Source organism: Ranitomeya imitator, chromosome 2, assembly GCF_032444005.1.
Source record: "Ranitomeya imitator isolate aRanImi1 chromosome 2, aRanImi1.pri, whole genome shotgun sequence".
Taxonomy (NCBI): domain Eukaryota; kingdom Metazoa; phylum Chordata; class Amphibia; order Anura; family Dendrobatidae; genus Ranitomeya; species Ranitomeya imitator.
The window spans coordinates 337,406,762-337,478,850 of NC_091283.1; the positions used below are offsets into that span (position 1 = coordinate 337,406,762).

At 47.4% G+C, this 72,089-nt stretch overlaps 1 protein-coding gene and 2 long non-coding RNA genes across 3 annotated transcripts; 1 reads left to right on the forward strand and 2 right to left on the reverse strand.

The window, feature by feature from the left end:
- Positions 1-5,484: 5,484 nt before the first annotated feature.
- On the reverse strand, positions 5,485-35,071 carry LOC138663647 (oocyte zinc finger protein XlCOF22-like). The gene is made up of 7 exons (XM_069749927.1): positions 34,946-35,071; positions 28,946-29,096; positions 28,639-28,818; positions 28,432-28,555; positions 17,184-17,281; positions 10,395-10,485; positions 5,485-7,930 (listed from the first exon to the last, which is right to left on the reverse strand). Exons 2-7 carry the CDS (start codon positions 29,021-29,023, stop codon positions 6,819-6,821), a joined length of 1,683 nt encoding a protein of 560 aa, XP_069606028.1. The 5' UTR covers positions 29,024-29,096; positions 34,946-35,071; the 3' UTR covers positions 5,485-6,818.
- Positions 35,072-46,718: 11,647 nt separating this feature from the next.
- LOC138667422 (uncharacterized) lies at positions 46,719-49,685 on the reverse strand. Its single transcript, XR_011318752.1, has 2 exons — positions 49,582-49,685; positions 46,719-47,780 (listed from the first exon to the last, which is right to left on the reverse strand). It is a non-coding gene; the product is annotated as an uncharacterized lncRNA (long non-coding RNA).
- Positions 49,686-49,731: 46 nt separating this feature from the next.
- Positions 49,732-56,250, forward strand: LOC138663639 (uncharacterized). Its single transcript, XR_011318222.1, has 2 exons — positions 49,732-49,843; positions 55,059-56,250. It is a non-coding gene; the product is annotated as an uncharacterized lncRNA (long non-coding RNA).
- The last annotated feature ends 15,839 nt before the right edge of the window (positions 56,251-72,089 follow it).

A 72,089-nucleotide genomic window follows, 5' to 3' on the forward strand; every position in this document is an offset into this window, starting at 1 on the left:
CTAAAGGCGACTCATCAAGAGACTATTAAATACACTACAAAACCCTTACCATGACGTACAAAGCCATCCACAACCTGTGTCCTCCATACATCTGTGACCTCGTCTCCCGGTACTTACCTACCCGCAACCTCCGATCCTCACAAGATCTCCATCTCTACTCCCCTCTTATCTCCTCTTCTCACAATCGTATACAAGATTTCTCTCGCGTATCACCCCTACTCTGGAACCCTCTACCACAACACATCAGACTCTCGCCTACCATCGAAACCTTCAAAAAGAACCTGAAGACCCACCTCTTCCGACAAGCCTACAACCTGCAGTAACCACCGATCGACCAAACCGCTGCATGACCAGCTCTACCCTCACCTACTGTATTCTCACCCATCCCTTGTAGATTGTGAGCCTTCGCGGGCAGGGTCCTCATTCCTCCTGTACCAGTTATGATTTGTATTGTTTAAGATTATTGTACTTGTTTTTATTATGTATACCCCTCCTCACATGTAAAGCGCCATGGAATAAATGGCGCTATAACAATAAATAATAATAATAATAAATATTGATGTACAATAATGCAACCTCCCGCTAGATCTACGGTAGTTTAAAACGAAGTTGCTGGGTGCACAAGGTTTAGTCAGTAACTTAAAGGATGTAGGAAAAAAGTCTCCAGAGTGTTTACTTGCCAAAATGCTGTGTCGGGCGAGTTTGAAATTATTGATCAAATAGATGGCAGTTTATCTGAGGTTTTTTCCCTACATCCAACCCCCTCTCCATCACCTGGGAGAGCGGGAGTTACCACTGATCCAGGGGATCTTGGTTTATTGAATGTTTCAACTAATAGTAAACGTAGTCTGTCCCAGTCATCTGTGATATTGCCTTCTACCTCAACTACTACACATAATCGCTTCCGGGCCTTGGCCAGCACCAATTCAGAAACTCCAGGTGGAATTAGAATTAGTACCCATGACTCTATCTCAAATAGATCTCCCATATGAAATAAACCAAAAAAGGGTATAGTGAAGAATTTAGCTACCACACAGACCCGTAATAAAACAGAGAAGGGGCTGCAGAGGCGGGCAATTCACCAAAAAGAAAAAACAAATGAAGAATTCTGAGATGAACTCTCAAAAGATCTTCAATCTAAGCAAACATATTCTTGACCCAAGTGAAATGTCATTACTACAAAAGGGCCTTAAATATGCCCCAGCTAGTAACTTTAATAAATTTGAGGCTTTTGTGGGTTTTAAACTCTTTATGAGAAAATTGGCAATCAAAAAATATTTCATAAAAAATCCCACCGTGAACAATGGTGAACTAGTATCAAAAAACTCCTATGTGCACACAAACTTGAGGGTCAAATCTGCATTCCATCCTACCAATGAGTATTCTGAACAGTTTAAAACCTAAAAGATAAAAAAGTAAACAAAAACCCTGATGTAACCAAGTCAAAAAGCAAAAGTGCATTTAAATAACACAGAGTTTTTAGTAATACTGTTTTTTGATAGAAAAAAAAAAAATAGCACAAAAGCCATCCCACCTCGTCACGGTAACTCTGATCGGGAGAGTCCTACACTGTCTAATATTAAAACCTTACATTGTGTCAATGTTGACCTCAGGGTGAATAAGGGCAGACAAAAGGTCTGGGCCCAACCAGTGAAACACTAGACTGGGGAAGCCTTATATAGTCTCTAGCTCAGAAACAGGGAGGCCACACCCCAGCCTGCACAGAATGCAACAATACAGAAAACAAAAACACAAAACTGAGCTTAAAGGTACCTTCACACTAAACGATATCGCTAGCAATCCGTGACGTTGCAGCGTCCTCGCTAGCGATATCGTTTAGTTTGACACACAGCAGCGATCAGAATCCTGCTGTGATGTCGTTGGTCGGGGCTAGAGGGCCAGACCTTTCTTTGGTCGCTGGCTCTCCCGCTGACATCGCTGAATCGGCGTGTGTGACACCGATTCAGCGATGTCTTCACTGGTAACCAGGGTAAACATCGGGTATCTAAGCGCAGGGCCGCGCTTAGTTACCCGATGTTTACCCTGGTTACCATCCTAAAAGTAAAAAAAACAAACACTACATACTTACCTACCGCTGTCTGTCCTCCAGCGCTGTGCTCTGCACTCCTCCTGTACTGGCTGTGAGCGTCGGTCAGCCGGAAAGCAGAGCGGTGACGTCACCGCTCTGCTTTCCGGCCGCTGTGCTCACACAGACAGTACAGGAGGAGAGCAGAGCACAGCGCTGGAGGACAGACAGCGGTAGGTAAGTATGTACTGTTTGTTTTTTTTACTTTCAGGATGGTAACCAGGGTAAACATCGGGTTACTAAGCGCGGCCCTGCGCTTAGTTACCCGATGTTTACCCTGGTTACCTGCATCGTTGGTCGCTGGAGAGCGGTCTGTGTGACAGCTCTCCAGCGACGCTGCAGCGATCCGGATCGTTGTCTGTATCGCTGCAGCGTCGCTTAATGTGAAGGGGCCTTTACTTGAGTTGGTGAGTTTGAGTTGGCCACAAAACATTAAAACCTAAAAGAGAAAAAAGTAAACGAAAACCCTGATGTAACCAAGTAAAAAAGCAAAAGTGCATTTAAATCACACAAGAGTTTTTAGTAATACTGTTTTTTGATCAAAAAATAGCTTTTGCTTTTTTACTTAGTTACATCAGGGTTTTCGTTTACTTTTTTTCTCTTTTAGGTTAATGTTTTGTGGCCAATTAACATGCGTTTAACCTCTGCATGTGCACCAACTCAAGTTAAGCTCAGTTTTGTGTTTTTTTTCTTCTCTGTATTGTTGCATTCTGAACAGATGGAAGTTTTTCAGAAAAATGTAATAGACGAAATTCGTCAATTGAACGATAAAAAGTGTCGTAAATACAAATATAATTTAACTATGAGGGAAAGAAAAGCTATCCAATCATTACAGCTGAACAAAGAAATAGTAATACGTCCGGCTGATAAAGGTGGGGGTTTTGTTATACTAGATCAGGAAGCATACCATATAGAAGCCATGCGTCTTCTCAATGACCCCATTACATATTTAAAATTAAATAAAGACCCCACTGAGCAGTACAATAGAGAGTTGAAAGATCTAACCAATAAGGGATTTAATATGGGGTTTATTAGCAAACAAGAGTATTACTTCATTAATAATCCCTCACCAACACTGGCTGTCTTCTATTATTTACCAAAAGTGCACAAAGACCAGGTCAACCCGCAAGGAAGACCAATTATATCCGGTTCCAATGCCTCACGGCAAATTTATCCAAATATGTGGATTGCCATCTGCAGAAAATCGTGCCATCATTACCAGCCTATCTTAAGGATAGTGCCCATATTCTAAAACTTTTACAGGACATTGAATGGCAAGACCACTACATACTTGGCACTTTAGACATTGCCTCACTGTATACGGTCATTGACCACAATAAGGGGTGTAATGTTGCCAAATATTTTTTAAATAAGTTTTCTACCATCCCTAGTGAACAGGTTGATTTTTTATATGACTCAATGCAGTTTATTTTAACCCATAATTATTTTTTATATGAAAAGGACTACTACTCCCAGCAGTGGGGTACTGATATGGAGACCAGGTTCGCGCCGAGTTACGCCAATCTCTACGTGGGTGGGTGGGAAGAGACCACCATCTACCCCCAGGGGCGGCTGAGGGCGGACCTGGTCCTCTGACGTTTCATAGATGACATCGTTTTTATCTGGTCAGATGGGCCAGACACTCTCAATTACTTTTTAATGGATTTAAATAAAAACAAATTCTTTTTAAAATTTACTTCTAATACCAGTACGAATGTCATCAACTTTTTAGATTTGAATATTTTTATTGAAAACTGTACCATTCAGACTCGGACCTTTTATAAACCTACGGACACTAACAGCTTTATCCCCCTGGATAGCTGTCACCTCCCCAGCTGGCTGCTTAATATACCCAAAAGTCAGTTTATGTGGATTTATCGCAACTGTTCAAGAACTCAGGATTTTGATATGGAGGTAGAGACAATGACCAACAAATTTCTGGTTAAGGGATATAAGAAAGACACATTAATTACATCTAAAGCCAGTGTTTTGACAAAACCACGCCAAGACTTGATCAACCCTATTGTGAAACGGAAAGAGACGAATGAGTATCCCCATTATCACCCAATAGAACACTAATTCACATCTGTTACGGAACATAGTGAAGAAGCATTGGCATCTATTAAAAGACGATAAGGTTATACGGGACCAAATATCCGTTCATCCCAGATTTATATATAAGAAAGCTCCCAATCTGGGGAATATGGTTGCCCCGACCATTCAAAATAAATACCCGTCTGTAAAAAGTACCTTTTTTCACAACTTATTGAAGGGCTTTTTTGCCTGCCACAGATGCAATATGTGTAAGCAAACCCATACACATAAATTAACCAGTATTAAGAAAGGGGCCATGAACTTCCAAATTAAGGATTTTATAACCTGCTCAACTACAGGAGTAATTTATACTATTAAGTGTCCGTGTGAGAAATTATACGTGGGGCATACCAAAAGACCCCTAAAGGTTAGAATCAATGAGCATATTCGCAATATCAAGAAAAAATTTACGGGCCACCCCCTTTCCAGACACTTCACTGATATGCATGGTGGATCGGTTCAAGATATGGAAATCTCTGGCATCGAAGTTGTTCATCCACAATGGAGAGGTGGGAATTATATAAAATCCATGTCTAGGACTGAGAGTAAGTGGATTTTTCTACTAGATACGTTGATCCCCAGAGGTCTCAATAGTGAGGTCGAATTTTTCGGCTTCTATTAACAATGAAGATCGCTGAGTCTATATAAGGGCCTTGGAGCAGGGCAAGGACCAGCCCTGAGGAAGTAAACCGCTGTTTCCGAAACGCGTTGGCTTTCTGGTCCTCTCTGTGATCCATACCTAACTTTCCAGTCACGTGTGCGGTCACCTGATTCACTTCGTCACACAGGTCCTAGACGCTCCGCTTTTCACTATCCGCACAGTGCGGAGTCCTGGACCCAGGACGTGATATCTCCGACCCCCACTGGAGCTCACACACGGAGACGCTGCCACCGGCCGGGGCAGCTCTCCGGCACTGTCTCTCTGAAGATTTCCTCCGCCCGACACAGCATTTCGGCAAGTAAACACTCTGGAGACTTTTTGCCTACATCCTTTAAGGTACTGACTAAACCTTGTGCACACAGCAACTTCGTTTTAAACTACCGTAGATATAGCGGGAGGTTGCATTATTGTACATATTTTATGCTCATTTGGTGAAATCTCTTGTATTTTATATTAACCTTTCTCTTGATATATACAGGATATATCAGCGCAAATTTTTTATATATATTTTTTTTCTATATACCCTTTTCAATCTCGTGGTGATTGTTTTATTCGCTGCAGGTATATATACCCTGTACCATCAGCGCCGCTTTCACTAACTTTTACCACTATTAACTATTGACCTATATTCAAGAGAGACTAAGCGAAGAAAACACTATAATCATGTATCATGTTATCCAAAACAGTCAGAAAACTAAACATATATAGTCAGAGCCCAGACTTCAAATTATATAATTCGTCAGTTTATAAGCCACTTAAGGCTAAGTGCACACGTTGCAGAATTGCCGCGGAAATTTCCGCAGCAATTCTGCGCCTCCTGCCGCGGGTATATCGCATGCGGAATTGGCATGCATATTCCCGCAGAAAACTAGCATTTTGCAAGCATAATTAGCTTGCAGAATGCTAGCGTTTTCCAAGCGATCTGTAGCATCGCTTGGAAAACTGATTGACAGGTTGGTCACACTTGTTAAACAGTGTTTGACAAGTGTGACCAACTTTTTCCTATTGATGCAGCCTATGCCGCATCAATAGTAAAAGATAGAATGTTAAAAAAAATGGTTATACTCTCCTACTGCAAACAGCCGATCTCCTCAGCGGCTTCCGTTCCTATAGATGGTGTGTGCAGGACCTTCGATGACGTCGCGGTCACGTGACCGCGACGTCATCGCAGGTCCTTCACACACCATCTACAGGAACGGAAGCGGCCGCGTGCAGCGCTGAGAGGCGGGAGGACTCCGGGGGCCATCGAAGGTGAGTATATCACAATTTTTTTATTTTAATTCTTTTTTTTTAACAATTATATGGTGCCCAGTCCGTGGAGGAGAGTCTCCTCCACCCTGGGTACCAACCGCACATTATCTGCTTACTTCCCGCATGGTGGGCATAGCCCCATGTGGGAAGTAAGCAGATCAATGCATTCCTAGGTGTGCGGAATCCCCGCGATTCCGCAAATTTAATGAACATGCTGCGTTTTTTCTGGACTGCGAATCCGCTCAGGAAAAAAAATGCAGCATGTGCACAAAAAATGTGGATTGCATTCTATTAAATAGGATGCTTAATGTGAGCGTTCTGCTCGCGGTTTTATAGCGTTTTTATAGCGAAAAACCGCGAAAAATCTGCTACGTGTGCACACAGCCTAAGTGTCGGGGAATAGATAGTATGTGAAAATACAGTATACACCACTCAGGGAACACTTAACTTCCGGAGATGGGTTCCATATTCATACTAAATTGCACAGATCTCCAAGACATTATGATTGCAAATATCCCTAGTTCTTATAATGATATCGCACTCATTCCATGACTGACTGTAAAAAAGATATAGAGTGCTCTCCGTGGGAGAAACAAGATCGGAATCTTGTGTGTGTGATACCTTTTAATGGCTAACAAAATATAGTGCATTTTGTTAGCCATTAAAAGGTATCACACCCACAAGATTTCCATTTTGTTTCTCCCACTGAGAGCACTATCTTTTTTCTTATTTCCATGACCAAGAAAAAGGCTTCTCCCCTGTGTGGGTTCTCTGGTGGCTATTAAGATTTTTTTTCCATTTAAAACATTTCCCACATTCTGAACATGAAAAAGGCTTCTCCCCCGTGTGGGTTCTCTGGTGGCCATAAAGATCCGATTGCTGGCTAAAACATTTCCCACATTCTGAACAGGAAAAAGGTTTCTCCCCAGTATGGGTTCTCTGGTGTCTATCGAGAACCACTTTCCGGTTAAAACATTTCCCACATTCAGAACAGGAAAAAGGCTTCGCCCCTGTGTGAGTTCTCTGGTGGGCATCAAAATCTGATTTCTGTGCAAAACATTTCTCACATTCTGAACATGAAAAAGGTCTTGCACCTGTGTGAATTCTCTGGTGACAAACAAGCTTTGATTTATGATTAAAACATTTCCCACATTTTAAACATGAAAAAGGCTTCTCCCCCGTGTGGGTTCTCTGGTGGCCATCAAGACCCGATTTCTGGCTAAAACATTTCCCACATTCTGAACAGGAAAAAGGTTTCTCCCCAGTGTGGGTTCTCTGGTGTCTATTGAGATCCGATTTCCGGTTAAAACATTTCCCACATTCTGAACAGGAAAAAGGCTTCGCCCCTGTGTGAGTTCTCTGGTGGGCAACAAAATCTGATTTCTGTGCAAAAGATTTCTCACATTCTGAACACGAAAAAGGTTTAGCTCCTGTGTGAATTCTCTGGTGAGAAACAAGCTTTGATTTATGATTAAAACATTTCCCACATTTTAAACATGAAAAAGGCTTCTCCCCTGTGTGAGTTCTTTGGTGTATAACAAGATTATATTTCTGGATAAAACATTTCACACATTCTGAACATGAAAATGACTTCTTTGCTTTAGGAGCAGTTTGTTTTTTAATGCCTCTTTTGAGACTTTGATTTTCCTTGGTAGTCTGTAATGAATCAGAAGATGGGACGTGTTTCATAGGATCAGATGACAGATCTTTGCTGTGAATGGATGATGGTATATCTGGAGTGATAGCAATCACTTCAGTTGTATCTTGTAGGATCTCAAGATCATCAGATTTAAAAATTGAAGATGTCAGCTGTCCCACTGATCTCCTGTCCCTCTTATCTGCCAAGATAAAAAATAATTATTTTTTAATAACATTTCTTATTAAACTGTCCATAAAAATGGCAAGCTATGTAAAAAAAACTTTATTTACAAAGACAATGACAGTTCACAGTCTAATAGAAAACCTTATTGGATAAACCAGTAGTGCATGGTGTTCAACTGTTTGTTCATTCTGCCTCCCAAATATTGAATAAAAAGAAAACAATTAATGTTATGCAGGGGAAAATAATACAAATTCTCATCTCACAAAAGACAAGTCTCCACTCAGGTCCATCATCTTTCAACGGAAAACATCTTTCAATGGAGGTTCCTTGGCTTCTATAAACCAATCCAGCAAAATCTGCTCTCACTTCTGAGTCTTGCAGTGCGCAAACAACATTTAGGATCCCTGTATTTAGCAATATTATAGAGAACCTATTTAATTTATAGTGTGTGTCTCCTGGAGCACAATCTGGGCACTATGTATTGGGTAATAAAATGGCAAATGTGTAATTGTCACTCTTCAACATCCACTACGTGTTAATTTCCAGAAAGTGGCGGTGGAGTCAAAATATTCACTCCTCCTATAGATCATAACCCTCAGCGAATTAATTCATAAAATGGAATCACGTTATGGGGTTTTTGACTATTCTGGTTTTCTGTCATTTAGTTATATTACATATATATTATTATATATATTATATTGGTGTGTCCAATCTCATCTGAGATCTGTTCCTGCTGTCCAGCTGGAGTAATCTATTCCATACTTCAGCCAATTGGAAAGTACCACACCCTACTAAAGCTCAAGGCACATTGCCGAAATCTGCCAGCTACAACTCTGTTCTCCTCTGGTTCAGTCCTCAGTGCTCATCTTGCAGCTTGTGTATTTGTTTCCTGCTGCGACCGTGGCCCGTTTACTGACTACTCTTGTGTCTTGTGATCCTGTATTCTGTCCTTCTGGTTCTGACCCAGCTACCTGACTATTCTTCTTGCTATATAACACCATATAATAGCAGGTAACACCATGGTCCAAGCCTAGGGGTCCCAGTGTAAGTTCAGATCCATGTAAGGGTGTTAAAGGGCGATGAGCAAGGCAATCCTTGATATGGGAAGCAGAGAAGATCGTGCCAAGCATTTTCATGGTGGACATCTTTTAAGCTGCCAGGTGGTCACTTACAGTGCTCCCAATACATTGTGTCTGCAAACTATTCCAGCAAGATCTGTATTCAAACAAATAGTTAAATGGCGCTCCTTCCCTTCTGAACACTGCCATGTGCCCAGACAGTAGTGTACCACCCTATATAGGGTATTGTGCAAAGTTGGAAAATAATTTGTAAGATCCATTTGTTTCCTATTATGCTTTGTGAATAATTTCAAAGTTATCACCACATAAAGTGACACACATCAGATTTTAAAAATGGGGCCTGATTAGGAACACAAAACTGGCTGCGTGAAGAGGTTAAATCAGACTATTTTGGACACTAACTATTGTAGTTGAAAACTGGAACTATAGACAATAACACATCGACTGAAATTATCAAACTCAACAGTCTTCATCAGTAATAAATGAGTAAAGGTACCTTCACACATAACGATATCATTAACGATATTGTTGCTTTTCGTGACGTAGCAACGATATCGTTAAGGAAATCGTTATGTGTGGCAGCGACCAACGATCAGGCCCCTGCTGGGAGATCGTTGGCGCTGAGGAAAGTCCAGAACTTTATTTCGTCGCTGGACTTCCCGCCGACATCGCTGAATCGGCATGTGTGACGCTGATTCAGCGATGTCGTCACTGGTAACCAGGGTAAATATCGGGTTACTAAGCGCAGGGCTGCGCTTAGTAACCCGATGTTTACCCTGGTTACCAGCGTAAAAGTTAAAAAAACAAACACTACATACTTACCTTCAGCTGTCTGTCCCCGGCGCTGTGCTTCTCTGCACTCCTCCTGCATCCTGTGTCAGCGCCGGCCAGCCGGAAAGCACAGCGGTGACGTCACCGCTCTGCTTTCCGGCTGACCGGCGCTGACAGTGCAGAGGAAAGCACAGCGCCGGAGGACAGACAGCTGAAGGTAAGTATGGAGTGTTTGTTTTTTTTAACATTTACGCTGGTAACCATGGTAAACATCGGGTTACTAAGCGCGGCCCTGCGCTTAGTAACCCGATGTTTACCCTGGTTACCGGGGACCTCGGGATCGTTGGTCGCTGGAGAGCTGTCTGTGTGACCGCTCTCCAGTGACCAAACAGCGACGCTGCAGCGATCGACATCGTTGTCGGTATCGCTGCGGCGTCGCTCAGTGTGAAGGTACCTTAACTAGTGGTGAAACCTCTCTGGGGTAATTAGTGTATGGGTTTCAGTGACTTCACAATCTAAACTATCGTAAGGTTCAATATTTTCTGTCAGATGAGATTCAAGAAGAAATATTACACATTTAGAGAGAACTGTGTATAACCACTCTCTCTGCATTTAGCGGTTATTACTCACCTGGGTAGTCATATGTAGGAATCTCCTCTTTACACTGCTCATTACCCCTCACATATGTCTCTGTAACATTAATATGGGTCAGATCTTCACCCTGAAACAAATATTGTAAAAGTCACAGACAGATGGAGAAGTCACATCTATGATAAGCTCTAAACAGGCCTACTTTACATCCCTTGTATCTTCCTTATCCCAGAACCCCAAACAGTTGTTCAACACTTAACTCCCTCTTCCGTCCACCACTGCCCCCTCCGACTTCCCTAATCTCTGCCAAGGACTTTGCCACATACTTCAAAAATAATATAGACCAAACAAGGAAAGTCTTTGCTGTCCAACCACCACAATTCCTTTATATGCCAGAACAATGGCCTAACCCCATAACTTCCCTCTCCAAAATCACTGAAAGAGAACTTGCTCATCTTCTCACCAAACCACACCTCACCACGTGTGTGCTTGACCCCATCCCATTCCACCTCCTCCCCAACCTCACCACTAAACTAATCCCAACCCTAACCCATCTCTTCAATCTATCACTAACTTCTGGTACCTTCTCCTCTGCTTTCAAACATGCCACAATCACATCTATCCTCAAAAAGCCATCCCTTTACCAGAGCGCTATGTCCAGCTATCGCCCAATATCTTTGCTCCCATTTGCCTCTAAACTCCTTGAGCAGCACGTCCATGCTGAACTTTCCTCTCACTTTGCATACAACTTGCTCTTCGACAACCTACAATCTGGCTTCCGTTCCCACCATTCCAGAGACTGCCCTGACCAAACTTACTAACAACTTACTTACAGCCAAAGCTAACAGACAATTCTCTATACTCCTCCTCCTTCTAGACCTGTCCTCTGCCTTTGACACAGTTGACCACTGCCTCCAACTACAGATCCTCTCTTCCTTTGGTGTCAAAGACCTTGCCCTATCCTGGATCTCCTCATACCTTACCATCTGCATATTTAGCGTTTCCTACTCCCATACTACCTCTTCATCTCGCTCCTCTCTGTTGGTGTCCCTCAAGGCTCTGTTCTAGGACACCTTCTCTTCTCAATCTATACCCTTGACCTGGGACAATTCAAAGTCCTATGGCTTCCTGTACCATCTATATGCCGATGACACTCAGATCTACCTCTGGCCCTTTCTCCTCTCCATAATCCCAGAGTGTCTATCAACCATATCCTCCTTCTCCTCTCGCTTCCTCAAACTCAATGTGGACAAATCTGAATTATCTTTCCTCCATCTCGCATACCTTCCCTACCTGATCTATCTATCACAAATTAATTCACACTCTCCCCTGTCCCGGTAATCCGCTGCCTCGGAGTAACCCTTGACTCTGCCCTATCCTTCAAACCGCACATCCAAACTCTCGCTACCACAAAAATATTTACAGAATCCGTCCTTTCCTCAACCCTCACTCTACCAAAATGCTTGTGCATGCCCTAATCATCTCCTGCCTCTACTACTGCAACATCCTCCTCTGTGGCCTACCTTCTAACACTCTTACACCTCTCTAGTCCATCCTTTTTTTTTTATTCAAGTAAATTTTTATTAAGAATAACAAGATAAATTACATGTTACATTCTCATTTTCAATACAAAGCTTTTTTCCCCCCTTCAAACATTCCCCTTCAATCCCACCACCCCCAACCCCACCCAACAAAGCAGCTCACCTTGCTTAGCACTTCCATCATTAGACCAATATACTATCTAATCCCTCGGCCAATAATATAAGCCACATTTAACATTACCATTAATTAGGAACCTTAATTAACTCTCCCTCTATAATACCCCTATCCCATAGCAATCCACGGAGACCACATTTTATTGAACATTTCGATTTTCCCTCTTTTTTTATAAAACCCCTGTTTCAGTGTCAGGCCCTGCTTCACATACTGGAGGAACTCTCCTCTTGACGGCGGTTCTTCCCTAATCCAATTTCGAGCTATTACCTTCCTAGCCATGTATAACAATCTGGCAGTAGCTATCTTCAGGTTGTTATCCACTCCAATCTCATCCACACATCCCAACAAGCACACAAGTGGATCCCTTGGCACCTTACATCCATACGCACCTTCCATACGACTCAAAACTACCACACAAAAAGCAGCCAGTCTCGGACACGTCCACATCATATGGAGTATATCAGCATCTGCAGTTTTACACCTCGGGCATTCAGAATCATCACGCAAACCAGCCTTATATAGCACCATCGGTGACTTATAAACCCTGTGTATCACATAGAGCTGTGACAGTCTATACGGTTCGCTCAGTGACAATCGTGGGACCCACTCCAGCACCGACTCCCAAGTCTCATTCTCCATTGGACCCAGATCCCTCTCCCACTTAGCTCTCGCCATTATTGGAAACCCCAATAGGAAAGTGTGCAACAGATCTTTATACAAAGTAGATATGACTCCCCCAGTAGTCCCTTCATTACACACATACTCCAGTACTATATCCCTCTGAATTCCAATACCTCCGTTTCTACTCTGAGCTCCAAAAGCATGCCTCATCCGCAAATACTGAAATTCCCCCACAGTCCCAAGACCAAATTCCGCCTGTAATTGGGAAAATGATTTCAATTCACCTCGCTCAATTATTTGATACACGTACTGAATCCCTTTGACCTGCCATTCTGTCAGTACCCCCAGTGCCTCAAATTCCTGTAAGTTGCTGTTATGCCATAGCGGTGAGAATCTAGTCAAATCCGTGACCCCCCGTATATGTCTCAGCCTGCCCCACAGCCTGCGTATCAACAACACAGTCGGGTATAATTTCCCCAGAGCCCCCAGGGATCCATCCTCCAAACATTGTACCACTGGCCTTCTTTTTGTCACCACTTCCATCAGCCGCTGTACCTCCCCAGATGACCCTTCATGCGCCCAGCCTTTTAAATGCTGACTCTGGGCTGCAAGAAAATATATTTCAGGGTTAGGCAATGCCAATCCCCCATCTTCCTTGGGTCGCTGAAGTGTCTCCAGTTTGATACGCGGATGCTGTCTCCCCCATATCAAATTCCTGAACAGAGAGTTAATCTGTCTAAATCTCCCGCGTGGTATCCAAACTGGCGCATTATGAAGAATATACAGTATTTTTGGCATCAAAATCATTTTAATAAGATTCACCCTAACTACCACAGATAAATGCAGTTTAAGCCAAGCATCCGCTTTCGCTTTAAGAACACCTAAGATTGGAGTCAGATTTCTATGTATATACTCAGTGACCGGCATAGATACCCATATTCCAAGGTACTTAAATTGGCTAGTTACCTCCAGTCGCCCATCCTCCAGTGGCTCCCCACCATCATCATCCACCTTAAACAAGACAGACTTACTCCAGTTTATTCTCTAGTCCATCCTTAACTGATGCCTGACTAATTAATCTCTCTCCTCACTACACTCCTGCTTCCCCTCTTTGCAAATCCCTTCACTGGCTCCAAATTTCACAGTAAATCCAGTTTAAACTACAAACACTGACCTACAAACCGGATAAATAATAAGACATACCGCGCTACAAGTGCCTGAAAAAATAACTGCTACCCTAATAAACTATTATCATAAATAGCCACAAACACTATTTTGTGCACACTATCAAGTGTGTGCCGTACAGTTTGTCCTACGGAAAACCAGAACACATGAGCTGAACGCACAGTGAACAAGCCAGTAGAGACATGTTCACACCACCAAGAGACTTGAAAACACAAAAAAGCACAGTAAAACCAAAAACACTCTGTTGCAAAAAAATCACAGCGGACAGCAAGTGCTAGTAAAAAGATGGAAAAAACAGGGTATTTGGTTGATACGCTTTTTGCAAAAAATGTATATTAAGCCGCTCTACCAAACATCAAGGTATACCCATATCAGAGCAGTCCTAACTAGTTTTTTTTGCAACAGAGTTTTTAGTTTTACTACGCTTTTTTGTGTTTTCAAGTTTGCCCTATGGGTAGTGTAATAACCAATCACTCCTTAAAATACGCCTAAATGTGCTTAGATTTAGATATACAAATATAGATATTGCACATTCCCAGGTTTACATACCTTTTGGATCCCAAAGTGTGATTGCCTATGTTGAGGGATTAGCAGGCAGGTTCCCCCTTATGGAAAATGAAGTTTGCAGAGGGCGCTTAGTGAGTTGCTGCGGAGCTGTTCCCCGTTCTAGGTGGTAAAGGTAGTGAACCTGCACTCGCCGATGCTCGCTAAAGGCAGGAGGATGTTATTAATTTGTGTTCGATGTGGTCTAGGGGGTGAGCGCGCACCTTCCGGTGCTAGCCGCTGCAGGCCAACCAAAATGGTTCTCACAGAAAAATCAGGTGAGAGATCAATATCCAACTGATCTAAGAATGGATTTCTACCGTGTGGGGGCTGTTATGGTTATATACATACTAATTTTAAAAAAAACAAGACAATTAACATTCCTAGATTCAGACGGAACAAAGGAATTCGTCATTAGAGATTGTATGTCCTGTTATACTACCGGAGTTATCCATTTAATTCAATGTCCGTGTAGGAAGTTGTAAGTTGGTCGAAAAGACAACTGAGGGTACGTATAAAAGAACATTTTAAGAACATCCAAAAAGGGTTTATAGGACACCCCCTCTCACGCCACTTTAAGGACAAACACGGGCAATATTTAAAAGGAACACATTTTTATGGTATTCAAATTGTACGTCCGAACAAAAGAGGGGGTGACTTCCTTAAACAAATGTCGAAAATGGAATCTCAATGGATATTTACTTTGGATAGTTTATACCCTAAGGGACTTAACTGTGAATTGGAACTGTATGCCTTTTGAACATTATTAGAAATTGGGGGGAAGAGGGCCTTATACAGTATATAAATAATTGTGACTGATATACATAATATTTTAATTATTACTGACCCAATTGATCAATCAACACAACTTTAAATAATTATCAACATAAGGTTTTAGTAAGGCTTCATTTTAGGTCTATCAATAGTTGGTTGCTAACGATGGATAAAGTATACTAGAGATTAATCACTCCCCATCCCCCCTCCCCTTCTTAGTCTAGGGCCTGCAATGAGTGTGGAGTCTAGCCACATATATTTTAAACACAATTTTATATTCTTATTTGATTTTTATTTATATTTATAATAAAGCTACAGTTTTTAGGCAGCACACATGAATATTTTATCTAAGTTATTTACATTCCTTTTGGTCATATTACAATAGTTTTAAGATATGGATATAGTTTTTAGGTTTCTCAAGATGTTTCCATTCTATAAATAAATTCTAGAAATAAGGTACACTTGAAATGGAGATCTCTTGGTGAAATGCATTTATTAAAAGGCCAATAATTCCCTATGAAAGGAATGGTGGATGACACAATAATGTTTGTGGGAGGTAGCTGCGAGCGAATACAAAGACAGTGTAGGACACACAGTGGGGTGCATGCAGAGTGCCTATATATATTGGGCGGTAACCCTGATGAAGGAGTGTGTTACACTTTGAAACGTGTTGGTTAGTTTTTACCTCAGTGAGGCTCCATAGGCCAGTGACGTCACACGCTGCTTGTCAGTGTCAGCCATTTTTCTGTGTAACCAGGGATGCCACCGGCTGGTACGTCTCTGGCTCTGCACGGAGTAGCGGCACCTCTCTGCCTGCAGCCGCTAGCACCGGAAGGTGCACGCTCACCCCCTAGACCACATCGAACACGAATTAATAACATCCTCCTGCCTTTAGCGAGTACCGGCAAGTGCTGGTTCACTACCTTTACCACCTAGAATGGGAACAGCTCCGCAGCAACTCACTAAGCGCCCTCTGCAAACTTCATTTTCCATAAGGGGGAACCTGCCTGCTAATCCCTCAAACATAGAGAATCACACTTTGGGATCCAAAAGGTATGTAAACCTGGAAATGTGCAATATCTATATTTGTATATCTAAATCAAAGCACATTTAGGCGTATTTTAAGGAGTGATTGGTTATTACACTACCCATAGGGCAAACTGCACGGCACACATACTGATAGTGTGCACAAAGTAGTGTTGATCTATGATAATAGTTTATTAGGGTAGCAGTTATTTTTTCAGGCACTTGTAGCGCGGTATTACTTATTATTTATTCAGCTTATTTTAATTTATTGGCAGAACAGGCACAGCGTCCTTCTGAAATGCCAGCAGCTCTTGTGTATTCGAAGTCGTAGTGCCAATGTGTTTTATTATTATTTTATACTTGACCTACAAAGCCATCCATAACCTTTCTCCTCCGTATATTTCTAAACTAATCTCTCAATATCTTCCCTCGCATAATCTCCTGTCCTCCCAAGACCGCCTTCTCTCCCCACGCTTATTTGCTCCTCACCCAATCGCCTCTAAGACTTCTCCCGAATATACCCCATCCACTGGAATTCTGTGCCTCAATATGTCCGGTTATCCACCACATTTGGATCCTTCAAACGGAACCTGAAAACCCACCTCTTTAAGAAAGCTTGCAGCCTGTAATGACCACATGGCCACCTCAACACCATCGGAGCTACTACAACCACTGACCTACTGTCTTCTTCCCCATAATCCTGTAGAATGTAAGCCAGCAAGGGCAGGGTCCTCTTCCCTCTCTACCAGTCTGTCATTGTTAGTTTGTTTACTGTAAGTGATATTTGTATTTTGATGTAATCCCTTCTCATGTACAGCACCATGGAATTAACGGTGCTATAAAAATAAATAATAATAAAAAATAAAACATAGAATACTGGTGGATAAAACTAGACTGAGCACAAGACCTTCACAGGTGTCTACACATCATAGGGAGAACTCATAATACCGTCTCTCCATCTACCTGATGATTCTGAGGAACATCGGGATCTTCTTGTTTACAGTCCTGTGGAAGAAGAGGACGGGGACATCTCTCTGGTGTTGTCCTCTTACTGGATAGATCTGGAGGAAACACATACAGGGACTGAATTCCTTCTTTACATACAGATAATTACACTGGTCTACAAAAAAAAATGTTTCTGGCATGGACTTTACGAACAGTTTTAGACTAATTTGAGGGTGCTGAATTCAAATTTGATCTTATAATTTCTCTATCACATCACGTTTTTACGCTACAGGTATATAGCCCATTTTCAAGAATTCCATGATAAATATAAGTAGTGTATGAAAAGTGCCGGTTTATACGGTTCACTAAGGTAAATTTAGTTTTCATTTAGTCTCCCAATAAATGTGAGAATATCTTTGTTTTCTTTGAACATGCATAATTCCCATTTGGTATGATAACCCCCTTGTTTTCTGTGCTACTGGCACAGTAGAGCTACAGCAGAGCATTGGGTGAAAACTGAATGGCCTCAGCGACAGAGTTTGGCATCTGGCGATAAGAATGTCATCCATGATCCTCTAGTGGATAGGAAGGACATTGTCTTTCCTCCCTTACACATAAAACTTGGATTGATGACGCAGTTCGTCAAAGCTCTCAATCACAGTGGAGAATGCTTTAACTATATATGTTCAACTTTTCCTGGTCTTAGTGAAGAGAAGAAAAAGGCTGGAATATTTGAAGGACCTCAAATACGAACGCTTATGAGACACCCAAATTTTATCACATCAATGAATGAGACAGAAGAGCTTGGAATGCATTTTGTAATGTGGGTGGATAAAAATCAATGGTTTTTTTTTTAAAATAAAAAAAAAAAAAATCGGATTTTTTTTAATTTAAATCGGATTTTTTTTATTTAAATCGGATTTTTTTCAATAAACTGCTTTTTGAGGAAAATATTTTACTATCCAAAGGTTCTTCCATCATGAGATAAAGCGGAGTTGTTTAACTCAGTAGAATAAAGGCTGTATATGTGTAAAATTCACAATGCCATGCTCTTCCAGAGGTTTCTGTAGGATTAGTGGGCAGTTTCTCTCCTATATTATCACAGACGCTCGCTTTACTTACGCAGTTCTCAAAACTGAATTTGACTCCGCAGAGGTCCCAGCCTCTTCTTCACGGCAAAAATGTTACAACATGAACAGAGTTGAGAAAAAGACCTTAATCCTATTGTTCTACAAACCTATGAATACAGAATCAACCCCTTCAGTGCCAAGTCCAAGAAGTTAGACAATATGTTTCTGATTGTTTGGAGTGGAATAGATCTGCACAACACAAGAAGAATGTGAATCTAAGTGTGAGGAGGAGGAAGGGCAAGCAGACAAGAAAATGAAAGTGAAACTTTGAGCACAATACTGCAGCATAGATCCAGACTTGTCTGTCTGTGGCTATGCTGCAGTATTGTGCTCAAAGTTTCACTTTCATTTTCTCGTCTGCTTGCCCTTCCCTCCTCCTCACACTTAGATTCACATTCTTCTTGTGTTGTGCAGATCTATTCCACTCCAAACAATCAGAAACATATTGTCTAACTTCTTGGACTTGGCACTGAAGGGGTTGATTCTGTATTCATAGGTTTGTAGAACAATAGGATTAAGGTCTTTTTCTCAACTCTGTTCATGTTGTAACATTTTTGCCGTGAAGAAGAGGCTGGGACCTCTGCGGAGTCAAATTCAGTTAGGTAGAAACTTTGATTTAAATCACTGATTTAAATCAAGCCTTACTGACTAGTGATTTAAATCGTGATTTAAATCGTGATTTAAATCAGTTAGATTTAAATCAAATCCACCCTGAATGTGGTGCAGAATTTTCTAGGGAATAAGAAAGCAGACAACTATGAAGAGATTGTGGAAGAGCTACGAATGAGTCTGTGAAATCTTGGATGTAGAATGAGTATCAAGATTCACTATTTACACAGCCATTTGGACTTTTTTCCAGAGAACCTTGGGGATGTGAGCGAGGAACAAGGGGAGCGTTTTCATCAGGACATTAACCTTCGTCAGGCTGCATAATTTTACAACGTTAACAGGCTGCAGAGGTACAATTGAACCTTCTTATATACCTCCACTGTGGGAAGACTTTCTCCTTTACTTGGTTTCAGAAACTAAAGTTCATTCAGCTACAAATGTTATGCTGATATCGAGTGGCCAGTGTTGTTACTGCTCACTTATCTTGCTGTCAATTAAGTTGATTCAAACTGGGAGTGGCTTCTACTTCTCTTCCTGCCTCCCTCCTCTCAGTAGCCAGTTTGCTGTTCATCTCATTGCTGTGAGCATACACATTTCTAGGCTTGTGAAGTCTTCAATTTCTTGGATACGAAGGTAGGAAAGTCTCACAGCATCTAACAGCCAGTTATACCTTCATTCGCCTTATGTGGGGACAGAACAGTCAGAAATTGTCTTTGAGCCTGGACTTGGCTTACATATATTTTGTATGAAACTTATCACTATAGGTATGATTTTTATACGAAAAATGTATAATACTTAGTATCTACATATTGTTTTACGATGTTTTACTTATATTCAGCACAAAATAAAGATGGTGGCTCTGTTACAGTTTTCCTATTGGTCGAAAAAACAGTCTAAGATGGAATGAAAATTCTGAAACCGTATACGGTTTACATCTACTATATAATTGTCTAAGGGTCACTTCCATCTGTCCTTCTGTCTGTCATGGTTATTCATTCGCTGATTGGTCTCACCAGCTGCCTGTCATGGCTGCCGCGACCAATCAGCGACGGGCACAGTCTGGAAGAAAATGGCCGCTCCTTACTCCCCGCAGTCAGTGCCTGTCGCCCGCATACTCCCCTCCGGTCACCGCTAACACAGGGTTAATGCCGGCGGTAACGGACCACATTATGCCGCGGGTAACGCACTCCGTTACCGCCGCTATTAACCCTGTGTGTCCCCAACTTTTTACTATTGATGCTGCCTATGCGGCATCAATAGTAAAAAATGTAATGTTAAAAATAATTTAAAAAAAACTAAACCTGCTATACTCACCCTCCGTAGTCCGCTGAGCTGCTCCCGCCGGCCGCCATCTTCCGCTGCAGTTTCCGGTGGCAAAGATGGTATGGCAGAAGGACCTGCCATTACGTCATGGTCATGTGACCGCGACGTCATCACAGGCCCTGCGCTAGTAAGACCTGCCATGACATCATGGTCATGTGACGTCATCACAGGTCCTGCACTTTCATACCAACCCTGGGACCGCAAGCTGCCGTGGACTACAAGGGGCCTTCGGAAAGGTGAGTATATGTTTATTTTTTATTTTTCACCTGTGACAAACCTGGCTGGGCAATATACTACGTAGCTGGGCAATATACTACGTGGCTCTGTGCTGTATACTACGTGTCTGGGCTAATATACTACGTGTCTGGGCTAATATACTACGTGTCTGGGCTAATATACTACGTGTCTGGGCTAATATACTACGTGTCTGGGCTAATATACTACGTGTCTGGGCTAATATACTACGTGTCTGGGCAATATACTACGTGTCTGGGCAAATATACTACGTGGCTGGGCAATATACTACGTGGCTGGGCAATATACTACGTGGCTGGGCAATATACTACGTGGCTGGGCAATATACTACGTGGCTGGGCAATATACTACGTGGCTGGGCAATATACTACGTGGCTGGGCAATATACTACGTGGCTGGGCAATATACTACGTGGCTGGGCAATATACTACGTGGCTGGGCAATATACTACGTGGGTTGTGCAATATACTACGTGGACATGCATATTCTAGAATACCCGATGCGTTAGAATCGGGCCACCATTTAGTAACATAAATGACATTTATAAATAATTATCACTAGAAATAATTTACTTTTTTATCTGCACTTTAGAATAGAGTTTCATTCTACTTGCCACGTGTTACTGAACTAAATTACGAAGCCAAAATTCATCTACCAAGTCATCATGAGTGATAGTGATGTTGGATCTAGTTTCCGCCATAATCCAAGAAAACGTGTTTGCAGGTTAGTATCATTTTGTGAAAAGCCAACAATGTAGTATTGTGTAGTATTTCGGAAAATTATTTATTTTTCATTTTTTCATATTTACAGATTTACGTCTGACGAAATAATGCGAATGCTAGAAGAATCTGATTCTGAGCATGAGGAAGAACCATATGTTGCATCTGATGATGAAAACTATGTACCACAAGTGGATGTTACTGAAGAAGATTCAGACATTGAACAAGAAATGGTCATAGAGCAGGAAAAGAATACGACTCAGACGAAAGTGTTGAGGATGAGCCTGTGCCTCAAAGTGCAGGTGACATTTCTACTGCTAAGGATAAAACTCAATGGTGTAGTGATCCACTGCCAAATGCACAAACAAAATCTCGTAATGTCCTACGACAAAGAGGTGGCCCTGCAGCAATCAGCAACCTGTATACAGCAATATTCAAGTCAATCATGACTCCCGAGATGTGTGACATATTACGAGAAACGAATCGAAAGGCCAAGAGAGTTTGTGATGCTTACAACAACGAACTGGTACAACGTTTTCCTGATTCTTCTGAACGGCCACCACAAAAAACATTCAAGCAATTTACTGAAACTGAACTCCATGCATTTTTGGGCACACTGATTGATGCTGGTGTGCACAGAGACAACAAAGAGAATCTGGAGGAAATGTGGAATGTTGCTGCTCTGCCTATTATACGTGCAGCCATGTCTCATGACCGCTTCAAGATGATACTCAGATTTATCAGATTTGACAACGAAAATACACGTGCAGAACGTGTGCAAACAGATAAAGCTGCACCAATATGGGACATCTGGACAATGCTGAACAGAAATCTGGAGAGAGCCTACAAGCCATATAGTTGTATCACCGTCGACGAGCAATTATTTCCATTTAGAGGCCATACTAAATTTACCCAGTATATACCTTCAAAACCAGCTAAATATGGCATAAAGATTTTCTGGGCTTGTGACTCGTCAAACGCCTACCCATTACAAGGTCAGCTCTACACTGGGAAACCAACTGATGGTCCTCGTCAATTAAACATTGGTGAACGAACAGTATTGGACCTAGTGAGCTCGTATAAACGCTCTGGAAGAAATGTCACCACCGATAACTTCTTTACAACCATGGAACTAGCTAAGGTATTGAACTCCTGGAACATGACACTAGTTGGTACAGTGAGAAAAAACAAAAAGGATCCTACAAAACAACTTGTTATGGATGCAAAAATATCTCGACCCCTTATCTCGGAAGGGGGTGGAGATATTTTATTGAAATTTGGCCAATATATTCTGGACCAAAACTGCAGAGATGTCACAAAATTTCAGCCCTCTCCAGCTTTTCGAAAAAAAAGTTTTTCCCGTCTCCCATGACAGCACACCTGAGAGAGGGATCCGCCCAGTCGGGACAGGAAACCTACTGAAATAAAAGGGCGGTACCTCTCCCTCGCTTCAGTTGGGTTTCCTGTCCTGATGGGAACCCTTGTGCTGAAATCACGGCGGTATATTTATTTTATTTCTCCTTGATTGAAGATCCACTTACCCACTCCTGTCCCGGCACTGGAAGCGCAGGCACGACGCCTGTATGCCGGCCTTCAGGTTGATGGTAGCGCCGTCCGCAGATCCTCCGGGCTCTTGCGCACGTGCGGGCGTCGGTCCAGTGCAGTCCGGACTCTGGGGGCCATTCTGCGGCTGCCACGCCGCTCTCTCCCCCTCTCTGGGTGACTTCCGGGCATGCGGCTGGCGTCCAGCGCAAGGCACGCTGGGAATGGGCGTGCCTGCGTGACGTCAGAGCGCCGGATCCAAGATGGCGGCGCCCATGGAATGAACGCCGGTAACATTATATGCTTCCCGGCGGTGTGCAGGAGGGGGAGAGGAGCGATATGATTACCGGAAGAGGCGGGGAGCACTATGGAAGACCCTTTATTAAGGGGGTGGCTGCACAGAACGTTGCTCACCTCCATACAGATTCCAGAGATGGAGGATTGTATGGATCAGCAGCAGCAGCGGTCATTACAGCAGCAAGCAGAGCCCTTATCAGGTGATGCACCAGCTTACCAGCGTGCTAAGAAAGATGGCCGCTCGAGTGGAAGGAGCGGCAATCGTCCTAGTCGGACGTCTCAGGACTCTTCAGCCTCCAGGGGGAACGTTCACCGTTCTTCTAGTCCGCCTCGGAATCTGGTACCCTTTATGGTCAGCGGGTGGTGAGTGATCTACGTGAATGTCACCCTGGTGGTAATGGGCTACATTTTCTGTTTACTTGGCAGGCGTCGAGGAAGGCTAGCTCCAAGACAAAGAATAAGGAATGTGCCCTCTGTAGAGTTCCGTTGGCAGTCCAGTGGCAGAAAAAGTCTTTGTGTAGATTGCATCCAAAAGACTATCCAGGAAGAGACCCCTGACTTTGCCTCTAGTCTTAGAGCAATAATCAGAGCCGAAGTACAAGACTCTGTAAAAGCAGCCCTTAAGAAAAAGGGTGGTAAAAACCCAGAACCAGTTTCGGTTTCCGAGGTTTCTCTTTTTGACGAGGAATGTCAGGAGGAACCATTATCTCCCTGCTCCTCTTCCTCTAAGTCCTCTGGCTCCTCTTCTGATAGTGATGTTTGAGGCCATCCGTGCTTTCTAACCGAGAACACGGACAAACTAGTAAAAGCTGTTAGAGCTTCAATGGGCCTAAAAGATGAGAAAGCGGCCAAGTCCCTGGAGGACATAATGTTTGGGGGTCTATAGGAGAAGAGAAAGCGCACCTTTCCAGTTAATTCCAGAGTAAAGGCCCTTATAGAAAAGGAATGGAGGAAGCCAGAAAAATCGGGTAATCTACCCTCGGCTTCTAAAAGACGTTACCCCTTTGAGGAGAAAGATTCGGAGACATGGGATAAAGTTCCGAAAATTGATGGTGCGGTAGCAAGATCGTCTAAAAAGTTATCCCTTCCCTTAGAAGACTCTGGTGTGTTAAGGAATCCCTTAGATAAAAAAAGCGGATGGGTTCCTAAGGCACACCTGGGAAGCCACCGCAGGGGGCTTAAAACCAGCAATTGCAGGGACCGGTGTCTCACGCTCCCTTATTGTCTGGCTACAGCAGATAGAGGAGCAACTGAAGTCTAAAGCCCCAAGGGATGAAATTTTAATGAATGCAACTTTGGCTAAAGGAGCAGCTGCCTTTGTAGCAGATTCTTCGGCAGACTCCGTAAGGCTGGCGGCTAGGGCGGCAAGTTTATCCAACACGGCTAGACGAGCTCTCTGGTTGAAGTGGTGCCCGGGCGATTTACCTTCAAAAAATAGACTGTTCTATACCGTGTGACGGCCATTTCCTCTTTGGTCAAAAATTAGAAGACATTTTGGAGAAAGCAGGAGATAGAAAAAAGGGATTTCCTCGCTTTCCTGTGGACTTTAGAAGGCCTTATTTTCGGAGGGGCAAATTTAGTAGGGGCCGCCCCCGGGAGATAGAAGGAATTGGGACTCCAGAGACAGGAAGGGATCTGGATATATGTTTAAAGGTCCCTCTACATCGGCAAAAAAGCCCTCCCAATGACGCCAGGCCGGAGGTGGGGGGAAGGCTTTCAATCTTTTTTTCCCAGCCTGGGTAAACATCTCCCCCAGTCATTGGACTCTGAAGGTCAAACACGGCCTAAAAATAGATTTTGTTTTTCCACCGCGACAAACTTTTGTTTTAACACCCCAAAGAAAAACCCCTTGGAGGCAGAGGTACTGGAGCTGGTATCAAAACGGGTTCTGGTGGAAGTCCCGGGGGAAGAGCAGGGAAAAGGTTTTTACTCCCCTCTTTTTTTTTTATACGAAAACCGGACAGGTCACTAAGAACCATTGTCAATCTAAAAAATCTAAATCGGTCAGTAGTAAACTGCTCCTTCAAAATGGAGTCGGTGAATACGTCGATAAAAAACTCTTGTTCCCAGGTTGCTTCATGGCAGCCATAGACCTAAAGGACGCCTACTACTACGTCCCAATTCATCAAGACTACCAAAAATTCCTAAGAGTAGCGGTTTATGTCCAAGGTTGTCTCAGGCACTATCAATACGCTGCCCTCCCATTCGGCCTTTCGGCCAAGAATATTCACCAAGCTAATGTCAGAAGTCATGTCCTTCCTCCGCTCTCAGAACGTGGTTATAGTTCCGTATCTGAACGACTTCCTTATAATAGGGAACTCAGCAGCACATTGCCTGGCACAAATAGAAAAAGTCATGTCAACGCTAGAGCGGTTGGGGTGGAAAATAAATCTTACCAAGTCGAGGTTGACGCCGGAGCTAGTCCAGTCCTTTCTGGGTTTGGTTCTGGACTCCAGGCGTCAGCTTTGTCTCCTACCAGAAAACAAGCTGGTCAAAATTCAAAATCTTGTGGAGTCAGCAATTCATCACCCCGTAATGACGTTGAGAAAGGCAATGTCCTTGTTGGGTTCTCTGACGTCCTGTATACCCGCAGTAAAATGGGCACAGTTCCATCTAAGACTGTTACAGTGGGAGGTCCTGTCAGCACAGAAGTGGTTAAAAGGGCATTTAGAAGGGAAGCTATGCCTTTCATTAGAGGTAACAGATTCCCTAAAATGGTGGGCCATAAGAGATCATTTGGCGTCGGGGGTCCAGTGGATAACTCCGATAGAGCAGATCATCACCACAGACGCAAGCGGTACAGGATGGGGGGCTCATTTAGGGACTCTCTCAGTTCATTTCCTTCCCATCCTTCAAGGTCACCATACCAGGGTCATGTCAGACAATCACGCATAGTTGCGTATATCAACCACCAAGGGGGGACGAGATCCCCTTCCCTGATGAAGTCGGCGTCTGTCCTCCTACAGCTAGCAGAGTGTCACCTACTATCCCTCTCGGCTCTCCACATAAAGGGAGTCGAGAATACGAAAGCAGACTACCTAAGTCGCAAGACACTGAGACAAGGAGAGTGGTCTTTGAATTCCCGGGTGTTTCAACAGATACTGCAGGCTTGGGGCTTACCTGTAATAGATTTATTTGCCACCCTAAACAACAGGAAAGTAGAGAGTTTCTGTTCGTTAGACCCGAGAGAGAAACCCTTCGCGGTGGATGCTCTTCAAATACAATGGAAATTCAGTCTCGCGTATGTGTTTCCACCGATAGCGATGATTCCGACAGTGGTAAGGAAGATCAGAATGGAGCAGGCGAGAGTAATTTTGATTGCTCCATTTTGGCCAAAAAGACCTTGGTTCTCCCTCCTGAGACAAATGTCAATAACCGATCCATGGATTCTGCCAGAAATTCCGGACCTACTTACTCAGGGTCCAATATGCAACTCTTAAGTGAAGGGCTTCCATCTTGCAGCCTGGAATTCGAGAGGGCATTATTGAGTAGGCAGGGGTTTTCACCAGGGTTAGTCTCCACCTTGTTGAAAAGTATAAAGCCAATAATATCGAGAATATATGGTAGAACTTGGAAAAAGTTTCTAGATTTTTCAGGGCAACCTTTGGTGGACAAGGCTCCTGTAGGTACGATTCTAGAGTTCTTACAGGCGGGTTTACAACTAGGGTTGGCAACTAATACGCTCAAAGTACAAGTGTCGGCATTAGGAGGCTTGTATAATTGTAATCTGGCCTCCAATAGATGGGTGTCCCGCTTTATAAAATCCTGTAGTAGGTCTAGACCAGCAATAATTCACAGGGTTCCTCCATGGGATTTGAATCTGGTGTTAGAGGCTCTGACTAGTGATCCATTTGAACCTTTGCAGGAATCATCGATAAAAATACTCACTCTTAAGACAGTACTTCTGGTAGCGTTGACATCAGCCCGTAGGGTGAGTGACTTGCAGGCCCTGTCTATCTCCCCTCCTTACACGCAGATATTTGATGACAGAGTAGTACACAGACTAGTTCCAGAAATATCAGCCGAAAGTAGTACTTAAGTTCCATAGGAGCCAAGAAATTGTGTTACCCTGAGGCAACATCATGAGAAGTGCGGTGATGGAGATGAGTCATCTTCATCACCGCACTTCTCATGATGTTGCCTCATTCGCGCCACCAGGCCTTGCATCTCTTTGTTGCATCGTTTGCATTTTGCACGCATGCCTGCCTTACCGATAGGCGAAGGAGCTTCATTAAAATATTCCCAAACTGGGTCTCTTTTACGGCCTGCTGCCATTATAAGGAAAGAATGTAATAAACCTCAGATCGTACACACAAACAGATCCAGACTTGTCTGTCTGTGGCTATGCTGCAGTATTGTGCTCAAAGTTTCACTTTCATTTTCTCGTCTGCTTGCCCTTCCTCCTCCTTACACTTAGATTCACATTCTTCTTGTGTTGTGCAGATCTATTCCACTCCAAACAAGCAGAAACATATTGTCTAACTTCTTGGACTTGGCACTGAAGGGGTTGATTCTGTATTCATAGGTTTGTAGAACAATAGGATTAAGGTCTTTTTCTCAACTCTGTTCATGTTGTAACATTTTTGCCGTGAAGAAGAGGCTGGGACCTCTGCGGAGTCAAATTCAGTTTTGAGAACTGCGTAAGTAAAGCGAGCGTCTGTGATAATATAGGAGAGAAACTGCCCACTAATCCTACAGAAACCTCTGGAAGAGCATGGCATTGTGAATGTTACACATATACAGCCTTTATTCGGAGTTAAACAACTCAGCTTTATCTCATGATGGAAGAACCTTTGGATGGTAAAATATTTTCCTCAAAAAGCAGTTTATTGAAAAAAATCCGATTTAAATAAAAAAAAAAATCCGATTTTTTTGATTTTTTAAAAAAAAACATTGATTTTTATCCACCCTGGGAAGAACGGTATCAAGGCCGGTGGGACTCACATATGATGGCTGACTATTGCTGGAGCTTGATGAGAGACAACCCAGAAGCTGTACCTCACAGATCAGCCAAGAAAAGAAAGTTCAAATAACTGCCATTTGTCATTCATCTGTGTGCCATATATATGTGTTTTTATATTTTGTAGTTTAATTCTGTAAGTATATTTGATTTGCTGTACATAGACTTTGTAATCTTTGTTATTCCTTGATTAAAAATATACAATGTAGTATCAAAAATCATGTGTTTTTTATCATAAAACATTACATAGGAGTAATTTTCATCAAAAATTGAAAATCTCTCGAAATCCTGATGTGATAGCCAAAAACGGAGTTCATATTCGTAATCAGCAGCCAAAATTGACTTAAAATATGTTTTAAAACCTTTTGCCAGAAAAAAAAAAATGTGTTGACCAGCGTTATAGGCCATGTTTATTTAGTTCTGTGTATTACCTGGTGATGTGAGGGGCTGGGGAACCTCCATCATGACGTCCTTGTAGAGCTCTTTGTTTCCTTCTAAATATTCCCACTCCTCCATGGTGAAATAGATGGCGACATCCTGACTCCTTATAGGAACCTGATACATACAATGATACCGTTATACCCCCGATCCCTTCATAGCATTACTGTATAATGTCCCAGCATTCCCAGCAGTGTCACCTCTCCAGTCAGCAGCTCAATCATCTTGTAGATGAGTTCTAGGATCTTCTGGTAGTTGATTTCCCCATGTACAGAGGGGTTAGGTGGAGGCCCTGTGATTGGGCTCAGGGGTCTTCCCCATCCCTCAGACACAGGGTCCTGACAGCGCTCACTAGAGGTCTTCTTCACTACTGTGTAATCCTGTTTATGGAGAGACATTAATAAATCTCACTGTAGACATTTCCAGAGTCCTCACCTCTCCAGTTCTGTCCATCTGCTATTCCTATAGATAAGAATGATGTAATGTGACGTCATCAGAATCTCTCACCTCTCCAGTAATCCGGAAGAGGATCTCTAGGGTGAGGTCTAATATCCTCTCCACCATCTTGTCTCTGTCTATAACCATCTTTGATGTGTAATTCAGAAAAATTATCTTAATATAGAAGATCTTCACTGAGAGGTTCTGATATTGTAGAGACCTGAATGAGAAGAAGATTTAACATAATAAAATCCTGTGTAATAATACAATTACTGGAGATAATAAGGAAAACATATGAGGAGAAAGAAAGTGTAGATGTTGTATTCTTAGTCTTGTTTGGACTGGAACATAAGCTGAATTGCTGACTAAGTTATCTCCTCCACGCTCCCAATCACTGTCTATGATACTCAATGCTTCACAAACTGATTGGCTGTAGGAATCACAAATTCGTTAGGACTGATGAGAAAATACAGAGACCAGCGGGGACCCAAGCAGCAATGGTATTTTTACTATTTTACAGTATTTAGTTTTCTTCTTTACATCTACTAATAGATCCTATATATTTTAGGCCGCAGACAACAAGCAGTTTCTTCCTCGGAGTCGGCAGCTGAATACGTTTCTCATAGACTCATCTTCCATAACGCTAATTCTCATCTCATTTACCGACACTGGAATCGGCATTAGCAATACTGCAGGAGATATTCATTACACGTGACAGGAGAAATAACTACTTCATGATGAGGACGACATCTTCATCTTCTACTACGGTGCTAGAAAAAGATTTGTCCAGAGTCCGTCACTGACTCCATCACCACCGGCCGTCTATATGAAGGTTTCCATACAATACTGTGTAGAGGCCCCGTACTATAAGAGTTATACATGTTTCCTTGGTTCCCGTCTTTCATAGTTGGGTTGTTTGTATCCATCAGCGAAGAGGAACAAAACCATTGTGATTCTTATAAAGAGATAACACAAACCCCCTAAATATCACATTTTATAAACACCCCACAATCTGTGACTCTTCAGGATAAATCACTCTCTCACCATTGGATTAGAGCTGATGCTATGAAGCTAAAGGGACTAAACAGACTTTCTGTCACCTCCATAAAGGGGCACTTTTCCGGGTTTGTTAGAACTGAGGATTATTAGAGGTGATAGTTTCCCCCCAATTAGAAGGGACACCTGTGGATATTGGGGTCTTTACCTGCTGCACTCCACATAGAGAATAATGGAGCCTCCAGCACCGACCTCCACCCGCAGAGCCGCACTCCACATAGAGAATAATGGAGCCTCCAGCACCGACCTCCACCCGCAGAGCCGCACTCCACATAGAGAATAATGGAGCCTCCAGCACCGACCTCCACCCGCAGAGCCGCACTCCACATAGAGAATAATGGAGCCTCCAGCACCGACCTCCACCAGCAGAGCAGCACTCCACATAGAGAATAATGGAGCCTCCAGCACCGACCTCCACCAGCAGAGCAGCACTCCACATAGAGAATAATGGAGCCTCCAGCACCGACCTCCACCCGCAGAGCCGCACTCCACATAGAGAATAATGGAGCCTCCAGCACCGACCTCCACCCGTAGAGCCGCACTCCACATAGAGAATAATGGAGCCTCCAGCACCGACCTCCACCCGCAGAGCCGCACTCCACATAGAGAATAATGGAGCCTCCAGCACCGACCTCCACCCGCAGAGCCGCACTCCACATAGAGAATAATGGAGCCTCCAGCACCGACCTCCACCCGCAGAGCCGCACTCCACATAGAGAATAATGGAGCCTCCAGCACCGACCTCCACCCGCAGAGCCGCACTCCACACAGAGAATAATGGAGCCTCCAGCACCGACCTCCACCCGCAGAGCCGCACTCCACACAGAGAATAATGGAGCCTCCAGCACCGACCTCCACATAGAGAATAATGGAGCCTCCAGCACCGACCTCCACCCGCAGAGCCGCACTCCACATAGAGAATAATGGAGCCTCCAGCACCGACCTCCACCCGCAGAGCCGCACTCCACATAGAGAATAATGGAGCCACCAGCACCAACCTCCACCCGCAGAGCCGCACTCCACATATAGAATAATGGAGCCTCCAGCACCGACCTCCACCCGCAGAGCCACACTCCACATAGAGAATAATGGAGCCTCCTGCACCGACCTCCACCCGCAGAGCCGCACCCCACATAGAGAATAATGGAGCCTCCAGCACATCCCTCCACCCGCAGAGCCGCACTCCACATAGAGAATAATGGAGCCTCCAGCACCGACCTCCACCCGCAGAGCCGCACCCCACATAGAGAATAATGGAGCCTCCAGCACCGACCTCCACCCGCAGAGCCGCACTCCACATAGAGAATAATGGAGCCTCCAGCACCGACCTCCACCCGCAGAGCCGCAGTCCACATAGAGAATAATGGAGCTTCCAGCACCGACCTCCACCCGCAGAGCCGCAGTCCACATAGAGAATAATGAAGCCTCCAGCACTGACCTCCACCCGCAGAGCCGCACTCCACATAGAGAATAATGGAGCCTCCAGCACCGACCTCCACCCGCAGAGCCGCACTCCACATAGAGAATAATGGAGCCTCCAGCACCGACCTCCACCCGCAGAGCTGCACTCCACATAGAGAATAATGGGGCCTCCAGCACCGACCTTCACCCGCAGAGCCGCACTCCACATAGAGAATAATGGGGCCTCCAGCACCGACCTTCACCCGCAGAGCCGCACTCCACATAGAGAATAATGGAGCCTCCAGCACCGACCTCCACCCGCAGAGCCGCACTCCACATAGAGAATAATGGAGCCTCCAGCACCGACCTCCACCCGCAGAGCCGCACTCCACATAGAGAATAATGGAGCCTCCAGCACCGACCTCCACCCGCAGAGCCGCACTCCACATAGAGAATAATGGGGCCTCCAGCACCGACCTCCACCCGCAGAGCCGCACTCCACATAGAGAATAATGGAGCCTCCAGCACCGACCTCCACCCGCAGAGCCGCACTCCACATAGAGAATAATGGAGCCACCAGCACCAACCTCCACCCGCAGAGCCGCACTCCACATAGAGAATAATGGAGCCTCCAGCACCGACCTCCACCCGCAGAGCCGCACTCCACATAGAGAATAATGGAGCCTCCAGCACCGACCTCCACCCGCAGAGCCACACTCCACATAGAGAATAATGGGGCCTCCAGCACCGACCTCCACCCGCAGAGCCACACTCCACATAGAGAATAATGGGGCCTCCAGCACCGACCTCCACCCGCAGAGCCGCACTCCACATAGAGAATAATGGGGCCTCCAGCACCGACCTCCACCCGCAGAGCCGCACTCCACATAGAGAATAATGGAGCCACCAGCACCAACCTCCACCCGCAGAGCCGCACTCCACATATAGAATAATGGAGCCTCCAGCACCGACCTCCACCCGCAGAGCCGCACTCCACATAGAGAATAATGGAGCCTCCAGCACCGACCTCCACCCGCAGAGCCGCACTCCACATAGAGAATAATGGAGCCACCAGCACCAACCTCCACCCGCAGAGCCGCACTCCACATAGAGAATAATGGAGCCTCCAGCACCGACCTCCACCCGCAGAGCCGCACTCCACATAGAGAATAATGGAGCCTCCAGCACCGACCTCCACCCGCAGAGCCACACTCCACATAGAGAATAATGGGGCCTCCAGCACCGACCTCCACCCGCAGAGCCGCACTCCACATAGAGAATAATGGGGCCTCCAGCACCGACCTCCACCCGCAGAGCCGCACTCCACATAGAGAATAATGGGGCCTCCAGCACCGACCTCCACCCGCAGAGCCGCACTCCACATAGAGAATAATGGGGCCTCCAGCACCGACCTCCACCCGCAGAGCCGCACTCCACATAGAGAATAATGGGGCCTCCAGCACCGACCTCCACCCGCAGAGCCGCACTCCACATAGAGAATAATGGAGCCTCCAGCACCGACCTCCACCCGCAGAGCCGCACTCCACATAGAGAATAATGGAGCCTCCAGCACCAACCTCCACCCGCAGAGCCGCACTCCACATAGAGAATAATGGAGCCTCCAGCACCGACCTCCACCCGCAGAGCCGCACTCCACATAGAGAATAATGGAGCCACCAGCACCAACCTCCACCCGCAGAGCCGCACTCCACATATAGAATAATGGAGCCTCCAGCACCGACCTCCACCCGCAGAGCCACACTCCACATAGAGAATAATGGAGCCTCCTGCACCGACCTCCACCCGCAGAGCCGCACCCCACATAGAGAATAATGGAGCCTCCAGCACATCCCTCCACCCGCAGAGCCGCACTCCACATAGAGAATAATGGAGCCTCCAGCACCGACCTCCACCCGCAGAGCCGCACCCCACATAGAGAATAATGGAGCCTCCAGCACCGACCTCCACCCGCAGAGCCGCACTCCACATAGAGAATAATGGAGCCTCCAGCACCGACCTCCACCCGCAGAGCCGCAGTCCACATAGAGAATAATGGAGCTTCCAGCACCGACCTCCACCCGCAGAGCCGCACTCCACATAGAGAATAATGGAACCTCCAGCACCGACCTCCACCCGCAGAGCCGCAGTCCACATAGAGAATAATGGAGCTTCCAGCACCGACCTCCACCCGCAGAGCCGCAGTCCACATAGAGAATAATGAAGCCTCCAGCACCGACCTCCACCCGCAGAGCCGCACTCCACATAGAGAATAATGGAGCCTCCAGCACCGACCTCCACCCGCAGAGCCGCACTCCACATAGAGAATAATGGAGCCTCCAGCACCGACCTCCACCCGCAGAGCCGCACTCCACATAGAGAATAATGGAGCCTCCAGCACCGACCTCCACCCGCAGAGCCACACTCCACATAGAGAATAATGGGGCCTCCAGCACCGACCTCCACCCGCAGAGCCGCACTCCACATAGAGAATAATGGGGCCTCCAGCACCGACCTCCACCCGCAGAGCCGCACTCCACATAGAGAATAATGGGGCCTCCAGCACCGACCTCCACCCGCAGAGCCGCACTCCACATAGAGAATAATGGGGCCTCCAGCACCGACCTCCACCCGCAGAGCCGCACTCCACATAGAGAATAATGGGGCCTCCAGCACCGACCTCCACCCGCAGAGCCGCACTCCACATAGAGAATAATGGAGCCTCCAGCACCGACCTCCACCCGCAGAGCCGCACTCCACATAGAGAATAATGGAGCCTCCAGCACCGACCTCCACCCGCAGAGCCGCACTCCACATAGAGAATAATGGAGCCTCCAGCACCGACCTCCACCCGCAGAGCCACACTCCACATAGAGAATAATGGGGCCTCCAGCACCGACCTCCACCCGCAGAGCCGCACTCCACATAGAGAATAATGGAACCTCCAGCACCGACCTCCACCCGCAGAGCCGCACTCCACATAGAGAATAATGGGGCCTCCAGCACCGACCTCCACCCGCAGAGCCGCACTCCACATAGAGAATAATGGGGCCTCCAGCACCGACCTCCACCCGCAGAGCCGCACTCCACATAGAGAATAATGGGGCCTCCAGCACCGACCTCCACCCGCAGAGCCGCACTCCACATAGAGAATAATGGAGCCTCCAGCACCGACCTCCACCTGCAGAGCCGCACTCCACATAGAGAATAATGGAGCCTCCAGCACCGATCTCCACCCGCAGAGCCGCACTCCACATAGAGAATAATGGAGCCTCCAGCACCGACCTCCACCTGCAGAGCCGCACTCCACATAGAGAATAATGGAGCCTCCAGCACCGACCTCCACCCGTAGAGCCGCACTCCACATAGAGAATAATGGAGCCTCCAGCACCGACCTCCACCCGCAGAGCCGCACTCCACATAGAGAATAATGGAGCCTCCAGCACCGACCTCCACCCGCAGAGCCGCACTCCACATAGAGAATAATGGAGCCTCCAGCACCGACCTCCACCTGCAGAGCCGCACTCCACATAGAGAATAATGGAGCCTCCAGCACCGATCTCCACCCGCAGAGCCGCACTCCACATAGAGAATAATGGAGCCTCCAGCACTTACCTCAGCAGTAGTGACTAGAACAGGGTGTATTCTAGGGTAGCGTCTAGATTGGAGATGATTTCTTGAGGGTAGAAGCTAAATCCAAGTCGGCTAAGGGACCTCTGCTGACGTAGTGCCCATGTGACCGGAAGGGGCGGAGCTTCTTCCTCCATAGAGCAGAGGTTGTGGCTAAATCCAAGTCGGCTAAATGACCTGGTCCCTCTGCCGACTTGGATTTAGCCGGCTCAGTATAGAGAAAGCTAAATTCCAGTCGGCTAAAGGACCAGGTCCCTCTGTGCACTGGGATTTAGCTTTCTCACACACAGTCGCTATTTCCCGGTTGCAGAGGGACCAGGTCCTTTAGTGACTTGGATTTATCCTGCTCTATATAAGAATGCTAAATCCCAGTAGATAGAAGGACCCTTATTGTATATATATATATCAATACTGTGATGTGATTTTTTTTTGAGCCGCAGACTAAATATGACATCTGATCACACATTTATTTATATGTGACGATTATACGCAAGAATTTTCCCCTTAATCCCAGTGTGTACAATATTCTGCGCCAATCTCATCCGCGTCCCGTTTTATTTTCTGGTGATCATTTTTGTAGATTACACGACCACAGATTTTATTTCCATGCATGCACCTAGGAGTGTTTTAACCCTCGGGCGATTTTCCGTTTTTTAATATTTTTTTTCCTGCCCATAACTTATTTTTCCATCCACATCGCCGTTGGGATTTTTTTTTATTTTGGCGGGACGTTATTATTGATACCATTTTGGCGCGGATACCATGTTTTGATCACCTCTTATTTCATTTTATTGCAATGTTGCGGCGACAAAAAAAAACGTAATTATGGCGTTTCGAGTTTACTTCTCGTTATGCCGTTTACCAATCAGATTATTTTATATTTTGATTGGTCAGACCTTTCTGAACACATCAATTCCCAATTTATTTATTTTTTTTAATGGAGCAAAAGCGATATTTTTTTTTTCTTATATTTTTATGATATATGACGTAACTTGTAGATCACACAACCACGGATTTTTTTTTCCATGCATGCACCTAGGAGTGATTTAACTCTCCGGCGATTTTCATTTTTTTAATATTTTTTTTCCTGCCCATAACTTATTTTTCCATCCACATCGCCTTTGGGATTTTTTTTTATTTTGGCGGGACGTTCTTATTGATACCATTTTAGCGCGGATACCATGTTTTGATCACCTCTTATTTTATTACAATGTTGCGGCAACCAAAAAAAAGTCATTATGGCGTTTCGAGTTTTTTTCTCTTTGTGCCGTTTACTGATCAGATTATTTTACATTTTGATTGGTCAGACCTTTGTGAACACGTCAATTCCAAATTTCCAATTTTTTTTTTTTTAAATGGAGCAAAAGTGATATTTTTTTTAATATATTTTTATGATATATGATGCAACTACATCATGCGTTGTGAAGGGGTCAATTCTATAACTATTGGCCAAATGGACCAAGTCCTTCTGCCGACTTGGATTTAGCCTGCTCTCTGTGAGAAAGCTAAATCCCGGTCGGCTAAAGGACCAGGTCCCTGTGAGTGTTTTAATACTAGATCTAGCAGACTGAAGGACCAGGTCCCTGTGAGTGTTTTAACACTAGATCTAGCAGGCTAAGGGACCAGGTCCTTCTGCCAACTTGGATTTAGCCTGCTCTCTGTGAGAAAGCTAAATCCCGGTCGGCTAAAGGACCAGGTCCCTGTGAGTGTTTTAATACTAGATCTAGTAGGTTAAAGGACCAGGTCCTTCTGCCAACTTGAATTTAGCCTGCTCTCTGTGAGAAAGCTAAATCCCGGTCGGCTAAAGGACCAGGTCCCTGTGAGTGTTTTAATACTAGATCTAGTAGGTTAAAGGACCAGGTCCTTCTGCCAACTTGAATTTAGCCTGCTCTCTGTGAGAAAGCTAAATCCCGGTCGGCTAAAGGACCAGGTCCCTGTGAGTGTTTTAACACTAGATCTAGCAGGCTAAGGGACCAGGTCCTTCTGCCAACTTGGATTTAGCCTGCTCTCTGTGAGAAAGCTAAATCCCAGTTGGCTAAAGGACCAGGTCCCTGTGAGTGTTTTAATACTAGATCTAGTAGGTTAAAGGACCAGGTCCTTCTGCCAACTTGAATTTAGCCTGCTCTCTGTGAGAAAGCTAAATCCCGGTCGGCTAAAGGACCAGGTCCCTGTGAGTGTTTTAATACTAGATCTAGTAGGTTAAAGGACCAGGTCCTTCTGCCAACTTGAATTTAGCCTGCTCTCTGTGAGAAAGCTAAATTCCGGTCGGCTAAAGGACCAGGTCCCTGTGAGTGTTTTAACACTGGATCTAGCAGGCTAAGGGACCAGGTCCTTCTGCCAACTTGGATTTAGCCTGCTCTCTGTGAGAAAGCTAAATCCCAGTTGGCTAAAGGACCAGGTCCCTGTGAGTGTTTTAATACTATAGGATGCTAAAGGACCAGGTCCTTCTGCCAACTTGAATTTAGCCTGCTCTCTGTGAGAAAGCTAAATCCCGGTCGGCTAAAGGACCAGGTCCCTGTGAGTGTTTTAACACTAAATCTAGCAGGCTAAGGGACCAGGTCCTTCTGCCAACTTGGATTTAGCCTGCTCTCTGTGAGAAAGCTAAATCCCAGTTGGCTAAATGACCAGGTCACTGTGAGTGTTTTAATACTAGATCTAGCAGACGAAAGGACCAGGTCCTTCTTTCAACTTGGATTTATCCTGGTCTCTGTGAGAAAACTAAATCCCAGTTGGCTAAAGGACCAGGTGCCTGTGAGTGTTTTAATACTATAGGAGGCTAAAGGACCAGGTCCTTCTGCCAGCTTGAATTTAGCCTGCTCTCTGTGAGAAAGCTAAATCCCATTCGGCTAAGGCCTCTTTCTCACTTCCTTTTCTTGCAATCCGTCGCAATCCGTCATTTTGGGCAAAAACGGATCATGCAAATGTTCTCGCAGGATGCGTTTTTTTAACCATAAACTTGTATTAGCGACGGATCGCGATGGATTGCCACACGTCGCGTCCGTCGTGCTACGGATCCGTCGTGTTTTGGCGGACCGTCGTCACAAAAAAATGTTCAATGTAACGTGTTTTTGTACATCTCGTCCGCCATTTTCGACCGCGCATGTGCGGCTGAAACTCCGCCCCCTCCTCCCCAGACTGCAGAATGGGCAGCGGATGCATCGAAAAACTGTATCCGCTGCCCACGTCGTGCAAAACTTTCACAACGTCCGTCGGTACGTCGGCCCGACGCATTGCGACGAAAGATGATCTACTAGATCTAGCAGGCTAAAGGACCAGGTCCTTCTTCCAACTTGAATTTAGCCTGCTCACTGTGAGAAAGCTAAATCCAAGTGGGATAAAGGACCAGGTCTCTTGAAGTGGTTTAATACCAGACTTAGGCTAGGGTCACATTGCGTTATGTGACCGCGATTAATTGACTATGTTACACCGCGGCATAACGCGGTGTAACGTAGTCCGTTAACGCCGCCATAGCCTGTAATGGCGAACGCATCGCTAGCGCACGCCCACATTGGGCGTGCGCTAGCGATGTGCCGTCATTTGAGTGTCGGACCGCGAACACTGCTTGCAGCGTTCGCGGTCCGTTCCTCGCTAGCGCAGATCGGGGATCTGCGCTAGCGGGATCGGCTAATGCGATCCCTTTTGGGACATTGCGTTAGCGCAGTCCATAGCGCTATGCGCTAAACGGACTGCCCTAACGCAATGTGACCCTAGCCTTAGTAAGCTAAGCTTAGTAAGCTAAAACACCAGGTCCTTCTGCCCACTTAGATTTAGCTTGCTGTATGTAACAAATTCTAGTGGGCAACGTAGTCCAACAGTGATTCACCATCTGATGCACTGTAATGATTCCACTGGTTCACTGTCGGACTTCCGTACTGTAGTGCCCCTGTGTCACCCAGGGGGCAGTCCGGCAATCCAACCTACTACAATGTTTCCGCCAGGTTATGCATATTGCCGGTCACTGTGCTCCTTGAGTTCACCTCAAGTGACAGTTGACAGCTCAGAGGGTTCTGAGATAACCGCAAACTGTAATCTCCAGTGACCTCACAGGTGGTGGCTTCCATGCCACCCTTAGGCCGTGGTCACACTCGGCGTAAGACAATACAGTCCGTAATTTACGGCCGTAATACGCAGAAAAGTGCCCAAAATAGTGGTCCGTATCTCCTCCGTAGGCAGGGTGTATCAGCGTATTTTGCGCATGGCATCCTCCGTATGTAATCCGTATGGCATCCGTACTGCGAGATTTTCTTGCAGGCTTGCAAAACCGACCTATGGACATACAATGGATCCATGTGCTCAAAAAATCGTAACAACATATATACTGTCTATATATATATATATATATATATATATATTTATATATATATATATATATATATGTCAGTAGACACATATATGTATATATATTAATATTTCATCCAGCGCGAGATAGCAAAAGCCGGCAATTGAATTATCGGCTTTAAAGCTATCTCCTTCCTAAGCCCGACATGATATGAGACATGGTTTACATACAATGAATGAACAAAACGCACCAACCCATTTCCTCAGGTTACCAATGGGCCACATTCCAAGCTCAATATAAACATATTGACCATAACGTAATAAACCCTAGTCACAAAGTGTATTCTCTAAGACAAAATCTTTATTTAACATACATAAAACAACATATAAATATTAAAACAGTGCCTCACAATCAGATGAAATACTACACCAAGGTGAACAGCGAACATCACAGGTATATAATCTTAAGTGTATTTTATAGTTACCTAGAAATCATCGGATAGATATTTCCTATTTCATATCTCCACCAGAGTAGTAAAGCCAGTGACTGAGGGCAGATAGTCCATGGTTATTGGCCCCCTCCCTGGCTAAAAACATCTGACCCCAGAAAAGGCACATCTGGAAGATGCGCCTATTCTGGCACTTGGCCACTCTCTTCCCATTCCCGTGTAGCAGTGGGATATGGGGTAATGAAGGGTTAATGTCACCTTGCTATTGTAAGGTGACATTAAGCCAGATTAATAATGGAGAGGCGTCAATTATGACACCTATCCATTATTAATCCAATTGTATGAAATGGTTAAAACACACACACATTATTACAAAGTCTTTTAATGAAATACAAACATAGGTTGTTGGAATATTTTATTATCCTGGTAATCCACCTGAAGACCCTCACTCTGTAACAAAGGAAAAATAAAAAACAACAATATCTCATACCTTCCGATGATCTGTCACGTCCCACGATGTAAATCCATCCGAAGGGGTTAAAATATTTTACAGGCAGGAGCTCTGCTATAATGCAGCTGTGCTCCTGCCTGTAAAACCCCAGCGAATGAATGGAAAGTAGGTCAATGACCTGTAGTTACCTTCATTCGCGGTGATGCGCCCTCTGCTGGTTGTCCTCATATGACCTCGAGGCTGAGAGAATATTCTGAAAAGTTCCCACGCTCGAGGTCATATGAGGACAACCAGCAGAAGTGTCTATCAGCCATAGGCCGGCGTCACACTCAGCGTAAGACAATGCGGTCCGTATATTATGGCCGTAATACGCTGAAATGTCCCCAAAACAGTGGTCCATAGCTCCTCCGTAGGCAGGGTGTTTCGGAGTTTTTTGCGCATGGCATCCTCCGTATGTAATCCGTATGGCATCTGTACTGCGTGTTTTTCTCACAGGCTTGCAAAACCGACATACGGCTATACAGGGGATCCATGTTTAAAAAAAACCCAAAAAACATATATACTGTCTATATATATGTCAGTAGACACATACAGTATATGTATATATATATTAATATTTCATACAGCGCGAGATAGCTTTAAAGCCGGTAATTCAATCACCGGCTTTTGCTATCTCCTTCCTAAACCCGACATGATGAGACATGGTTTACATACAGTAAACCATCTCATATCCCCATTTTTTTGCATATTCCACACTACTAATGTTAGTAGTGTGTATATGCAAAATTTGGCCGTTCATATGAGGGCGCCCTCTGCTGGTTGTCCTCATATGAACTCGAGCCTGGGAGCTTTCTAGGAAAGTTCCCACGCTCCAGGAACAGCCAGCAGAGGGCGCCTCACCGCGAATGAAGGTAAATATAGGTCATTGACCTACTTTACCTTCATTCCCCGGGGTTTTGCAGGCAGGAGCAGCGCTGCATTAGCAGAGCTCCTGGCTGCAAAATGTTTTAACCCCTTCAGATGGATTTACATCGTGGGACCTTACAGATCTTCGGAAGGTATGTATATTGTTGGTTTATTATTTTTACTTTGTTACAGAGCGAGGGTCTTCAGATGGATTGAGCGTAGAATAAATTATTACAACAACCTTTGTTTTTATTTCAATGAAATAATTTTTAATAATGTGTGTTTTTTTAACCCTTTACTAGTATTGGATTAATAATGGATAGGTGTCATAATTGACGCCTCTCCATTATTAATTTGGCTTAATGTCACCTTACAATAGCAAGGTGGCATTAACCCTTCATTACCCCATATCCCACCGCTACACGGGAATGGGAAGAGAGTGGCCAAGTGCCAGAATAGGCGCATCTTCCAGATGTGCCTTTTCTGGGGTGGCTGGGGTCAGATGTTTTTAGCCAGGGGGGGGGCAATAACCATGGTCCCTCTCCAGGCTATTAATATCTGCCCTCAGTCACTGGCTTGCCCACTCTGGCGGAGAAAATTGCATGGGGGCCCAAGACAATTTTTTCTGCAATTTTACCCTTTAATTTAATAGATAGAGCCCCCAAATTTTACACCAAGACACTTCTTACATTACTAAAGAGGAATATGTAATAAAAGAAGAGATATGAGATGGTTTACTGTATGTAACCATGTCTCATATCATGTCGGGTTGGGGAAGGAGATAGGAAAAGCCGGCAATTGAATTACCGGCTTTTCTGCTATCTAGCGCTGCATGAAATATATATATATATATATATACAGTGGGGCAAAAAAGTATTTAGTCAGTCAGCAATAGTGCAAGTTCCACCACTTAAAAAGATGAGAGGCGTCTGTAATTTACATCATAGGTAGACCTCAACTATGGGAGACAAACTGAGAAAAAAAAATCCAGAAAATCACATTGTCTGTTTTTTTTAACAATTTATTTGCATATTATGGTGGAAAATAAGTATTTGGTCAGAAACAAAATTTCATCTCAATACTTTGTAATATATCCTTTGTTGGCAATGACAGAGGTCAAACGTTTTCTGTAAGTCTTCACAAGGTTGCCACACACTGTTGTTGGTATGTTGGCCCATTCCTCCATGCAGATCTCCTCTAGAGCAGTGATGTTTTTGGCTTTTCGCTTGGCAACACGGACTTTCAACTCCCTCCAAAGGTTTTCTATAGGGCTGAGATCTGGAGACTGGCTAGGCCACTCCAGGACCTTGAAATGCTTCTTACGAAGCCACCCCTTCGTTGCCCTGGTGGTGTGCTTTGGATCATTGTCATGTTGAAAGACCCAGCCACGTTTCATCTTCAATGCCCTTGCTGATGGAAGGAGGTTTGCACTCAAAATCTCACGATACATGGCCCCATTCATTCTTTCATGTACCTGGATCAGTCGTCCTGGCCCCTTTGCAGAGAAACAGCCCCAAAGCATGATGTTTCCACCACCATGCTTTACAGTAGGTATGGTGTTTGATGGATGCAAATCAGTATTCTTTTTCCTCAAAACACAACAAGTTGTGTTTCTACCAAACAGTTCCAGTTTGGTTTCATCAGACCATAGGACATTCTCCCAAAACTCTTCTGGATCATCCAAATGCTCTCTAGCATACTTCAGACGGGCCCGGACATGTACTGGCTTAAGCAGTGGGACACGTCTGGCACTGCAGGATCTGAGTCCATGGTGGCGTAGTGTGTTACTTATGGTAGGCCTTGTTACATTGGTCCCAGCTCTCTGCAGTTCATTCACTAGGTCCCCCCGCGTGGTTCTGGGATTTTTGCTCACCGTTCTTGTGATCATTCTGACCCCACGGGGTGGCATTTTGCGTGGAGCCCCAGATCGAGGGAGATTATCAGTGGTCTTGTATGTCTTCCATTTTCTAATTATTGCTCCCACTGTTGATTTCTTCACTCCAAGCTGGTTGGCTATTGCAGATTCAGTCTTCCCAGCCTGGTGCAGGGCTACAATTTTGTTTCTGGTGTCCTTTGACAGCTCTTTGGTCTTCACCATAGTGGAGTTTGGAGTCAGACTGTTTGAGGGTGTGCACAGGTGTCTTTTTATACTGATAACAAGTTTAAACAGGTGCCATTACTACAGGTAATGAGTGGAGGAAAGAGGAGACTCTTAAAGAAGAAGTTACAGGTCTGTGAGAGCCAGAAATCTTGATTGTTTGTTTCTGACCAAATACTTATTTTCCACCATAATATGCAAATAAATTGTTAAAAAAACAGACAATGTGATTTTCTGGATTTTTTTTTCTCAGTTTGTCTCCCATAGTTGAGGTCTACCTATGATGTAAATTACAGACGCCTCTCATCTTTTTAAGTGGTGGAACTTGCACTATTGCTGACTGACTAAATACTTTTTTGCCCCACTGTATATTAATATATGTGTCTCACTGACATATATATATATCCCTATACTATGTATAGACATTTATTTTAGCTATTCTATTCTAACCTGTCAGTGTGATTTAACTGTACACCGCACTGAATTGCCGGCTTTTCTATAGAACACCGCTGCGTCTTTCTCACAAGACACACTGTTGGTCCGTGTGTAATCCGTATTTTTCTCGCCCCCATAGACTTTCATTGGCGATTTTTTTTTTTGCGCAATACGCTGACAAACGCAGCATGCTGCGATTTTCTATGGCCGTAAAAGACCGTATAATACGGATCTATAAAATACGGCAGATAGGAGCTGGGCCATAGAGAATCATTGTACCGTGTGCAATCCGTATTTTCTACACCTCTCATACATCCGTAAAACTCGCTAGTGTGACGCCGGCCTAACTCTCGACTCTGCCCTGTCCATCAAACCGCACGTCCAAAATCTTGCCACCTCCTGTCGCCTCCAACTCAAACATGTTGCCAGAATCCGTCCCTTCCTCTGCCCTCAATCTACTAAAACGCTTGTGCATGCCCTCATCATCTCTCGCCTCGACTACTGCAACACCCTCATCTGTGGCCTCCCTCCTAACTCTCTTGCACCACTCCAGTCTGTCCTCAACTCTGCTGCCCGGCTAATCCACCTCTCTCCTCCCCTCTGCAAATCCCTCCACTGGCTCCCAATTCCCCAACGAATCCAGTTCAAACTACTAACACTGACCTACAAAGCCATCCACAACCTGTACCCTCCCTATATCTCTGAACTATTCTCCCAATATCTTCCCTCACGTAATCTTCGTAATCTTCGATCCTCCCAAGATCTCCTACTCTCCTCCACACTTATTCATTCCTCACACAACCGCCTCCAAGATTTCTCCCCAATATCCCCCATCCTCTGGAATTCAACACCTCAACACGTCTGATTAGCCACTAGTGCCACCACCCTCGGATCCTTCAGACAGAACCTGAAAACCCATCTCTTCAGGAAAGCCTACAGCCTGCAATAACCATTCTGCCGCCTCCCCACCACCAGAGCTGCTGCACCCCCGACCTTCTGTCTCTTTCCCATTATCCCATAGAACATAAATCCGCAAGGACAGGGTCCTCTCCCCTCTGTACCCGTCTTTGTAAATTTGTTCACTGTAAATTATATCTATAACCCGGTATGTAACCCCTTTCTCATGTACAGCACCATGGAATTAATGATGCTATATAAATAATAATTCATGCCAGGCTGCCCAGAGGCAAAGACAAACTGTCCTCTGTGGGACGTGTATGGTCTATGTCCTCCGTGCCATGCTCCAGTGATGCCTGTGAGTGCCACCCTGTTGTGTTCACGACATGGTGAAGTGTTGTTCCACAGAACTACTCACCCGTGCGTGCTGCAGCTGAAACTCCAGTATTGCTTCTGCTCGCACAGCCTCTACAGCGTATGCAACTTTTGAGTTCCACCTTGTTGATATGTCGCATATGAGGCGCTGATCGAGAAGGCAGAAGTGACGCTGCAGCGCAGACCGTCGAGCAGCTGCAGGGGGTGAACGCCATAATCATGCACAGACGACCTCTCACATATGGGTAATTTTTAAGAAAGATGCACCACTAAACTTGACACATGTGCCAGGCAAGGGATGTGGTCAAACCAGCTACGCCTAGAGGTGCTACCAGATTTCGCCTGTTATTGCACACCACCAGGCCTGGATTTAGGTCCAGCAGCACCAACCACTCATCAGTCTTGTTTATTCCTTGTCCACAGCTCTTGAGCAGTATGGAACTTGTCCCCCAAAATGATGAGTTTGAGAACAGCCTACTGTCTTTTCCCCCTGGCTGTGTTGAAGTTGCTGGTGCAAGTCTTACTGCTAGGTGATGGAGTAAGCGGAGTAGGCCACATGGGCAGAGCAATGTCCAACAATAGATGTAGGACATGCGCTAGAACGCCTTCCTCCTCTGTCCCAGCTGCAACATTTACCCAGTGTGCAGATAGGGAGATGTAACGTCACTGCCCATACTTACTGGTCCACGTATCGGTAGTTATCTGGACCTTGCCACTGATGGCGTTGCACAGTGCACACCTGATTTTGGTTGCAACATGTGTGTGCTGGGCAGGGATGGCCAACTTGAAACATTAGTGGTGGATGGGAACCACGTACTTAGCAACAGCCACCACCATCATTTATTTAAAATGTTTTTTCTCCATCAGCTGGAATGGCAATGTTTCAAAGGCCAGGAATTGGTAAATGCGGTTATTCAGGACCAGGGCCTGTGGGCGGGTAGTGGGGTATTTCCTCTTTCTCTATGGGGTTTGTGTGATGGAGAGATGAACACTTCAATGGGACAGGGTGGAGATGCTTGGTGACACTGCTGGTGCTGTCACATCCTGTCTTTGCGGGTAGGCTGTTGTTCGTGAGCTGGATGAAGAGGTCAAGACAGCAGCAGAAGAGGGAGCAGGAGGAAAGCTCACATCTGTCATGTTTTTTTTTTTAAGTTGTCTACTCTACTGCTGCTCGTACTTAGAACTCAGATGCAGGTGGTGCTCAGGTTAAGAAAATGTTTAAAAAAAGAAGAGACTGCTTCATGACTTTGGGCTGATACTGCTTGGCCGATTTGCAAAGGGGTGAGGTGGTAGAAAGATGCCCACGGTCCTCAGGTGAAAACTGCGCTTTCAGCAGTGGACCCAGTGGAAGGAACTAGAGGCGCTCTCAGCCATCATAGATGAGGAGGGTGAGGTTTTATTGTCCTGTGATTTAGGTCTGATCCAGGGTTGTGAAGTCTCCAGGAGGTCTGAGGGAAACATTCCTTAATTGATGGAGCAAGATAAATACATGCGACACATTCATTCCAGCTGTGTCACAGGTCGTCAGAATTTTGTACATTAGTACAAAAAAAAAATAAAAAAGTATGTAAATATTGCCTAACATTCCAGAGATACATTATTCCTCTGGAAAATATGTCACAGCCTGTCCCATCAGTGGTGGCAGCAGCACCCTCAGAGGAAGCCAGCTTATATCTTTTACAGAAAAAACAATTATGGATTTAAAAAAAAACACCCAAGTGCGGGTCCAGTCTACTGGTGAGGACGTCCCTACAGATAGTTTCCCCAATAACCTGCAATGTGTAAACTCAGCCTGATACAGATCCAACTCCTTACCCTCCACTAATGTCACCCCGCGCTTAAGAATTATAGAAATGAAAATTCAACTCATAGCTGTCAAACAATTTTATTACAAGTCAAATAGTTAGAAATAAAAGAGATATATAAATATATGCATAAATACAAATGAATAAGTTGTGTTTTAGAAATCAAAACAATAAATTAAACATTAAAGACAGATTAATGATAAAAAAGCAAAATACATTTTGTACCAAAGTCCCCTGTGCTTTAGCTGCAAAAATTGTATTGTGGTGCTTAAAGGGAACCTGTCACCCCCAAAATCAAGGGTGAGCTAAGCCCACCAGCATCAGGGGCTTATCTACAGCATTCTGTAATGCATTCTGTAATGCTGTAGATAAGCCCCCGATGTATCCTAAACAAATGAGAAAAAGAGGTTATATCATACTCACCCAGGGACAAAACGGTCCTGTCCAATGGGCATCGCGGTCCAGTCCTGCACCTCCTATCTTCATCAGATGACGTCCTCTTCTTGTCTTCTCACTGCGGCTGCAGCACAAAGCACTGCAGTGCGCAGGCCCCAGGCATCTCTGACCTTTCCCGACACCTGCGCACCGCAGCGTGAAGACAAGAAGAGAACGTCATCCTAACAAGATGTGAGGCCCCGGACCGTGACGTCCATCAGATCGGACTGCCTGCGTGAGTATATTATAACCTCTTTTTCTCATCTTTTAGGATACATCGGGGGCTTATCTACAGCAACAGCATTACAGAATGCTGTAGATAAGCCCCTGATGCTGGTTAACTTAGCGCAACTTGAATTTTGGGGGGAGGCGGAGGGACCCGGCGGGGCCGGGGAGGCGGAGGGACCCGGCGGGGCCGGGGAGGCGGAGGGACCCGGCGGGGCCGGGGAGGCGGAGGGACCCGGCGGGGCCGGGGAGGCGGAGGGACGTTTTGCTTTCTTGGGGGTTTTTTGTAGGAAATATACTCATCTGTCTGACATTATCAGACACCCACAGTGCCATCACTTTGGGTCCTCGCATGGATTGTGGGGGCACAAGCATTCCACTTGGTGAAGAGAAGTCCAGTGATGAAATGACATCTGTAGGGAGGTCACTGCTCTGGAGGACACAGGATGGGGAAAAGCCACAATACCTAGAATAAAACAGAAAAAATCATGCAGAAAACTCAAGTAGTGGCTGACACCAGTGGCCACCAGGCTAATACTGAACAGAATAGCGTGCGAGGAGAGAATAAAGCCCGGGATCTAGAGACATTATCACGCAGTTTTGCTCCCAGAGGTCATAGGTCAGTCATCATCCTGACGTCATGTGCGCCCAATAATATTAATGAGAAAGTTTTATTTAATAACAAAACAAAAAAAAAAACACACAACAGGACCGACTCACCATCAGGCAGAGATTCTCATGTTAAGTAATATCAATCCCTCAGATCTCCATCATCATTCATCCCCTCCCCTGTTCGCCCCCTCACAGGTAGCACTGTACTTCCCTACACCCCCCCCACCGCAAGTGAAATCACACACTGACCTGCACAGTATGTGACAACAGCCCCCCACACCATGCAGACCCATGCAAATAACATCAGCCCCACTCTGCAGGTAGACCCCCCTGCACACAGATCCCCCACGCATGCAACATGACCCCCTTCCCAACAGAGACTCCAGCACACAGCCTCTCTTCCCCAGAGACCCCCAGCACGCTGCCCCCCTTCCCAACAGGCACGCAGCCCCGCTCGCAAGGAACATGACCCCCTTCCAACAGAGACCCCCAGCATGCAGTCTCCCTTCCCCAGGCAGGCCCCTCCAGCACGCAGTCCCAGGCAAGCAACATCACCCCCTTCCCCAGGCAGGCCCCTCCAGCGTGCAGTCCCATGCAAGCATCACCCCCGTCCCCAGGCAGGCCCCTCCAGCGTGCAGTCCCAGGCAAGCAATGTCACCCCCTTCCCCAGGCAGGCCCCTCCAGCACACAGTCCCAGGCAAGCAATGTCACCCCCTTCCCCAGGCAGGCCCCTCCAGCGTGCAGTCCCATGCAAGCATAACCCCTGTCCCCAGGCAGGCCCCTCCAGCGTGCAGTCCTATGCAAGCATCACCCCTGTCCCCAGGCAGGCCCCTCCAGCGTGCAGTCCTATGCAAACATCACCCCCTTCTCCCCAGGCAGACCCCCTCCAGCATGCACATGCAGCCCCATGCAAGCAACATCACTCACTTCCCCCAAGGCAGACCCCCTCCAGTATGCACATGCAGCCCCATGCAAACATCACCACCCCTTCTCCCCAGGCAGACCCCCCTCCAGCATGCACATGCAGCCCCATAAAAGCATCACCCCCTTCTCTCCAGGCAGACCCCCCTCCACTATACACATGTAGCCCCATGCAAGCAACATTACCCCCTTCTCCCCAGGAAGACCCCCCGTCCAGCATGCACATGCAGTCCCATGCACATGCAGCCCCATGCAAGCATCACCCCTATCTCCCCAGGCAGACCCCCCCCGTCCTGCATGCACGTGCAGCCCCAGGCAAACATCACCCCCTTCTCCCCAGGCAGACCCCCTCCAGCATGCACATGCAGCCCCATGCAGGCAACATCACTCACTTCCCCCAAGGCAGACCCCCTCCAGCATGCACATGCAGCCCCATGCAAACATCACCACCCCTTCTCCCCAGGCAGACCCCCCTCCAGCATGCACATGCAGCCCCATGAAAGCATCACCCCCTTCTCTCCAGGCAGACCCCCCTCCACTATACACATGCAGCCCCATGCAAGCAACATTACCCCCTTCTCCCCAGGCAGACCCCCCGTCCTGCATTCACATGCAGCCCCATGCAAACATCACCCCCTTCTCCCCAGGCAGACCCCCTCCAGCCCCATGCAAGCCCCCTCAAGCATGCACATGCAGCCCCATGCAACATCACCCCTTTCTCCCCAGGCACTTACCTGATCTGTGACTATGGAGAACGACCCAAAACACTCCAAATCTTGTACAAAATCCTCGAAATCCCGCCATGAGATCCACAGCTCCCTCCTGTCTGCTCTGCTCTATGGTAGAGGCAATGCTAGAGTGTATGGGCTCCTTCCAGGTGTGACGTCATTTCCGGGGGGCGTGTCCTATTGGGAAGGGGCGTGTTTTCAGTCACATCATGAAGGCGGCAAAGCAAAGCAGCATGATTCTAGCTTGTGGACGCCATGGCACATGGAGGTTAGTGGTTTCAGGGTGAAAAAATGCTACTTGCTGCTCGCTATTGGGGGGAGGCTCTGTGGTGGGCACCGCTGCTGCTGCTGTGGGGAACCCCCGTGGTGGGCTTTGTGGGGGGGGCACCGCTGCTGCTGTGGGGGACCCCTGTGGTGGGCTTTGTGGGGGGGGCACCGCTGCTGCTTTGGGGGACCCCTGTGGTGGGCTTTGTGGGGGGGGCACCGCTGCTGCCGGCCGGCTGTTGTGGGGGGGCCACCTCTGCTGCTGTGGGGGACCCCCGTGGTGGGCTTTGTGGGGGGGGCACCGCTGCTGCTGTGGGGGACCCCCGTGGTGGGCTTTGTGGGGGGGGGGGCACCGCTGCTGCTGTGGGGGACCCCTGTGGTAGGCTTTGTGGGGGGGCACCGCTGCTGCTGTGGGGGACCACCGTGGGGGACCCCCATTGTGGACTTTGTGGGGGGGCACCGCTGCTGTGGGGGACCCCCGTGGTGGGGGGGGCACCACTGCTGCTGTGGGGGACCCCTGTGGTGGGCTTTGTGGGGGGGGGGGGCATCGCTGCTGCCGGCCGGCTGTTGTTGGGGGGGCCACCTCTGCTGCTGTGGGGGACTCCTGTGGTGGGCTTTGTGGGGGGGGGCACCGCTGCTGCTGTGGGGGACCCCCGTGGTGGGCTTTGTGGGGGGGCACCGCTGCTGCTGTGGGGGACCCCCGTGGTGGGCTTTGTGGGGGGGGCACCGCTGCTGCTTTGGGTGACTCCTGTGGTGGGCTTTGTGGGGGGGGGGGTCGGGCACCGCTGCTGCCGGCCGGCTGTTGTGGGGGGGCACCGCTGCTGCTGTGGGGGACCCCCGTGGTGGGCTTTGTGGGGGGGCACCGCTGCTGCTGTGGGGGACCCCCGTGGTGGGCTTTGTGGGGGGGCACCGCTGCTGCTGTGGGGGACCCCCATGGTGGGCTTTGTGGGGGGGCACCGCTGCTGCTGTGGGGGACCCCCGTGGTGGGCTTTGTGGGGGGGCACCGCTGCTGCTGTGGGGGACCCCCGTGGTGGGCTTTGTGGGGGGGCACCGCTGCTGCTGTGGGGGACCCACGTGGTGGGCTTTGTGGTGAGGGGGCACCGCTGCTGCTGCGGGGGACCCCTGTGGTGGCCTTTGTGGGGGGGGGGCACCGCTGCTGCCGGCCGGCTGTTGTGGGGGGGCCACCTCTGCTGCTGTGGTGGGCTTTGTGGGGGGGCCACCTCTGCTGCTGTGGGGGACTCCTGTGGTGGGCTTTGTGGGGGGGGGCACCGCTGCTGCTGTGGGGGACCCCCGTGGTGGGCTTTGTGGGGGGGCACCGCTGCTGCTGTGGGGGACCCCCGTGGTGGGCTTTGTGGGGGGGCACCGCTGCTGCTGTGGGGGACCCCCGTGGTGGGCTTTGTGGGGGGGGCACCGCTGCTGCTTTGGGTGACTCCTGTGGTGGGCTTTGTGGGGGGGGGGGGGGTCGGGCACCGCTGCTGCCGGCCGGCTGTTGTGGGGGGGCACCGCTGCTGCTGTGGGGGACCCCCGTGGTGGGCTTTGTGGGGGGGCACCGCTGCTGCTGTGGGGGACCCCCGTGGTGGGCTTTGTGGGGGGGCACCGCTGCTGTTGTGGGGGACCCCCGTGGTGGGCATTGTGGGGGGGGCACCGCTGCTGCTGTGGGGGACCCCCGTGGTGGGCTTTGTGGGGGGGCACCGCTGCTGCTGTCGGGGACCCCTGTGGTGGGGGGGCACCGCTGCTGCTGTGGGGAATCCCCGTGGTGGGCTTTGTGGGGGGGGGCACCGCTGCTGCTGTGGGGAATCCCCGTGGTGGGCTTTGTGGGGGGGGCACCGCTGCTGCTGTGGGGGACCCCCATGGAGGGCTTTGTGGGGGGGGTACCGCTGCTGCTTTGGGGGACCCCTGTGGTGGGCTTTGTGGGGGGGGGGGCACCGCTGCTGCCGGCCGGCTGTTGTGGGGGGGCCACCTCTGCTGCTGTGGGGGACCCCCGTGGTGGGCTTTGTGGGGGGGCACCGCTGCTGCTGTGGGGGACCCCCGTGGTGGGCTTTGTGGGGGGGCACCGCTGCTGCTGTGGGGGACCCCCGTGGTGGGCTTTGTGGGGGGGGCACCGCTGCTGCTGTGGGGGACCCCCGTGGTGGGCTTTGTGGGGGGGCACCGCTGCTGCTTTGGGGGACCCCTGTGGTGGGCTTTGTGGGGGGGGGCACCGCTGCTGCCGGCTGTTGTGGGGGGGCACCGCTGCTGCTGTGGGGGACCCCTGTGGTGTGCTTTGTGGGGGGGCACCGCTGCTGCTTTGGGGGACCCCTGTGGTGGGCTTTGTGGGGGGGGGGCACCGCTGCTGCCGGCCGGCTGTTGTGGGGGGGCCACCTCTGCTGCTGTGGGGGACCCCCGTGGTGGGCTTTGTGGGGGGGGGGGCACCGCTGCTGCTGTGGGGGACCCCTGTGGTGGGCTTTGTGGGGGGGGCACCGCTGCTGCTGTGGGGGACCTCTGTGGTAGGCTTTGTGGGGGGGCACCGCTGCTGCTGTGGGGGACCCCCGTGGTGGGCTTTGTGGGGGGGGGGGGGGCACCGCTGCTGCTGTGGGGGACCCCTGTGGTGGGTTTTGTGGGGGGGGGCACCGCTGCTGCTGCTGTGGGGGACCCCTGTGGTGGGGGGGCACCGCTGCTGCTGTGGGGAACCCCCGTGGTGGGCTTTGTGGGGGGGCACCGCTGCTGCTGTGGGGGACCCCCGTGGTGGGCTTTGTGGGGGGGGCACCGCTGCTGCTTTGGGTGACTCCTGTGGTGGGCTTTGTGGGGGGGGGGGGGGGTCGGGCACCGCTGCTGCCGGCCGGCTGTTGTGGGGGGGCCACCTCTGCTGCTGTGGGGGACCCCTGTGGTGGGCTTTGTGGGGGGGCACCGCTGCTGCTGCTGTGGGGGACCCCCGTGGTGGGCTTTGTGGGGGGGCACCGCTGCTGCTGTGGGGGACCCCCGTGGTGGGCTTTGTGGGGGGGGCACCGCTGCTGCTGTGGGGGACCCCCGTGGTGGGCTTTGTGGGGGGGGCACCGCTGCTGCTGTGGGGGACCCCCATGGTGGGCTTTGTGGGGGGGCACCGCTGCTGCTTTGGGGGACCCCTGTGGTGGGCTTTGTGGGGGGGGGGCACCGCTGCTGCCGGCTGTTGTGGGGGGGCCACCTCTGCTGCTGTGGGGGACCCCCGTGGTGGGCTTTGTGGGGGGGGGCACCGCTGCTGCTGTGGGGGACCCCTGTGGTGGGCTTTGTGGGGGGGGCACCGCTGCTGCTGTGGGGGACCTCTGTGGTAGGCTTTGTGGGGGGGCACCGCTGCTGCTGTGGGGGACCCCCGTGGTGGGCTTTGTGGGGGGGGCACCGCTGCTGCTGTGGGGGACCCCTGTGGTGGGCTTTGTGGGGGGGCACCGCTGCTGCTGCTGTGGGGGACCCCCGTGGTGGTGGTGGGGGGGCACCGCTGCTGCTGTGGGGGACCCCCGTGGTGGGCTTTGTGGGGGAGGCACCGCTGCTGCTGTGGTGGACCCCCGTGGTGGGCTTTGTGGGGGGGCACCGCTGCTGCTTTGGGGGACCCCTGTGGTGGGCTTTGTGGGGGGAGGGCACCGCTGCTGCCGGCCGGCTGTTGTGGGGGGGCCACCTCTGCTGCTGTCTGTTGTGGGGGGCACCTGCTGCTGCTGGCTATTGTGGTGGGACCCCTGTGGTGGGATGTTGTGGGGGGACCCCTGTGGTGAGATTTGGGGGGGCACCTACTGCTGCTGGCTGTTGTGGGGGGCACCTGCTGCTGCTGGATGTTGTGGGGGACCCCTGTGGTGGGATGTTGTGGGGGGACCCCTGTGGTGAGATTTGGGGGGGCACCAACTGCTGCTGGCTGTTGTGTGGGGCACCTGCTGCTGCTGGCTATTGTGGTGGGACCCCTGTGGTGGGATTTTGGGGGGCACCTGCTGCTGCTGACTATTGTGGGGGACCCCTGTGGTTGGATTTTGGGGGGCACCTGCTGGCTGTTGGGGGGGGGACCCCTGTGGTGGGGTTTGGAGGTGACCTGCTTACGGGGTGGACCCCTTTTAGTGGGGGACCCCTGTTGTGGGATTTGAGGGCTATCTGCTTGTGGGATGTGGGGGGAGACCTGCTGCAGGCTATTGGGGGACCCCTGTGGTGGGACGTGGGGAGGCGACCTGCCTGTGGTGGGACGTGGGGAGGCGACCTGCCTGTGGTGGGACGTGGGGAGGCGACCTGCCTGTGGTGGGACGTGGGGAGGCGACCTGCCTGTGGTGGGACGTGGGGAGGCGACCTGCCTGTGGTGGGACGTGGGGAGGCGACCTGCCTGTGGTGGGACGTGGGGAGGCGACCTGCCTGTGGTGGGACGTGGGGAGGCGACCTGCCTGTGGTGGGACGTGGGGAGGCGACCTGCCTGTGGTGGGACGTGGGGAGGCGACCTGCCTGTGGTGGGACGTGGGGAGGCGACCTGCCGCTTACGGAGGGATCCCCTTTATTGGGGGGGCGACCTGCTTATGGGTTGGGTTTGGGGGGCTGATGAGGGCTTAGGCTGGGTGGAGTGGACGTCCGATAAGAGTTTAGGCTGGGTCGGGGGTGGACGTCCGATGGGGGGTTTGTGCTGGGTGGGGTGTCTGCGTCTGATGGGGGTGTGTGCTGGATGGGGGGGTCCACATCCTGTGGGGGTTTGGCCGTCCGGTGGGGGTTTATTATTGGGTGGGCGTGGTGTGCGATGGGAGTAATGCTTGGAGGAGGGGTGGACGTCCGATGGGGGTTTATGCTGGGGGGTTAAGCTGGGGTGGCATCCGATTGGGGGTGTGTCTGATGGGATTTATGGTTGGGGGCAGGGGGCGTCATATGGGGATTTACGCTTGTGGGAGGGAATGTCTGGTGGGCTTTGGGTTTATCCTGTGGGGTCCGCTGGTTAATGTGAGGTGGAGGTTTCTGACTGGAGGAGTGAGGTTATGCTGTGTGGCCTTCTGGTTGATGTGGGGGAGCTAATGCTTCATTGGGGTACACAAAAAAAAAATGGGTGTATGCTGCTTATGCTATGCAAAAAAAAAATTTAGGTATTTCCTGTAGAGGAGGGTACACCACCAACTAGCACGAAGCTAATCTGTTTTAACTTAATGTCAGTAGGAGGAAGACATGGGTCTGGACCGCCCAGCCCAGTTTAGGCCTTAGGTTTTGGGAGGTTTTTTTATTAACGATTTTTCTTTTTAATTTTTTTTTTTTCTTCCCAGATATGGCTTTTGAGGGCGACAGTGGAATTGTCACTCTAATCTCCCACCTAGAATTGTCACTACCATATCATCTGTGGTCTACGAGGCAAGCCCCTAACACATCAAGAGTGTTTGGGGTTCCCCGGAGGACCGTTCATGCCACGAATCGCCCTACCCTCTCGCCTCTCTGCATCCAGGTTATTCCATGCCCATCTTCATCATCGCTCTGCGAAAAAAGGATTTGTGATCTTAAGGACTGGTATATCCTACGAGGCAGTAAGGGGGCTACTTTAAAAAAAAAAAAAAAACACAGGACAAATATGTCCTAGTTTTCCCCTGAGCAATGTGGACGTCTCCTGAGGAAACCTTCCTATTCATGCAGCCTCCACGTTTTCCAGAGGCTCCAGTGACCTTGCTCTTAAAATATCCAGGCTTTGGTCTAGGCCTTCTCTGGTGGCCGGTCCACACCGCCAGCGCCCTGAACAATCATGCACGCCAACTTTCTAGTGCGTCCTACTCTGCGCCTATCAGTTTAAGAGTACTTCGCTTCTGCAACAGAGGACTAAAGTCTGCCTCCCAAGAGATCTGTTCAAATTTGGTTGTTTTGGAAATGTTCTGTCTAAAAAAAAAAAAAAAACGACGGGACAATTTCCTGACCCGCCAGGAAAAGACGAGACCTTCCTTTAGGCCAGCTCCCTCCTGGCATCCATGAACCCACCAGTACTGGTCTGCTAGGCCTGGATCTAGCAGACTCTCTTCGACATGATGGGGCATTCCCACCTTGGATGTTTCTCAGGATCGGCTGCTGTGTCCTTCACAATTCAAGGCCGGTATTATGATCTCAGGTCCGGGACACCGAAATCTCAGACACCGGAGGCAGGCCTGAGGGGGGGGGGGGGGGGGCTTCAGAGCCGCATACCCTACCGACAGTCCTGCCCGCATGCACCAACAGCATATTACATTTTTACAATACTTTAGAAATGCATAAAATGAAACAAGCAAAGGCATAAAATGAAACAAGGAAAGGCATAAAGTTTTTCTATGCAAAAAAAGGCAGTTTTATAAAATTAGAAATATTTCTATATCTATTGTTAAAATGATATTTATCCAGTATTTCTATAAGTAAAAGTCTGAGATTTCTGTGAGAAATGGTAATTGTTTACCTCTTAAACCAGTTCTGAATGTAAATAAAACATTGCTCTGATTAAGTCTCCGCATTGTATTTGTCTTTCATTTCATGCGTAGGGCAGGACAAGCCCATGATGTATCTGTGTAAAGCTAGGTTCACATTGCGTTAATGGGTTAACGCTAACGGACTGCGTTGCACGGCGAAAATGTCGAAATTAACGCCGTGCAACGGGTCCGTTAGCGCACCCATGGACAGCAATGTTACTTTTAGCTGAAGCGCATCACTAGCGCATGCCATTTTCGGCACGCGCTAGCGATGTGCCGTTCTTTTGAGGCCCGTTCCTCGCTACCGCAGATCAGGGATCTGCGCTAGCGGGGAGGGTGAACGCCGACCCTCTAGAAACATTGCGTTAGCGCAATCCCCTAGCGCTATGCGCTTAACGGATTGCACTAACGCAATGTGAACCTAGCGTAAGACGTAAGGTGCTATAATAACAGCCTTGGGCTGGTTTAACACCAGCATTCGGCAGGGCTGCGGATGGCAGCCTTCTTCCTCCGTTAAGCCCCGCCCAATGCCGCACCTCTTCCTTCAGTTCCGCCTACGTCTGCATGCGTCCTGCATCTGCATGCGTCCTGCATACCCTATCTTTAACATTGGGTACGCAGGCCAAGCGGATGCCTCTGCATGCGTTGTTTTAATGCTGCGTTCGACGCAGTTCAGTGCATCGTCAAAACGACACGTGCCTGTGTACCCAATGTTAAAGATAGGGGATGCATGCAGACGTAGGCGGAGCTGAAAGAGGTGTAGCAGTGGGTGGGGCTTAACGGAGGAAGAAGGCTGCCGAACGCTGGTGTGAAACCAGTCTTAGACAGGTAAACCACTTTTGAAACAATGTTCACTTGTACAAGCATTTAACCCCTCAGTGACTGGGCCAATTTTTTAAAATCTGACCAGTGTCACTTTATGTAGTAATAACTCTGGAATGCTTCAACATATTACATTGATTTTGAGGTTGTTTTTTTTCCTGACATATTAGACTTTATGATGATGGTAAACTTGGGCTAATGATAAACTTGGGTTAATGTTTTGCTTTATTTTGTAAAAATATCAGAAATTTTAAAAAATTGAAATTTTCAAATTTTGAATGATTTTCCCTTTAAGGCCGGAATCACACTAGAGAGGAATACGGACGAGTTCTATGCGAGAAAAAAAAATTGCATAGCACTCGGACCAATGTTAATCTGTTGGGCAGCTCCCATCACTTTTTTTTTTCACGGCCGTATTATATGTGCGAGTGAAATTGCACTATGCTGCGATTTGCACCGTATATCAGCCGAGAATCCCCAATGAAAGTCTGTTTATGCAAGAAAAACTCATACCACACGGGCCATCAGTTTGACTTGCGAGAAATACGCAATGGTGTCCTTTTAAAGGCTTGCAATTCAGGTGCAGTGTACAGTAAAATCACACTGACAGCTTATAATATTTACAAATAGTTAATTTGTCGGCTTCTGTCAAATCATTGCAGGATAGGAGACATGGTTTACATACAGTAAACCATTGCAGAACGGTTAGATTTATATAGGTCAGTGACTAATACGGTTAGTAGTATGTGTGTGTGTAAAATTTGGGACCTGTATGTATTTAATAAAAATGTTTTCACTGAAAAAACTGGCGTGGGCTCCCACACAATTTTCTGTGCCACAGAGGGAAAGTCAGTGACTGAGGACAGATATTATAGCCTAGAGAGGGACCATGGTTATTGCCACCCCAGAAAAGGTGCATCTGTAAGATGCGCCAATTCTGGCACTCAGCCTCTGTTCTCACTGCCCTGTAGCGGTGGCATATGGGGTAATAAGGGGTTAATGTCACCTTTTGTATTGTAAGGTGACAGTAGGCCAGCTTACTTATGGAGAGGTGTCTGATAGATGCCTCTCCATTACTTACCTATGGGCTTGATGTTACTTGACAATAAAATGGTGACATCAACCCCACAAATCTGAGCCCCACTGCTACAGGGCAAGTGGGAAGAGCGAGGCTAAGTACCAGAATTGGCAGATCTATAAGATGCGCCATTTCTGGGATGGCTGAGAGCTGATGGTTTTTAGCCTCTGGGGCTGCCAATATCCATGGCCTCTTCACAGACTATTAATATCAGCCTACAGCTTTTATAGGGGGACCCAATGTCAATATTTTGTGTCCCACTGTAAAATAGCCAGTAAAGGCTAAGCAAACAGCTGTGAGCTGATATTAATAGCCTGGGAACCTTTATGGTTATTGGCTCCTTTCCAGAATATTAACATCAGCTGTCAGCTTTCCCTCTGCTGGTTATGAAAATTATGCCGTGCTAGATATAGACACTGACATTCACAGCAGCGCGTCCGCCCCGATGCTCTTTTCTGACTCCTTTCTCAGGCCCCCAAAAAAGTGTTAACTAAGTACCCTTTATTTTCTTGCACTGTAGCCGTTCACTTACTACAGGGTATTCAAACATTGTTTCTGCGCCCCCCCCCCCCCCCCCCACATAAAGTACGACCACTATCTATATGCCTTTATATACAGCATTCTAGAATGCTGTGTATATATAGTAGGCCCACTGCCTGTATACCCTTATATACAGCATTTTATAAAGCACAACCACTATCTGTATGCCCTTAAGACTTGCCTAGCCCCATACAATGGGCTTTGCTAGTCTTAATCCGGGGCCTTCTCCTCTTCTATCACCGTCCTTCTTTCTTTGAGTCTATGACGCGTCCTATGTCATCCACACGGTGTCTTCCATCGTGCTCCTGTGCATCGCACTTCTTTCTGCCCGTTGCAGTACTTTGCTTTGTGCTCGGCAGAGAAGTGTTCCTGCACAGAAGCGTGATGAGGGAGGTTGTGTGGATGATGTAGAACACATCATCCACGGGAAGGACTGTGCCGGATGAAGACCAGCGCCAAACATAACACCGGACCGCCCTGTAGGTGAGTATAAGAAGTTATTTACATTATGCACGTTGGCTTAGGGACATACCGTATATACTCGAGTAGAAGCTGACCACCCCCCCCCCCCTAATTTTGCCACAAAAAACTGGGAAAACTTAATGACTCGAGTATAATCCTTAGGGTGGAAAATGCAGCAGCTACTGGTAAATGTCAAAAATAAAAATAGATACCAATAAAAGTAAAATTAATTGAGACATCAGTAGGTTAAGTGTTTTTGAATATCCATATTGAATGAGGAGCCCAATATAATGCTCCATAAAGTTTATGATGGCCCCATAAGATGCTCCATATTAAAATATGCCCCATATAATGCTGCACAAATGTTAATAATGGCCCCATAAGATGCTTCATAGAAACTTTTGCCCCATACAATGCTGCATAAAGGTTGATGGCCCCATAAGATGCTCCATAGATTTTACTCCATAGATTATGCCTCATGAGATGCTCCACACATTATGCCCCATGAGATGCTCCACACATTATGCCCCATTTGCTGTTGCTGCGAATAAAATAAAAAAAAAACACATACTCGCCTCTCTTCGCTCAGGCCCCCGGCACTTTCCACTGCTGCGCGCTGCTCTGTCTTCCATCCTCTGCACTGACTGTTCAGGCAGAGGGCAGCGCGCACACTAACTACGTCATCGTGCCCTCTGACCTAAACAGTCACAGCCAGAGGACAGAGCGGCCCGCAGCGGTGGAAAGGGGAGAGGTGAATATCGCGCAATGCTCACCTCCCCCGTCATACTCACCTGCCCCCGACGCGGTCCCTGGCAGCTTCTCACTGTCAGATGGTCTCCGGGAGTCGGCAGCGTCTTCCTATGTTCAGCTGTCACGGACAGCTCATTAAAGTAATGAATATGCATCCATATTCATTAATGAGCGGTTCCACGTGACCGTTGAACAAAGGAAGAGCTGCCCGGAGACCATCGGACATGCAGGGACCGCGCCGGGAGCAGGTGAGTATGTGACAGCCGCCGCTCCCCCTCCCCCGCCGACAATGACTTGAGTATAAGCCGAAAGGGTCACTTTCAGCCCAAAAAAGTGGGCTGAAAATCTCGGCTTATGCTCGAGTATATACGGTATGTACGGTACAGCACTGTAGAAGGGTGTGTATAAGGGCATATAGGTTCTGGTGGTACAATATATGGGGAAAACCTGGTGACAGGTTCCCTTTAAGAAACCTATGGAACTAGGTAAAAAATAGCATTTTTTGGATGGTGAAAAACTTGTAATTTAAATATTGATGAAGGCTGAGCTGCAGGTGTTCTGTGTCTCTTCATAAGTTTAAGGCCGGGGTCACACTAGCGTAGAATACGGACGAGCGCTATGTGAGAAAACATCGCATGGCACTCGGACCAGTGTTAATCTATGGGGCAGATCACATCTGTGATTATTTTTTCATGCCGAATCGGCATACGAGAACAATCGCAGCATATATACCTGACAGGGGCCCATACATTCTGATATCATCAGTAATATATACCTGACAGGGGCCCATACATTAAGGAAAAAGAAGACTGACAGCACTCACTTATTGGGGCGCCAGGTCCACATCCAGGGAACCTTCCTGGAATGTCCACATAGTCCAAAGAAAAACAGAAGACCAGCGCTCCATCCGGATGTATTGTTCCAAAGTGCAAACTTTATTGAGCCATGTAGCAGCAACGTTTCGACCCAGAGGTCTTTGTCAAGCATACCTAAACCTGCAGCGGAGAGGCCTTAAATAGCGTGGATGTTACACAAAACACCAATCACCACCAGGTCCGCCCCCTGTCACATAATATCACATTTAAATAACAAAACACACATCAATTACATATCAACTAAAAATCCACCACCGCAGATATAAACACCATAGAGGAAGCATGGAAAAGATACACACACAATATACTATGTATGTTGTTTATCTTTACATCCACCAATACAATCGATGCATCTAACGTTACTATGGAGATATAAACCAATCGTAGATAAAGCAAACTCCACCAATACCTAACTGTTGTGAACGGCGCCTAAAAATACACATAGCCTATCAGATAGTCCCAATCATACAAGCGTATATTCAACCAACCGGCCACCCTGTTGTAAGCTAAACCGCTCACGTCATATCCTGTCCTGGTCTCCACACCGATCACCGGATCCGGCAATATCAGCGTCATCAGAGTCACACGCATGCGCACACCACGCCGCAAGGGCACCTCCCAAGGACCAGGGCGACCAATCGGCAGATGTAACCGCCCACCTCTACAGTCACATGACATGAAGGGAGCTTGTATCCAAGGCAATATAAACAAAAGCAACGCTCCCAGGCTGCCTAATCCAGCGCAGCCCAAATACGAGTCCTTTATGCAGCCCCCGCATACGGGAGTATACCCGCAGCCGACACTATACGTGCACCGCCACCCGACAATGCAACCCACAGATCGGCGCGCGTACCCCCACATATAACCGAGGTGCAACAAGATCACAGTCAGGAGCCTAAATTCAAAGATATTACTATACTAAAGGGCCAAATGTCAAATATAAAGGACAAAGACGCCCATCCACCCATATATGCTATAAAGCCCCACCGCAAAATACACAATCAAGTGGAATTAAATGATATAAAATATAGCGGAATCTGATCATCTAAGCCATAGCTTCAATCCCGTCCTCCATTATTCAAACTGCATCCACTCTCCAATGCCTATACTTAGATAACCACCTATGGGAAAATAAAAAAGAAAAAAGAAGAAAAAAAACATAAAATATAAAAACCACGGAGTGGAACATGTAAAAGAGACTAATATAAAATTACACCGACGCGAGCTGCCCGCATCTCATCAATACCGTAAAACTATACCACACAGTTATGTAAGTTGTAATCCAGGTTCAAACCACCCGGTTGTAAAGATCCCAGCAAGAATATCCACTTCAACTCTTTCTGCTTTAATAACTGCAGTCTGTCCCCACCCCTCCTCAGGGTCGGCACACTATCAATAACCCTGAAACGCAGTTGATTGACAGAATGTTTATGTTCCAAGAAGTGTTTCGGGACAGGTAACTCAGTCAAGCCAGTTCTCACAGTGCTCTTGTGTTTGATTATTCGAGCTCTGACCTCCATGGTTGTCTCACCAACATAGGTGAGCCCACACGGACAAACAATCATGTATACCACCCAACTGGACGTACAAGTGTACCTCTCTTTCAAGAAAATCCTTCTGCCAGTATGGGGATGGCAGAAGAATTCACCTTTTAAAATGTTGTTGCAACACGAGCAACCCAAACATGGAAAATTACCATGCTTGGCCACCCTGAGGGTACTCTGAATCGAGGATTTAGAAGTCCCCACATCAGAGCGAACCAACCTGTCCTTGAGATTGCGCCCCCTTCTATAGGACATCAGGGGATACGTCATAAAGCTAGGGATCGATGGAAGACCCCGTTGTAGAAGTGACCAGTGTTTTCTAATCACTCTACCAATCTGATTACTTGCTGGATTATAGGTGGTCACAAATGGGATTCGATCACATACCCGTTTTTCCCGTGTCTTTTTACGAACACTTTCACGAGAGCAATTCAGGGTTCTCTCCTTGAACCTCACAACCTCCTTACCAGGATACCCCCTCTGTAAAAACTTCGAGCACATCTCATCAAGACGTAGATTGACCCTATCCTCATCTGACACAATCCTCCGGACCCGCAACAACTGACTCCACGGCAATGAATTAACCATCCGTCTCGGGTGGTTGCTATCGAACATCAACAAACTATTCCTGTCAGTTTCTTTAACAAAAATATCAGTTCGCAACCTACCCATATCCTTATATACCAAAGTATCCAGGAATTGAATCTGAGTCATAGAGTGTGTAAGGGTAAATTGCAGCTCAGAGTGTATCTGATTCAGATAAATCTGGAACTCCAGCAGTTCTTGTACACTACCTTCCCAAATGACAAAAATATCGTCAATGTAACACCACCAGGCTCTGACGTGACGCCAGAGGATGGAACCGTACACAAACCTGTCCTCAAGCACCGCCATAAAGATGTTAGCATACGTGGGGGCCACATTAGACCCCATGGCGGTGCCCCTCAACTGCAGGAAAAAATCGTCCCCAAAGAGGAAAAAATTCCTCCTGAGGACGAACTCCAACAGTGTGAGGACAAGCTGTGCACACTCCGGGGCCACGTCAGAGCCTGATAGCATACATGAGACCGCATCCAAACCCTTTTCATGTTCAATAGACGTGTATAGCGATACAACATCAAAGGATGCCAAAACAGTCATCTCAGTAACATTAACCTTCTCAATCTTATCCAAAAAGTCGTTGGTATCCTTCACATATGACCTCGCTGAAACTGCAAAGGGACGTAATATACGATCCAGAAAAATGGCCGTTTTGTTAAACAATGAGCCCCGGCCCGAAACAATGGGGCGACCCGGGGGATCACATAAACACTTATGTATTTTCGGCAACACGTATATTACCGGTGTGACAGGAAAATCAACAATCAAAAATTCTGACAGCTTATGGTCAATGAGTCCCATAGAAAGGGAATCACTGACCACAAGCTGTAATTCTCTCTGAAATCCAGATGTCGGATTACCAGGCAATTTCGCATACACAGAATCATCAGCCAGTTGTCGCTGTATCTCAGCCTTATATTTCACACTGTCCATCACAACCACCGCTCCGCCCTTATCGGCTGGTTTGATGGTTATTGATGGATTCCCGGCCAATGTTTCCAAAGTCACTCTTTCCCTATACGACAAATTGTGGACTGACTGAGGTCTAAAGTCTTTCCTTATCTTTTCAATATCCTTCCGTACTAGCTCAATATACGATTCAACAAAATGGTTCTTACTAGGAGGTTGAAAGGAACTCTTATTATACAGACCCACTTCACACAGCGTAAAGCCACGGGTAGGGGCCTCACAACTCGTACTGCCACCATCCACCCTATCTGAAAAATAAGAGGATAGTCTCAGTCTCCTGAAAAAAGCATGTAAATCAACCTCCAAACCAAACCAGTCCGGATTATTCGATGGACAAAAAGAAAGTCCCTTAGATAGGACTTTAAGTTCTATGTCAGACAAAATCATAGACGAAATATTGACCACCAACTCCTTACTGGTTACTGATTGTCCCTCATATTCCTCGTCCTCATTGTGGTGTTCCGCCCCACACGTTGTATCCGGGATGTGCTGCCATTTTCTGTGTTTGCGACCACCTCTCCGGCCACGCCTCCTGGAGTCGTTTTGTCCATCCTTTCTTTGCCTAAAAAATGCTGCTGATCCTTCCTGGCTCCTCCAAAGCTGGAATCATCTGTCGACTCGGAGTCAGCCGTAGTAAAGCCAAAATTGGACTGTTTCTTATTCTGTATTTTCTTACGTCTCCTTGGTGTCATCGGTCTCTTCCTCCCACTATTGGAATACTGATTAGAGGTAGATTGCCAAGAAAATACATGGCCCATTTTATAGTCATCAGCATCGCGAAACCATTTGGTGCGCTTAGTGGTCTCTATGTCATTTCTAAATTTAGACAGATTCTCACCCATCTTAGTTTCCAGGGGCCCCCAATCTTGTGCTGTCAGTTGAGACTTCAATTGCTCTTCCAAGCCAGCAATATTCTGTTTAATCACAATAGTCTCAGCCTTCAGAAATTCAATGTTCAACAACATAATGTCGAACGCATATTTATTCGAGATTGACTCAAATTTCGTACAGAACTGGACGTTGTCCGGAAGTAAAGTCGGTCTTAGATGTGGTCGCAACCCACGTGGTATTCTACGGACCTTAAAATATTCAGTCAAAGTTATAATATGTAATTCAAAAGAAATCAATCTCCGTTTCTCATTCTCCAATTTTCTCTTTAGCATCTCCGTAGTCGGCTTGCTCAAAAAAGCAGTGTCCATATTAGTATCTGATAAAATACGTACAGCATCGTCGTCGGTGTAAGAAAAAGTCATGGCATTACCCAGATCACCCACATCTGGGTTAACAATTGTATCCATCTTGGAGATAGGGTGCCCGTCAATCCAGGTTCAAACAGTACAACAAGGAAAAAGAAGACTGACAGCACTCACTTATTGGGGCGCCAGGTCCACATCCAGGGAACCTTCCTGGAATGTCCACATAGTCCAAAGAAAAACAGAAGACCAGCGCTCCATCCGGATGTATTGTTCCAAAGTGCAAACTTTATTGAGCCATGTAGCAGCAACGTTTCGACCCAGAGGTCTTTGTCAAGCATACCTAAACCTGCAGCGGAGAGGCCTTAAATAGCGTGGATGTTACACAAAACACCAATCACCACCAGGTCCGCCCCCTGTCACATAATATCACATTTAAATAACAAAACACACATCAATTACATATCAACTAAAAATCCACCACCGCAGATATAAACACCATAGAGGAAGCATGGAAAAGATACACACACAATATACTATGTATGTTGTTTATCTTTACATCCACCAATACAATCGATGCATCTAACGTTACTATGGAGATATAAACCAATCGTAGATAAAGCAAACTCCACCAATACCTAACTGTTGTGAACGGCGCCTAAAAATACACATAGCCTATCAGATAGTCCCAATCATACAAGCGTATATTCAACCAACCGGCCACCCTGTTGTAAGCTAAACCGCTCACGTCATATCCTGTCCTGGTCTCCACACCGATCACCGGATCCGGCAATATCAGCGTCATCAGAGTCACACGCATGCGCACACCACGCCGCAAGGGCACCTCCCAAGGACCAGGGCGACCAATCGGCAGATGTAACCGCCCACCTCTACAGTCACATGACATGAAGGGAGCTTGTATCCAAGGCAATATAAACAAAAGCAACGCTCCCAGGCTGCCTAATCCAGCGCAGCCCAAATACGAGTCCTTTATGCAGCCCCCGCATACGGGAGTATACCCGCAGCCGACACTATACGTGCACCGCCACCCGACAATGCAACCCACAGATCGGCGCGCGTACCCCCACATATAACCGAGGCGCAACAAGATCACAGTCAGGAGCCTAAATTCAAAGATATTACTATACTAAAGGGCCAAATGTCAAATATAAAGGACAAAGACGCCCATCCACCCATATATGCTATAAAGCCCCACCGCAAAATACACAATCAAGTGGAATTAAATGATATAAAATATAGCGGAATCTGATCATCTAAGCCATAGCTTCAAGGGAGGGAGGTGCCCTTGCGGCGTGGTGTGCGCATGCGTGTGACTCTGATGACGCTGATATTGCCGGATCCGGTGATCGGTGTGGAGACCAGGACAGGATATGACGTGAGCGGTTTAGCTTACAACAGGGTGGCCGGTTGGTTGAATATACGCTTGTATGATTGGGACTATCTGATAGGCTATGTGTATTTTTAGGCGCCGTTCACAACAGTTAGGTATTGGTGGAGTTTGCTTTATCTACGATTGGTTTATATCTCCATAGTAACGTTAGATGCATCGATTGTATTGGTGGATGTAAAGATAAACAACATACATAGTATATTGTGTGTGTATCTTTTCCATGCTTCCTCTATGGTGTTTATATCTGCGGTGGTGGATTTTTAGTTGATATGTAATTGATGTGTGTTTTGTTATTTAAATGTGATATTATGTGACAGGGGGCGGACCTGGTGGTGATTGGTGTTTTGTGTAACATCCACGCTATTTAAGGCCTCTCCGCTGCAGGTTTAGGTATGCTTGACAAAGACCTCTGGGTCGAAACGTTGCTGCTACATGGCTCAATAAAGTTTGCACTTTGGAACAATACATCCGGATGGAGCGCTGGTCTTCTGTTTTTCTTTGGACTATAGGGGCCCATACATTCTGATATCATCACTAATATATACCTGACAGGGGCCCATACATTCTGATATCATCACTAATATATACCTGACAGGGGCCCATACATTCTGATATCATCACTAATATATACCTGACAGGGGCCCATACATTCTGATATCATCACTAATATATACCTGACAGGGGCCCGTACATTCTGATATCATCAGTAATATATACCTGACAGGGGCCCATACATTCTGATACCATCAATAATATATATACCTGACAGGAGCCCATACATTCTGATATCAATAATATATACCTGACAGGGGCCCATACATTCTGATACCATCATTAATATATACCTGACAGGAGCCCATACATTCTGATACCATCATTAATATATACCTGACAGGAGCCCATACATTCTGATACCATCACTAATATATACCTGACAGGGGCCCATACATTCTGATATCATCACTAATATATACCTGACAGGGGCCCATACATTCTGATATCATCACTAATATATACCTGACAGGAGCCCGTACATTCTGATATCAATAATAATATATACCTGACAGGGGCCCATACATTCTGATATCATCAATAATATATACCTGACAGGGGCCCATACATTCTGATACCATCAATAATATATATACCTGACAGGAGCCCATACATTCTGATATCAATAATATATACCTGACAGGAGCCCATACATTCTGATACCATCACTAATATATACCTGACGGGCCCATACATTCTGATACCATCACTAATATATACCTGACAGGGGCCCATACATTCTGACATCAATAATATACACGTGACAGGAGCCCGTACAGTCTATATCTACAATAATATATACCTGACAGGAGCCCGTACAGTCTGTATCTACAATAATATATACCTGACAGGAGCCCGTACAGTCTATATCTACAATAATATATACCTGACAGGAGCCTGAACAGTCTATATCTACAATAATATATACCTGACAGGAGCCCGTATAGTCTGTATCTACAATAATATATACCTGACAGGAGCCCGTATAGTCTGTATCTACAATAATATATACCTGACAGGAGTCCGTACAGTCTGTATCTACAATAATATATACCTGACAGGAGTCCGTACAGTCTGTATCTACAATAATATATACCTGACAGGAGCCCGTACAGTCTGTATCTACAATAATATATACCTGACAGGAGTTCGTAGTCTGTATCTACAATAATATATACCTGACAGGAGCCCGTACAGTCTGTATCTACAATACTATATACCTGACAGGAGCCCATACAGTCTATATCTACAATAATATACACCTGACAGGAGCCCGTACAGTCTGTATCTACAATAATATATACCTGACAGGAGCCCGTACAGTCTGTATCTACAATAATATATACCTGACAGGAGCCCATACAGTCTATATCTACAATAATATACACCTGACAGGAGCCCGTACAGTCTGTATCTACAATAATATACACCTGACAGGAGCCCATACAGTCTGTATCTACAGTAATATATACCTGACAGGAGCCCGTACAGTCTGTATCTACAATAATATATACCTGACAGGAGCCCATACAGTCTGTATCTACAATAATATATACCTGACAGGAGCCCGTACAGTCTATATCTACAATAATACATACCTGACAGGAGCCCGTACAGTCTATATCTACAATAATATATACCTGACAGGAGCCCGTACAGTCTGTATCTACAATAATATATACCTGACAGGAGCCCGTACAGTCTGTATCTACAATAATATATACCTGACAGGAGCCCGTACAGTCTGTATCTACAATAATATATACCTGACAGGAGCCCGTACAGTCTGTATCTACAATAATATATACCTGACAGGAGCCCGTACAGTCTATATCTACAATAATATGTACCTGACAGGAGCCCGTACAGTCTGTATCTACAATAATATATACCTGACAGGAGCCCGTACAGTCTATATCTACAATAATATATACCTGACAGGAGCCCGTACAGTCTGTATCTACAATAATATATACCTGACAGGAGCCCGTACAGTCTATATCTACAATAATATATACCTGACAGGAGCCCATACAGTCTGTATCTACAATAATATACACCTGACAGGAGCCCGTACAGTCTATATCTACAATAATATATACCTGACAGGAGCCCATACAGTCTATATCTACAATAATATATACCTGACAGGAGCCCGTACAGTCTGTATCTACAATAATATATACCTGACAGGAGCCCATACAGTCTGTATCTACAATAATATATACCTGACAGGAGCCCGTACAGTCTATATCTACAATAATATATACCTGACAGGAGCCCGTACAGTCTGTATCTACAATAATATATACCTGACAGGAGCCCGTACAGTCTGTATCTACAATAATATATACCTGACAGGAGCCCATACAGTCTGTATCTACAATAATATATACCTGACAGGAGCCCGTACAGTCTGTATCTACCATACTATATACCTGACAGGAGCCTGTACAGTCCATATCTACAATCATACCTGACAGGAGCCCGTACAGTCTGTATCTACAATAATATATACCTGACAGGAGCCCGTACAGTCTGTATCTACAATAATATATACCTGACAGGAGCCTGTACAGTCTGTATCTACAATAATATATACCTGACTGCAGCCCATACACTCTAGCATCTTCAGTACTGAGCCGGCTACACTGTATGGGCTGCAGTCAGGAAACCAGGAAGGAGCCCATACACTCTAGGCTCAACCCAATTAGAAGGGACACCTGTGGATATTGGGGTCTTTACCTGCTATGGTTCTGGTGTGGAGCCTCCACCCGCAGAGCCGCACTCCCCATATGGTAGAGGCTAAATCCAAGTCGGCTAAGGGACCTCTGCTGACGTCGTGCCCATGTGACCGGAAGGGGCGGCGCTTCTTCCTCCATAGAGCAGACAGAGCAGACAGGAGGAAGCTGTGGATGTCATGGCGCATTTCGTGCAGGATTTGGATTTTGAGTGTTTTGTGCAGGATTTGCCTCTTCCTCCATAGAGCAGAGCAGACAGGAGGGAGCTGTGGATGTCATGGCGGGATTTCGAGGATTTTATACAAGATTTGGAGTGTTTTGGGTCGTTCTCCATAGTCACAGATCAGGTAAGTGGGAGTCTGCCTGGGGAGAAAAAGGTGATGTTGCTTGCATGGGGCTGCATGTGCATGCTGGACGGGGGTCTGCCTGGGGAGAAAGGGGTGATGTTGCTTGCATGGGGCTGCATGTGCATGCTGGACGGTGGTCTGCCTGAAGAGAAGGGGGTGATGCTTGCGTGGGGCTGCATGTGCACGCTGGAGGGGGGGATCTGCCTGGGGAGAAGGGGTGGCGATGCTTGCATGGGGCTGCATGTGCATGCTGGAGGGGGTCTGTCTAAGGAGGAGGGGGTGATGTTTGCATGGGGCTGCATGTGCATGCTGGACGGGGGGTCTGCCTGGGGAGAAAGGGGTGATGTTGCATAGGGCTGCATGTGCGTGGGACTGCATGTGCATGCTGGACGGGGGTCTGCCTGGGGAGAAAGGGGTGATGCTTGCATGGGGCTGCATGTGCATGCTGAACGGGGGTCTGCCTGGGGAGAAAGGGGTGATGCTTGCATGGGGCTGCATGTGCATGCTGAACGGGGGTCTGCCTGAAGAGAAGGGGGTGATGCTTGCGTGGGGCTGCATGTGCACGCTGGAGGGGGGGATCTGCCTGGGGAGAAGGGGTGGCGATGCTTGCATGGGGCTGCATGTGCATGCTGGAGGGGGCTTGCATGGGGCTGAATTTGCATGCTGGAGGGGGTCTGTCTAAGGAGGAGGGGGTGATGTTTGCATGGGGCTGCATGTGCATGCTGGACAGGGGGTCTGCCTGGGGAGAAAGGGGTGATGTTGCATGGGGCTGCATGTGCATGCTGGACGGGGGTCTGCCTGGGGAGAAGGGGGTAATGTTGCTTGCATGGTGCTGCATGTGTATAGTGGAGGGGGGGTCTGCCTGGAGAGAAGGGGGTGATACTTGCATGGGGCTGCATGTGCACGCTGGAGGGGGGTCTGCCTGGGGAGAAGGGGTGGTGATGCTTGCATGGGGCTGCATGTGTATAGTGGAGGGGGGTCTGCCTGGAGAGAAGGGGGTGATACTTGCATGGGGCTGCATGTGCACGCTGGAGGGGGGTCTGCCTGGGGAGAAGGGGTGGTGATGCTTGCATGGGGCTGCATGTGCATGCTGGAGGGGGCTTGCATGGGGCTGCATGCACATGCTGGAGGGGGGCTTGCATGGGGCTGCATGTGCATGCTGGAGGGGGTCTGTCTGGGGAGGAGGGGGTGGTGATTGCATGGGGCTGCATGTGCATGCTGGAAGGGGGGGGTCTGCCAGGGGAGATGGTGCTTGCATGGCACTGCGTGCTGATGGTCTGCCTGGAGAAGGGGGTACATAGCTTGCGTGGGACTGCGTGCTGGGGGCGCTACCTAGGGAAGGTGGTGACATTGCTTGCGTGGGACTGCGTGCTGGGGGTCTGCCTGGGGAAGGGGGTGATGCTTGCGTGAGACTGCGTGCTGGGGGTCTGCCTGAGGAAAGGGGTGATGCTTGCGTGGGACTGCATGCTGGGGGTCTGCCTGGGGAAGGGGGTGATGCTTGCGTGAGACTGCGTGCTGGGGGTCTGCCTGGGGAAGGGGGTGATGCTTGCGTGAGACTGCGTGCTGGGGGTCTGCCTGGGGAAAGGGGTGATGCTTGTGTGGGACTGCACGCTGGAGGGGCCTGCCTAGGGACGGGGGTGATGCTTGCATGGGACTGCACGCTGGAGGGGCCTGCCTGGGGAAGGGGGTGACGTTGCTTGCCTGGGACTGCGTGCTGGAGGGGCCTGCCTGGGGAAGGGTGACTGCATGCTGGGGGTCTCTGTTGGAAGGGGGTCATGTTCCTTGCGAGCGGGGCTGTGTGTCTGTTGGGAAGGGGGGCTGCGTGCTGGGGGTCTCTGGGGAAGAGAGGCTGTGTGCTGGAGTCTCTGTTGGGAAGGGGGTCATGTTGCATGCGTGGGGGGATCTGTGTGCAGGGGGGTCTACCTGCAGAGTGGGGCTGATGTTATTTGCATGGGTCTGCATGGTGTGGGGGGCTGTTGTCACGTACTGTGCAGG

What these genes read in the sequence shown, in the direction of transcription:
- LOC138663647 (XM_069749927.1), bottom strand. Translation starts at nt 29,023, where the DNA reads ATGGTTATAGACAGAGACAAGATGGTGGAGAGGATATTAGACCTCACC. An exon ending in CCAGCCCCTCACATCACCAG is followed by an intron (nt 17,282 to 28,431) that starts GTAATACACAGA and finishes TGTTTCCTCCAG; the next exon opens with ATCTATCCAGTAAGAGGACA. An exon ending in ATGTTCCTCAGAATCATCAG is followed by an intron (nt 10,486 to 17,183) that starts GTAGATGGAGAG and finishes TATTTGTTTCAG; the next exon opens with GGTGAAGATCTGACCCATAT.